The sequence below is a fragment of the Myxocyprinus asiaticus genome, chromosome 27 (assembly GCF_019703515.2).
Source record: "Myxocyprinus asiaticus isolate MX2 ecotype Aquarium Trade chromosome 27, UBuf_Myxa_2, whole genome shotgun sequence".
Lineage (NCBI taxonomy): Eukaryota > Metazoa > Chordata > Actinopteri > Cypriniformes > Catostomidae > Myxocyprinus > Myxocyprinus asiaticus.
Genome location: NC_059370.1, coordinates 12,659,010 through 12,731,098, shown reverse-complemented (window position 1 = coordinate 12,731,098; position 72,089 = coordinate 12,659,010). Strand labels below are relative to the sequence as shown.

At 37.9% G+C, this 72,089-nt stretch overlaps 2 protein-coding genes and 1 long non-coding RNA gene across 6 annotated transcripts; all 3 read left to right on the top strand.

Moving 5' to 3' along the window:
• Positions 1-4,091: 4,091 nt before the first annotated feature.
• LOC127418296 (synaptopodin-like) lies at positions 4,092-30,859 on the top strand. 2 transcript variants are annotated; one of them, XM_051658820.1, is made up of 4 exons: positions 4,092-4,196; positions 10,506-11,823; positions 20,972-22,980; positions 27,167-30,859. In XM_051658820.1, exons 2-4 carry the CDS (start codon positions 11,592-11,594, stop codon positions 27,899-27,901), a joined length of 2,976 nt encoding a protein of 991 aa, XP_051514780.1. In that variant the 5' UTR covers positions 4,092-4,196; positions 10,506-11,591; the 3' UTR covers positions 27,902-30,859. The 2 variants fall into 2 exon arrangements, with proteins under 2 accessions (XP_051514780.1, XP_051514781.1); XM_051658821.1 differs by having other exon boundaries at positions 4,176-4,418.
• A 4,821-nt stretch (positions 30,860-35,680) lies between these two features.
• On the top strand, positions 35,681-37,935 carry LOC127418311 (uncharacterized). Its single transcript, XR_007893405.1, has 2 exons — positions 35,681-37,392; positions 37,482-37,935. It is a non-coding gene; the product is annotated as an uncharacterized LOC127418311 (long non-coding RNA).
• Positions 37,936-43,295: 5,360 nt separating this feature from the next.
• On the top strand, positions 43,296-71,252 carry LOC127418306 (tetraspanin-17). 3 transcript variants are annotated; one of them, XM_051658844.1, is made up of 8 exons: positions 43,296-43,764; positions 53,161-53,211; positions 55,836-55,982; positions 56,863-57,033; positions 57,287-57,412; positions 62,617-62,664; positions 66,467-66,583; positions 66,855-71,252. In XM_051658844.1, exons 1-8 carry the CDS (start codon positions 43,678-43,680, stop codon positions 66,918-66,920), a joined length of 813 nt encoding a protein of 270 aa, XP_051514804.1. In that variant the 5' UTR covers positions 43,296-43,677; the 3' UTR covers positions 66,921-71,252. The 3 variants fall into 3 exon arrangements, with proteins under 3 accessions (XP_051514804.1, XP_051514805.1, XP_051514806.1); XM_051658845.1 differs by lacking the exon at positions 43,296-43,764 and adding an exon at positions 44,571-44,937; XM_051658846.1 differs by lacking the exon at positions 43,296-43,764 and adding an exon at positions 51,555-51,635.
• The last annotated feature ends 837 nt before the right edge of the window (positions 71,253-72,089 follow it).

Below are 72,089 nucleotides of genomic sequence, written 5' to 3'. Positions count from 1 at the left end.
GTACTTTTAATTAGTACAGTTATTTTTGTGGATTACATAATTACATATCAAATGCATTACTTGTCAGTCATGACTTTCAAAGAACTGCAAAGTTTACTAATGTTTAAAGGAATATTCCAGGTTCAATACAAATTAAGCTTGATCGACAGCATTTGTGACCATATTGATTTCCAAAAAAATAAAATAAATAAAAATAATTATGACTTGTCCCTCCTTTTCTTTATAAAAAGCAGAAATCTGGGTTACAGTGAGGCACTTACAATGGAAGTGAATGGAAGACAATTCGTAAACATTAAAATACTCAATGTTTATCAAGTAAAGCCACAAGACATAAACAATATGTGTGTTAACTTGATTTTAGTGTGATAAAATCACTCACTAACCTGTTCTGTGTAATGTTATAGCCAATTTTACAACTATGACAATGTAACACTGTAAACCCCAAAACCCTAAAATGACTGTAAAAATGTCAATATAAACAACTTTACAGCTCAAATAATACACAGGTTTTAACAGAAGAATTTATGTAAGTGCATTTACAAAATTATAAATTTCACATTTCTGTCCTTAAACCTTCCAAAATTGGCCACATTCACTTCCATTGAAAGTGTCTCACTGTAACCTGAGTTTCGCTGAGGAGGGATGAGTAAAAAAAAAAATTTTTGTAACTTGTATTGAACCCAGAATATTCCTTTAATAAAAGTGTGTAAAGGAGCTTTTAAATTTTGATTTCCATAAAAACATGCAATATGTAATCCAAAAGTAATCCAAAAATTATCAGATTAGATTACCTAAAAAGTGTAATCTATCATATTATGTTTCTGATCACAATTGCAGTTGTGTAATTTGTAATCAGTACCAGATTACATTTTAGAAGTAATCTACCCAATACTACAGCACTTTGACTATCCAATCAGTTTCATTGTATAAATTCAAGCCCCACCATACATTTTTTCTTGTTGAATAAACTGTTCCACTAGAAAAAGTCACATTATGGAAGTAAAGTATGTTGCGAATGCTTTCACATTGCCTAAAACCCCATTAAGTCACTCTAAAGATGAAAAAGTCATACCAAGGATTTATCAATTGTGCATTCCAGACTTAAAGCACATCTAATGTAAAAGTTATATCAAAACCCATGGAAATTACATTTGCACATCTAAAGGAAGCCTTCAAATCACTTGATTTTTTATATGAACCACAATCACATCAGACATGACCCAATTTTTGCTGGCAAATTATTTTATTCTGCGAATGATCCAGACGGTGGTCTGAATATGGCATGAGGCCTTAAATATATCCCAGGTACATGGGCGGACTGGGACTAAAAAGTGGCCCTGGACTTTCTGGCCCAGAGCGGCACCAAACCTGGCCCGCAACACACCGCACCATAATACACTGGCTCATTGATTAGATTTTCCGTCTCAATTTATAATTTCTGTGTTGAAAAAAAAAAAAAAAAAGAAAAAATTAATTTCTGTTGCTAGTCATGACAACGGGCCATAATTTGTCATAACTTTAAAACATATAAAACCACTGTAAATGTGATGAGTGGATTTTTTAAGAGAAAGCACTAAAATAAGTACTTTATAGATCAGACAAATAACATGTCTGAAAACTTTTATTCCCAACATACAGATGTGAGGTTTAAATGTACATGAAAGTACAAGGGAAAGTGTGTATTTTAGGTACTGTGACAAGTCAGCATTTCTTTAAAGTTTTTAAATATCTTAATCACCTTTCAACATTTTTTCTAGAAGTGCAAATAAACTATTGTCTTAGTTAAGTATAATAATAATATATTATATATGTATATATAGCTATACAAGATCATAAAATATTGTTTAAAATAGTTAGATGAAGAAAGTGTCACACAGCAGGACACTGATGACAATGCTTAAAATTTCACGTCAATTACACACATAACTATGTGTAAATGTTTATATATAAAAAAATAAAAAATACAAAATTTAAAACAAAGTTGGCCAGAATATGTACATATATAAATATAAACAAATATAAATATATGTAAAACAAAATAAACATACCTCTTTAAGATATTTTGCAGATTATTTGCTCATATTTTCACTCTATGTGAGTTTGTTGCATCTTTATGTCGGTAGTGTTTTAATTCCTTCCCCAGATTATTCTTGAGAAAAAGAGAAAAGCCCAATGCTTTAACAAGTGTTGTTTCTGCTTTCCTTTAAACAAAGTAAGCCTCAGAGACTCAAACTGCCACAAAGTAATACTTTTCATGACTTATTTTCTGCATTTTTATCAGGCGTGAGCATTATTCAGCAAGCCGCACTGCAACTCCCACTAATGCTATTCAGTATGAATAAATTATGCAAATGTTTGCAAATTTTATATATACTGTTGTTATTGTATTTGTTGTAACTTGCAGTTATTTGTCATTTTGTGATTATTCAGAGCTCATCTTATACTTAATATGTTGTCTTTGGTTGTCACCATTATTGTAATTTGTATGTCAAATAATGAGCTCCACTCTAGGTACATAACTCCTGTGCTTAAATGGAAATGTGCCACTATATGAATGTAATTTCAAAATGAAAGTCATTTCAGTTTTCAAAATAAAAGTAATTCTACTGTTTAACCTTACAAAAGTTTTTGAAAATTCACTCTGTAGTGGGGTCCGCGCGGGCATGTTGGAGCCCAGGGTGGTTGCCTATATCGCCTGTAGGATGGGCAGTACTTGTGCAGCAATGGGCCGGCCCAAATTACCAAGCGGCCCACTGGGAAAACGCCCAGTGCTCCCGACGGCCAGTTTGCACCTGCCCAGGTATGACATTTCAAACAGAAGCAAATATTTGATAGTTCTACAGAGGAGCACAAAATGTTTCAGATGAGAAAAATAGTTGGCTACATGCTTTTTCAACTGTGAGAAAACACTTTGAGAGGATATACTGTAGTTCAGAGCTTAGTTTATACAGTTGCATTCAACACTGAGATACCATCATGATCATTTTTGCTAAATTAACCCTTAAACATATTTTGAAACCTTCCTGCAATCTAACCATAGTATTTTTCCTGCTACAGATACCTTTCTGTTCTCAGACAGACATCGCTGTCAGAAGATCAGTGTGGGGTATATATCCCATCCCATTGAGAGTTTAAGTGTCTTGCCTTGTTTCAACATGCATTGCTGCCCAAGAATCATTCTGGGGGCTCTCTGGGTCTATGAAAGCCATCTGCAAGACCCTTTTGTGTTATGCTTTATTCTCCTAGTGCAGTTACTCTGGAGAAAACACTTTATGCTCTCCATGGTTACTTTTTATGATGCATAGCAATCAGAAACAAGCACTGCAGACTCATGAGTAGTTTTAGTGGATGGTTTCTCGCATACATTCATCCCCCCATGAAGCAAGGTTATGCATAAAAATTTGAGCATGAGAAAGCGCAAATACAAAGAGATGTATATTGCTCAGAGCTTGCTCCTTCATATCTCAGTAGATTTAATAATGTTTATATATATATATATATATATATATATATATATATATATATATATATATATATATATATATATATCAAATTTGTTACAGATATTTCTCTTAAAACTCTTTAGGTGAACTAAAAATGGACACAAATGAAACAACTGTTGACATAAGCTAAGAATATAGAGCTACAAAATTAATGTGCACAACACAGGTCAGATAATTTGCTTTTGGAAGAATTTGAAAATAAATGTTTAATCCTAACTCTAACCCTAACCCTAACTCTGACTTTTCATTAGAGAAATACAGTATGAGCAAAGTTTCTGAGAGGACACATGTGAGATTACTGGGAATTTAGCAAGCTGATTTACTTTCTAGGAGAAACAATTGAGACTTTAAATAGTTTTATTTGTCATTTTTCTTCCCTACTAGTGCACACTGTTTCTCAAACACCTCTACTTTAAATATGAAAATATATAATGGTATAATGTGTTCAGTATGCAAGCTTGAAGGAAACCATATGAAGAAGGCAGACAAAGGACTCTCTGTGCTCCAACTCTTGCTCGTCCACACCCCCTTTTCCCTTCTTTCTGTCTGCTAGAGAGAGAGAGAGAACGAGAGAGAGAGAACCAGAGAGCAACTCCGTTTGAGATAGAGGGGGAGGTGAACACAAGGAGGACCTGAAAAGGGGCAGTACAAACTAGCAATCACACACACACACCGGAGCACTGGGGAGTTCAGGTGAGTCTGCCATCAGCTCCACAGCTTTGACTGAGTTTCTTGAGAGGCTGCTGAAGAGATGAATAATTTACAACTGCGACTGGCATCATGTAAAGAGCTTTATCACCTGTTGAATTGTAAACTACATCCTTGAAGAACCTACTGCTTTAGGTAGCCAGCTGTAGCCGCAACGTGTGACTGCCAGAGGGAGGAATGCTTCTGAAGTTGATCTTGCTCTTAGATGTAAATATTTGGGTTGAATTAATTGAGGATGTTAACTTCTTTTCCTCTCTTGTTGGCAGTGGTCTTCATCTGTTCCCTGTTAGGCTTGTGTACGCTGTTCTTTGTCCTGCCTGTGTGTGGTTCTTATGATGATAAATTTGAGCAGCATGCTGTAATTGTAGAACGAATATCCGGTGCTGGAGTATCTTAGTGACTGTAATGACTTATACATTAAGCAGAGGTTCCTGTGCTGAGCATCTGTCACTGACCTGTGTCTGATCTGAGTGTTTATTTGCTGCCATAATTTGCAAGCTTGGACGTTCAATGGTACTTAAGGTTTATTTGATACAATGGCCCTGAAAAGTATTTAGACACGTAAAGCACACTTAAAAATGTATGAAAGTCTGTGCATTATATACAAACACTTTTTGGTTGTCAAACTTTGTGGAACTTGCTAGGACATCTGTGTGAACTTTAAGGGAACCGACTTCAAAAATCCATTCAAAATCACCCTGAGTCCTCACTTATATGGTATTTATAAGTTACACTATATACAGTATAATATTTTAGCCTATTTTTAAGATTTAAACATTTCAGTTTCAAAACAAATTTCCGTCAAATTGATATGTGTAATTTTTTTAAAACAATATACATCAATATATCTTAAATATTCGTTTTTTTAAAGATTATTTTACATTTATGAAATTTAAATATATCATAAATCTTAAAATTCTATTTTTGAGTTTAGTAGGTTCAATGTAATTGCAAAAATGACTCAAAAGAGTGAAGTTAGTTCTGTGAAAAAGTCTTAAATTATTAAGACACATTGAGAGTGACATAAATGTCAAAAAGTGTCCAAATACTTTTAGGGTCACTTTATATGGATCTATAAGAAGCATTAGTGCTGTATTTATTTATTTCCAGAGTCAAGAGTAAGTTTCCTCTTTTTGTGTTTGTGGATCTTTACTTGGTAACATGAAATTAAAATTAAAATAAAAGCTACTTATTCTCTATTATCACAAATAAACATTCGTTAATTTATCACAGAGCACCTTGGTTTTGTTTTTATTTCCTCTACTTGGCATTTCTCTATAGATGCTCTACTGTACTATAGAATGAAGAACCTAATGAGAAACTGCACATCTAATGTGAAGTTGCTCAGTGACAAGCCAGTTTTATCCATAATTTATATGTGGGCCTGCTATGTACTTAACAATGCCCTTATGCAGCAGGCACCGTGACTCTAAACCTCATTGTTTTTGCTGTCTGTCATCAACCCGTGCAAGCCAAGGCATGCTGGCAATTAGAAGACTACTGTGAATTACTCTCAAAGAATGCCAAATGTAGAGTGCAACCCCCAAATTATTTTTCAGGCCACTTACAGGTGCTTGAATAGGCCTTTGTGCTTAAGGAGTCGGGTTGAAGAGCAGGACTTTTCATTGTGCCATTGCATATGTTTAAAGGATCCTGCCCTGAAAGGCTGTAATTGATCTGGGACATTATAGAGACCTGTTGGGCCCCGGAGGTATATCAAAATGCCATACACTTACCATACACTATCACAGCTCATGTAATGCACTGTAACGGATATAGCCCAAACGCACACAAATTCTGGTACCTGTCTCCTGTTGCCTTAGGACTGATAACGCATGGAACACAAACTCTAGATCTTGTAATGCGGCTCATTATTTTGGCATATGCACACAGGAATGTCCCCACTGCATTGGAATGACATAAATAAATGACGACAAACAATTAGCTTATACCTGAGACATGTGTGGGAGCAGTACAGGAAGGCTGTTAATATTGTAATGTAAACAGCTGGAAAGTGAACAGACGATGTAGACATATGTGCTGTAGCATCAGATAAGAGATAAGAGAAGCACATTCTGACACTTCCAGCATCAAGATCTATGATCACATGATATATGCTTCCCAGGCAGTTCTTGGGATTTGCCGCTTAGTTCAAATGCTTTGTGATGCCTCAGCTTTGAAATCTGTATATCATATATGTGGAGAGAATTCAAAACTTTTGTGAATGTTTCTACATTAGAGGCTAAAGTATCATCTGAAGTTTACATTATTGAATATTAATTGAAAAACTAGATTTCTGAAGAAAATTTAAGTGGTGCTTAGCCATGCAAAACTCAACGCCACAACGCTAGGGTGCTCTAGGTTGTTGCTAGGGTATTGCTAGGTGGCTTCTAGGGTGTTTTAGGTGGTTGCTAAGTCAAAATATACCACCCCCAAGCCTTTATGATACTGTATTCTAATCCCTAGATAAGGTATAAGTCACTGCTTTTCACTGTTTTATCGTAAGTCTGATCACTTTGAAAAGTAATCGAACTCCTCTCTTTAACAAGCTGCATGATATGAGATATCATTCATGTCAGTAGCACAAACTGTGTGGAACAAGTTGCATGCCGAACTTTAATACTTATGCTTAGGGGTTTGTTCCCAAACCTACATTTCTACAGACTGATCTCAGTGAAATCGGAAACAGCAGGTTGACTTTTCTTTAGCTAAAATCGGTCTGTGCTTACCTAAAAGTGAAACACTGCCCACAGTGTCCAAAGCGGTAAGTGTTGTTGGGCGTATATGCACGTGTGAGCTCCATATTCTGGGTGAAATGTCAACAGAGGGGGCGCCAAAAGCGTTTGTTTTCAGCTTTACAGGAAGAGGAATGCATATTTTATAAACTGTACCCACCAAGCTAAACCAAAACTTTAACTTAATCACCAATGGGAGCCTGGGTAGCTCAGTGAGCAAAGATGATGACTACCACCCCTGGAGTCACGAGTTCGAATCCAGGCATGCTGAGTGACTCCAGCCAGGTCTGCTAAGCAACCAAATTGGCCCGGTTGCTAGGGAGGGTAGAGTCACTTGGGGTAACCTTCTCATGGTCGCTATAATGTGGTTCTTGTTCTCGGTGGGATGCGTGGTGAGTTGTGCATGGATGCCGTGGAGAATAGCGTGAAGCCTCCACATGCGCTATGTCTCCACGGTAACACGCTCAACAAGCCATGTGATAAGATGCGCGGATTGACTGTCTTAGACGTGGAGGCAACTGAGATTCGTCCTCTGCCACCCGGATTGAGGCGAGTCACTATGCCACCATGAGGACCTAGAGCGCATTGGGAATTGGGCATTCCAAATTGGGGAGAAAAAACAAACAAAAACGTAACCACCAGTGGAGATCAAATTTAATATTAGAGAAAAAAATGCAACCTCCGAATCACGCTCATCACTGTTTATGCAAACGTAATTACTTCCTGGTTTTAACGCGGGATCCGAACCCGGGTTTCCCATGGTGCTTATGCAATGCACTTCCATTCACGCCACAGGCAAAGACAAACATGCTGGAGCCGATGAAAACATGTCTGATAGAAGATGCCGCTTGTCGCTGAGTTGGCATAATGTGGCCAATCCTAGAGTACCGGAAATGTAAGCACAGCGTAGTTCTAGCGGGAAGACTAGCAGCTGTCCATCATCGCACCATTAACTAGGTAACTCCTAGCCAATCACATGTAAGCCATTGCTTTATAAGTTTGCTCACAATCTATCACATTGCTGTTTCAGTGTGCTAACACGGCAACCTCCACCACCCCACCACCACCAGTCGAGTCCCGTACTGCACGGGGTTAGGCTCCTCGCCCCTGCCTCATATCTCCGGCAGGACATGACGGTTCGGAGTACCAGACGGGGCTCACGCCAAAGAGAGACATTACATTTCTGTTTTAAATTCATCAAATAATTGTCATCTTAAATTTCATTCAAGTCTGCGAGTCTTCCTGAGAGAAGTATCAGAAACAACATGCCGACCTCCCACGTATTTATGTTGATCCCTAACCTTACCTTTAAGTTTTAGCAAGCATGCAGCACCACTAACAATGCCACTGTCCTTTACTTTTGGTCCAAAGAAAAGAAAACAAAAGTGTTTGTGAGGGGCTTTTGTGGGCGAGAGTGTTTGTTTTGTTGAGTCGATTGTCATTATTTTAAGGGTGGCTGGGAGGGCACAGACATTGGATATCTTCTTTGTAGCTTGAGTCAACTGTTGGAGTGGGCATGATATAAACTCCCAAACATAAACACACAGGGGTCAAGCTAACCACAAGAAAAGTGAGACCACTCATTTGTCATGTGTGTTATTAGTTCAAACGGCATTTGAAAGGGGCTGATTAAGATTAATGGGGTCTAATTGCCTCATGTGACCCTTGGCCCTGTTGTAGCCTATAGGATGTGAGAGAAAACACTCAGCTGACTGGGTGATTCAGTTCTTGAGAGTAATTTGTGCTATTTGTAAACTTGCCAATTAACACATTGTCCTATTCCAACATGCAGGTTTTATTGCAATAATTTGAGAGAGCATGCTTACAGTGATGTTTAAGTTAAAGCCTTTCCCATTAAAAGCAAATATCTTACCTGCCACTTCAACTGACAGGCATTTAGCATTCATTAAACCAAATCATTTATGGTGACTCCACCCTAACATCTTCAAAATCATGACATTTGTAAGCCTTGGAGATAATCAGTTTAATCAATCAGGGCATTTGCAAGCACAATCTCACACCAGTTATGCTTAATAAGCCATCAACGTGTAAGATCATGTAAACGTTTCAAACGTTTTTTCTTTATTGCATTATTTGCTCATGAACAGTTTAAACAAAAATCAATAGACATAAGTAGATTTTTGCCTGGATTTCGCATTGCATGTAAACACCTTTAACATATTTTTACCAGCTTAACCAATGTGTGCAAGTGTTTACATTTTGTATTTGACGTTAAAAGCAGAGAATATCCAATGATTTCTAATCTCATGTAAACACGTTTTTATTATGTTGTGGAATTTCTTGAATAAGCTGATTTTTTTGTAGTGTATTGGTGTGCTGAGCATGAAAACGTGACTTTCATGGGTTATTTAGAAGGACTTGATGGGATCTGCATAATATTTTTTTATTTCTTGAGGGATTTTGAGGGAAAATCTGCAGAATTTTGGAAAAAGTATTTAATACACCGGTAGTATATTGTGTAAATAGAGCTGAGAGTCATACAAACTTTGAAAATGTCTTTAGCCAAATAAGCATTAACATTGAATGTTCAGATTCAGCAAAAATCTGTGGCACTTTCTGAGGAATTGTGCAGGCACAAAAATATTTTAGTCTATTTTTAAGAATTATGCATTTCAGTTTCATAAGAAAATTCCATACAATTGAATTGTGTAAATTTTTACAGAATTAAAGTAATAAAACTTAAAATATTTAGGAATATTTATTTGATTTAAGATTACTTATGCATACATTTTGAAATGATTACTTTTTTATTTATTTATTTATTTTTTTTTAAATTTGTGTGTTCCGTGTCAGCCTGGTTTTTAGTTTCCCACTTCACATTTCCAGTGTCCAGTCTCTGCAAATTTTGACTTTCCTTCCTTTAAATGGGTTTTTTATTAAGTTAAATCTCATAATTTGGCAACACCTGTTCCTCTCATTATCCTGTCTCCTTGGTATTAGTCAGGAAAACCACAAAATATGCATTGTTTCAACTACGCATGTAGGAAATGCAGTTCATTGCTCCCACTGACTTGTCAAAGGGTGGGGTGTCATTTTCACAAATGATATGAAGTGTGCTGAGCCAGAGGACATACCCCTCCTTCATGTAATAAAAAACTGATGTTTCAGGTTTAACTAGTTCAGATTGCAAATGTATGAACATGTAAATTTTTTTCTATTGTATTCTTTATTTTTATGAATGCATTAGCGGTTCTCAAATGGAAAGCATAATGTCCTTAGAATCAAACATTCAAATGTAATATAGTACTATGAACTGTATAGGCCCAACAACAATATGCAAAATTATTAACAATATCTGAATATGAAAATGGACAATTTTGTTATTTACCATCCTAACACATGGAACAAACTCTTGGCCATGGAAAAAGATATGCTATTTACAATTATATGGTTGGTTGTATTGTATTATTTGCATTTAGCATTGCTTTCCCCAGCTGTCCGTGAGCCTATCAGAACATACCTGCCACCCATTTTTGAACCACTGCAAAATAGCATATGCTCTTCTGTTGATTGACCATTTACACTTTGTATGTTTCAGGTAGTAGCATTCCAGAGGAAGATCAATCCAAGCAACATAGACTTCAGAAGCTCAGCCAATGGCCTTTCATTTGAGCAGCACAAACACATAGAGGTTAAGACATTAAGCCCCGTCTGGATATACCATATGCGTTCCTGAGGAGTCTCAGTCTGTCCTAATCTGAAGCTAGTAAATAAACTAAATGTCAGCTCTGATGGTGGGTTAGAGATCATATGGCTTAGCTAAACTACCCTGAGAGACCCAATCAGTAATGCAGGGCTATAGAATGAAAACTACAGAAGCCATCTGTTTGTAATATAAACATATGGATTGAACACAATAAAGCTTTGCTTTAATTTTTAGTCCCTGAATGATTACAATAGCTCCAGTCAGAACATTTGGATGACCTTTTGACTGAATATTTTTTACATGTGCCAATGAAACGACAGGGAAGCACCAAGCACTGCCCTTCATCTCAACATTGTTGAAATGTTTTAAGAGCAAGGGGTACACGTGCCTTTAGAGAAATAGTCTATCTCTGAGAAATTGTGATAAACCCAAGGGTCATGTTTTGGTGACTGGGACTTGAAAAAAAAAAAAAAGAGCAATATCTGGATCAGTGATCGAAAACAGACACAAATAGACCAGTGGATAGTCTTCAAGTCTTTACCGGATTTGCAATAGAACATATCCCAGTTGTGAAATGTTCTTGGCACTTTTCCATGGGAACTGCTCCAGAGTGCAATGACAAGCACCTCCAGGGAGGTCTTGTTAGAGTTTGAATAATATTGTGCAAATTGAAAGCAAAAGTGCATTTTTCAGTTCTTCTCTGGGTGTTAGCGGGTCTTCTTCGATGATTACAATGAAGACAAATGTCCAGAAAAATGTAGAGCTTTAGTTTCACTTTGATCCATGCTTCTTCACAAGTTGTGAGGCATAAAACAAGCCAGAAGATCCCAAAACCACCCCTTACATGCCAAACTTTCACCCCAGCAGAGAAACAGAAAGCTTCTGTCACATCCAGGCAAGCGTACAGGCAAAGAGGGAACTCAGCAAAAGGAGAATTTTTACCTTGACGGAGCAGCACAACCAAGCTTTGGAGCAGGGATGGAGTGTAAGCATGAGCCGGTGAGGAGAGGGGACAGCTGGGGTGGGCCTACTGCCACAACATCCTCCACTCTGGACAAGACTGGAGCAGAGAGGTCCCTGGAGGGGACCGACTTCAAGAAAGAGACCCTGGAGAGGCATAGTACTAACATCTTGGAGAAAGACGACCACTGTGGGGTTAAAGGAAAGCCAGGCTTAACTTCTTGCATCGGCCAGATGGAACGGAAAACAAGTAAATATTTTCTTCTATTTCTTGATTGCAACTTTACATTTAAAAAAGCAGAAAACTATATATAACACTGGAGTTGTAAATATACCTCTTGTACCACTAGAGTGTTAAAAATGTAAGGGATAATGTACTGTCATTGTCACAAAATAAACCCAGAGAGGGTGATCTGGACCCCAAATCAGCTACTTAACAAATACATAAATGAAAAATGAAAAATTGATTTGAGCTTAAATTATTATATTATGTAAGAAGACAGAGACCCTGAAGTGATACAAGTCATGAAACTTGTAAATTGGTTGCCCGGGTCGATTGTATAGTTTTGTGGTCCTTACACAAAAATGTTTGACTACATAGTCCCACGATTGACCATTTAGAATGAAGTATTCCAGAGAGCCGTGTAAAAAACCATACAGAAAAGACCAGCATAGGTCAGAATTAATTTCTACACTAGTTCAGTACTAGTTCAGCTGGTTTAGTAATGGACAAGCTGGGGGAGTAGCATGGCCATGTTGTTCACCACCAAAATGTATGTGACTGCGGCAAATTCTTTTCAAAATTATGTGGTTTATTACAGGTATCACTGCAGTTCCGAGGTGAAATGTCCACTTTGTGGCACTAAAAGTGAGTTAAATGTTTTTCCAAACAGATGAGGTTTCTAAAGGGATAGTTCACCCAAAAATGACAATTCTGTCATTATTTACTCACCCTCATGCCATCCCAGATGTGTATGACTTTCTTTATTCTGCTGAACACAAATGAAGATTTGTAGAAGAATATTTAAGCTCTGTAGGTCCATACAATGCAAGTGGATGTTGGCCAGAACTTTGAAGCTCAAAAAGCACATAAAGGCAGCATAAAAGTAATCCATATGACTCCAGTGGATAAATCAATGTCTTCAGAAGTGATATGATAGGTGTGGATGAGAAACAGATCATTATTTAAGTTCTTTTTTACTCTAAATCTCCACTTTTACTTTCACATCCACATTTTTCTTCTTCTGTTTTTTTTAGTTATTCACATTCTTTGTGCATATCGCCACCTACTGGGCAGGGAGAAGAAAGAAAAAAGGGATGGATAAAGCAAAGGAGAAGAATAAATGAATCATATTTGCACAACAACCCAGTAGGTGGCGATATGCATTAAGAATGCGAATCAGCAAAAAACAGAAGAAGAAGAACTTTTGAACGTGAAGGGCTGTTTGAAAGTAGATTTATAGTAAAATAATAATAATAATAAAATAAAAGGCTTAAATATTGATCCGTTTCTCACCCACACCTTTCAAATCGCTTCTGAAGACATGGATTAAAACACTGGAGTCGTATGGATTACATTATGCTGCCTTTTATGTGCTTTTTGGAGCTTGAAAGTTCTGGCGCCCCTGCTGCCCCCGTTCTGTGCACGTCAGTGCTAGCATCCACAGCTCAATATTTCCTGGTGACCAGCTGTACTGGTCTTTTAAACAGGGTGTTTTCACTGAATTATAGAGACACAAAAAGCATGTCTTGTATGATGAAATAGTTATAAATGGCTACGTGTCATTATAAAGGGGCAATTTTAACTACATATGACAGAGATGTGAAGATGATGGAGACATTACTGTTCCCTAACTGTTTAGACATCAGGGCTTACTAAACCCTCATGACACGTTTGTTTCCTGCTAAGACAGATGAGCTGTACAGTGACTTCGATTCATACCAACTGACCATAATGCTCAAGCTTGTGGGAAAAGTTATCTGGAAAGAATGCAAAATATGATTTGCAGATGACCAAGCACCCACTGGAAGTAGGCGGCATTTCACACCAGTGCATTGCTAATGAAAAGTCAGACCCATTTCAGATGGTCCTTAACTGTTAATGCAGAAATGTAAGAAGCTGCTCTGATGTTGTTACAGCCTTAGAAAGTGTGTAAAATGGCGAGAGGGGAGGATGTGGAGAAACTTAGTGGGAGCTGTTAATTCTTCCACATTATATTGGTTTAATATGGTTTTAGGAAGAGAAGCAGAACAAAATGTCAGCATTTTCTTTCTCTTTTGCTTTCCGTCTCTCTCTCTCTCTCTCCTTGTATGGAATAATATGTCCACACAGCATCATAGTTTGATGGGATACAGAACACACAGTGCTTACTTGATTTTCTAGAATCCATTTCCAACTGCTGATTGCATGAAACTGCTAATCATCTTCAGGAAAATTATATATGCATTCTATTCCATGCTTATAACGTATTTGCTTCATGATTTGCAGCTGAGAACTACAATAATACAGCAGTTCAAACAAAAGGCAAACAAAAAGGGGGAACACTTTACAATAGGGTTCCATTCGTTAACATTGGTTAATGCATTAAGTATCATGAACAAACAATGAATAATATAGTTTTTACAGCATTTATTAAACTTTGTTAATGTTACTTAATAAAAATAAAATTGTTAATTGTTAGTTCATAGTGCATTACCTAATGTTAACAAATGCAACTTTTGATTTTAAAAATGTATTAGTATATGTTGAAATTAACATGAACCAGGACTAATACAGTAAATGCTGTAAAAGTATTGTTCATTATTTGTTCATGTTAACTAATGCTGTTAACTAATGTTAACAAATTAATCCTTATTGAAAAGTATAACCCAAAAAGGAAAATTATTTCATTGTGTACTCACCCTCATGTCATTCCAAACCTGTATGACTTTATTCCTTCTGTGGAACATAAAAGGACAAATTGATTGCGATGTAGCTCTTAAATCAAATATCACACCATTGACGAATAACGCTAATAACAGTGAGTCAACATTGGATCACAAGACACGCAAGAGCCATGTTTGGCATCGATGTTGTCATATGGCATCAATGCACCTTTTTTGTAGTCCATAAATGTTTGTTTTAGTCCATCGGTGGAGGCAAAGGTTATCTGTGAATAATGACTTTTCTGCTTCAGAAGACTTGGAATGTGTCATATGGACTATTTTTATAATTTATTTTTTACTACATTTTATTTGGTCATTTTGGAGCTCAACAGACCTAGTCCCTTTTCACTTTCACTGTATGGAAAAGAGCAACCAGTACCTTCAACATTTATAATTTTGTGTTCCACTGAAGAAAGATAGTCATACAGGTTTGAAACAACATGAGGGTGAATGATGACAGAATTAAATATATATACAGGAGGTGCAAGTCTCCCAGAAGAGGCTTTGTGTACTTCACAGTGATGTGCAACTTTTACTCAGTTCTGACCCAATCACTCCACTCACACATTGCCCACAGGAAAAGTGTAATTTTTCCCATCCCCCTAGTGAACCATAACATCCGACAGGGGAATCTGACCTGTGATATACAACCCCAGGGCAGCCAAGGCCCAAATCCTCAAACTTTGAGGGAGTTTCTTTCCTCTGTCAACACCGAGTGGGCTACACATCACAAGCAGTACACTGCCAAAGAAATGGGAAAATCCTTACTTTCCCTCCATTTCTACCGCTGCATTTTGTTGAAAGAGGAAGTTCCTGTCCTTCCTGATAAGTTAAGCATGATGACTTTGAGTCTGAGTCAGGTATGGGTCAGCTATTAAGCAAGCAAGCTTCTGTGGTTTAAACTGAACACCACCCTAAAAGGTGTCTATTCCCCCAGCCCAGCATGACATAGAAACACTCTGTCACCCAGTCCTCTAAGAGCTGATGCATTAGTTCTGTGCATGACACGGAAGAAATGTAGTCACTTAAATTAGTGATGAGGGAAAAATAATGTGAGAACTTATAGGTTCAGTACATGTTTATCTAACAGTCAACATTTAGTATTTCAACATTTGTCCTCCATTGTAATGGGAAATGATCATTACTTTTCAAAGAACCTCACATTGATGTGCCTCCCTTCACACACATTCCAAATTGTTCATAATCAATGATCTCTGGTAATGAAAACAATGAAAAGAGAGTAAATCTGTGGTTATGAATTGAAATGAATAAGGATGAGTATGGGTAAAACAGAACTCCTGACTCTGAAACTCATCAATACACAACTAAAAACTACATATGAGGTAGATTGGAACTATTTGAGAAGATTGGGGTTGTCACATTCCAGTGAATATTTCTTAGGGTAGGTCAATTTCTGTATTGGCAAATACCCTTTAGTGCACTGAAAAGATAGACAAGATAGACAAGGCATTTTGACCAAAAGATGGTGTAATTAATGAATTGTATAAAACTGATGAAATTAAACATGTGACAGCCTTCCCCAACAGAAAAATGTGACACACTACCCCAATTTGACATATTTTCACAAACATTTCATATACCACCATTAGTTGGAATTTGGTTTAATCATGTCTGCCAATGTGATTTTATTGTATTTACTTGTTTAACCAACAACTATAACAAAAATATAATGATAGGCTATTGGAATTTAAGTTTGGACTGAAGGATATTCACAAAAATGATTTAATTTGAGTTTTTAACTAGGTGTTTGAAAATGACATACAAAACCACTGCTATAGAAAATAAGCATTTGTCCAGGTGTACTTTTGACTGAAATTCTCATCGTTACTGAGAGGACAACTGTGTGACAACTAGCCCTGTTCTCCCCTATTGTACAGTTTATAACTACTGAATTTGTGGTGTTCAAATCCAAAAGAAAAGAAAAAAAGAAAAACAGAGAAGGCGAAGAGACTAGCCTTTTCTACGCAGCATAGCCAAGTTCTTTTTTTTTTTTTTTTTGTCCATGCTTAAAAAAGCAAAAGGGAAGCAAACCCTTGTCCAGTGCCCCAGCCTGCCCGCCTCGTGCTGGATGTGCATTTGGAGCAGCCGACACGAAATCTGATCTGAGCTCACACAGCTGAAGGGGGAGTGAAACAGATTAAGTTAAATTAGAAAAGCTCGTGAAGCAGCAAGAAAAGACACTGTATGCAGAGTTAATAAAGGGAAGAAAAGGGAAAATTATACACGAAGTTACAGTAAGTCTGACCCGACATGTCTATTAAAGTTTAAATATGTCGCTTGGGCAATACAATAAAAGCTTAGGTTTGTGGCATGTGCTGAAGTCATGTTAAATAAGTTCTGAAACTTAGACAGAGATCATATTAAGAAGACATATGTGATGCGCTTGCCTCTTCTTCTGTGTGTTTAAAGTGGTAACATGTGAGCAATATTTTGCAGTAAATGCAGACTGATCCAGAGACAAAATGATTTTATTGCTGTTTGGTTTGTCTTTAGACATGACAATAGAAAACTAGTATTTTTTCTCTCTTTAATTAAGAAAAAGACACAACGACGATTTCATTTGTTTTTGTAACTGTCCTAAGTTCAGACTGTAAGAGTTTGACTTGCTCTTTGTGGATATGTCTTTTTGGGTAGTTTTTAATACAACTGTTATTTCTGGTGATATTTATTTTAAGTAGAAATCTAAATCAATGAGTAACTGTACAAATTAACCTGGATGGCTCTAATGTGACAGGGAGATTTTTTCCAGGTTTATTTCTTTGAAAGAATAAGGAACATGCAAGCTGTGCATCAGGGTATTTTGCTCATCTGCAAAGTATTTTTGGTTTAAAGCAAGTCATTATAAAGGAAAATCCTTCTGAAAGTATTTGGGAAAGTACTTGAAATATCAACGAAAAGGAAAGAAAAAAGTTGCATGTGTTTATGGCTGATTATGGAATTTTGCTCCAGGTTTATAAACAGCAGATTCTTTTAAACACAGTAAAGATGAATATCTGTAAAGAAGGAAAATGAAAAGCTTTAAACCACAGTGCTGGAGGTTGTGTTGCTTGGCCTGATTAAATTAAGAGGTATTTTTGCTGGTGGAATAAAAGGCAGATGCGCATTATCCATGCCCTATTATAGTTTTATGCTATGTGATATAAAAGCTCCTTTGAGTCTTGCAAACCTGCACGTAAAACAAACTGTGTGAGATTTGGAAATGTTAGTTTTAACTACCTGACAACTCAAATTGGGCTCTGGCAAGACCAAGACCTACCTGCTTAGAGAAAAAACACTCTCAAAATTGTTTGTATGTTTTTTGCCAAGTTTGAGGTTGAGGATAAAAGCTGAGCTCCACCTTAGGGGAACCTACAGTGATTAATTATTCAAAGGTCTATTAGGGAAACAGATTGTGTGTATGTTGTACAGGTTAACCACACTTATATTAGGTGAGTTTAGCCTTTCACTATTCTGACAACAATGACATAATTGTTCCTCAGGATGTGATGGTTTCATATGAGATGTTAACGGTTTGGGTTTGAAAGTTTTGTTTCTTTCATGCTATATTCTTTTTTGTATGAATTGCAAATTCCCTAAGCAATTCACTTTTTATTTACTGAAACTTTGATGTTATATTGTATCACAAAAACAAATGTTGCAGGTCAAAGTTCAAGCATATACAGTAAATGTATATGACTCTGTCCTGTAAGTGATGATGGAAAGGCATGAACCTGTTGGGATGTCAGTATGAATATAAATTAATGGCTCCAGCGCCTCTCCAGATTTCTCAAGGCATGCTGCAGTCTCAAGCGGGGAATTTTCTCGGCAGTTGAGGAATGCTAAGGGAGGGACTAGAGCCTGTGGTGAAGGAAATACTTTCTGCTACTTGGAATGGGGCTTTTTAACCCAGTCAATAAACTTTTTCCATTTTCAGCAAATAGATGTCTGTTATAACATCCCCCTTTGCCAAATTATGGGCAGAGCTGCAAATATAAAAATGTCAGTATGTTTACAGGGGGCTCTCGGAACAATAAATGTGTGAAAACTTTCCGTGGCCCACAAAAGCTTTGCCGGCAGGCAGTGTGAATCACAACATACTGCGAAGCGAATTATTTTAAACAGAAATCCCTAAACTTTATACAGTCTGTCAGTATTTCTCATAAGTCAGTGTTCAAAAATGACAACAAATTATATGTTTTTGTCTTTGTGAAGCTATAATTATTTGATTACTTCAGACAAATATACTTTTGACTTTTAAGATGATTATATTCCTGTGGTGCTGGGGCGTGGTCGAGCGTTTGTCCGGAAAGAGAGAAAGCAGTAAGGGTGCACACACCTGAGCGCTATAATGTCTAACACCTTTTTCTGATTGCAGTAAGCAATGGGGATAGCGATAAAAAGGGACCACACCAGAGATGAGGGAGAGAGAGTGGGGGGGTGGGGGGGAGGGGGACATAGGGGGAGGGGAGAGAGAGAGTGGAGGGCTCTTCCGCCCTCTGATAATCTGCTCCAGCACTACGAGATCGATGACTCCCTTGGCTCCCTGTTGAGTGAAGGCAAACAGGCGTCTACGCCCATCCATCTTCAATGACCGGAAGAGTTGTTGGTTGCTCCGGGCTGCGACTGACCCGCTGCAGGATGGTCTTCCTCAGATCATCACACACCAGGAGACTTGCCGCCGGCAGTTGTTGTGCCGCGAGTTGATCTTCCCCAGACAACAATGGGATGAGTCTGGCCAGATCTCGACAATCTTCTTGAACAGATCCAGGAAGGCCTCGGGATCATCTTCTGCCCCCATCTTCATGAGGGCAACCGGGGGCATGGGGGCTGCTGGGTCCGGGGTCACGGCGGAGGCTTTCTCCTGGTGTAGTAGGCTCCGGATCGCATGCTGGTCCTCTGCTTGAGCTTGGAGCACCTCCTAGAATCTGTGATCCTGGTCCTGGCGTAGCTCAAGCAGGGCCTGATATTGCACATGGTGCATACTGGTGAGGGACTTCATGACTTCTGCCAACTGCGAGGACTCCATGCTGGCGTATTTCCTGCAATTCTCCCAGGTTTCGGCACCAGTGTAAATGTTCAAGGAAGGGAGGACACAGGAAACTTGGGCGTCAACTCAAAGGAATAACTTTTAATAAACACATTCGAAGGGGCTTTTCAGCATAACACTCTTTAGCTAAACACACACAGTCTCTTTCAGACGGGTAGCTCTCTCTCCCTTGTCTCTGGCGTGGTCCCTTTTTAATCACTCTCCCCAGTGCTTACTGCAATCAGAAACAGGTGTTAGACATTGTAGCGCTCAAGTGTGTGCACCCTTACCGCTTTCTCTCTCTCTCCAGACGAACGCTCGACCACACCCCCGCCGACACAATTCCCTTTTCATTATGGCTTTAACTGAAACTTATACAACTACCAAATGCTTGTGACTGTAATGAGATCGTGGAATAAAATGTAGGCTAAAAATAAGCTAATAATTGCCAAAACATGTCCAACGATTGTCTGTAATAAAACAAGTCTGCAAAAGTACATTTGTCACACTTTGTTTGCAAGGATGGAAACAGTGATCAAACCCATATGCACCAGAAACCATTAAGTGTATTTTAAAATAGTAGAGAATGCCTCATAAGACTTGTGAAGACTTGCAAATCTAAGTTTTACATTTACCTCCAAGCTTTGTTGAGCAACCCTTCATTCCTCTTTGAGAACTGAAACACATTACGAGTCTTGCAACTGGCAAGGCCACACTTAAAGGGATAATTAACCCCAAAATGAAAATTCTCTCATCATTTACTCACTCTCATGATGAGTGATCTATCCAACCTGGTCTCATGAAAAGTAATAATAAATAATACACAATGGCGTAAGTGTAAGAAAGTGTATAAGTTGACTTGTACAAAAAACTTTTACTCCCATAAAGAAAAATGAATGAACCAATGAAAAATGTTATCACAATTTTTCTTAAGTTTAACCACTGTTCCAAACCTAAACCGAACCATCAAGTCTAACCCTTTACCCAAACCCTAAACCTTACATTTCATTAGGAAAATCACTGTTTTGTACCACAGAAGAAAGAAAACATCAGGGCTTGGAACGAGATGAGAAAAGCTAATTACAAGCCATTGATGTACATCAGTCGTTTACATTGTATTAATACATATTTAAAATATTAACCAAATATGTTCACTGATCTTTCCATTCTTAAAATAATGTGCTGGATTGGAGGCTAGCTAAAATTGGATGGCTGTATTGTATTGGTCTCTCTGGGAATAAAAGTCACACCTTTTCGTATAAGCAAAGTCGTATGCTATCTTATGATTTTGCCATCTCATACTAATTATTACAAATTAGTGCCATCACATACAAGTTCTCTTAACATGAGACTGTGTTGAAATGATCCATTTAAGCTGTGAATGTGATATTTATTGTAGACACAAAATGTGGTTTTCTCTTATGCAATTTTTTTTCTGTTATTGCAGACCTCAGTAGAAGTGCCAGTTTGTCCGAGAAAGAGCTGAAGGAGGCCCGGACCAAGAGTCAAATCATTGCTGCTCAGCTCCAAGCCAATTCCAACTCTAAAGGTGTCCAGCTCTTCAACCGTCGCAGACAGAGAGTGAATGCTTTCACACTTGTGAGCGTTGCAGGAGGGGGATCGGAGGAATCCAAGAATGTAATTGATTCACCTTCTGACAGTCCACTGACATGGGACAAACAGCACTCAACTGAGGAGGTGCACAAGGAGTTAAATCACAGGAATAGCAAGACAAACCACAGGTGGTCAGCTGGCAGAATCTGCAGTACTAACCGTGACATGGAGGATGCTAGCGAGGTTGCATGTGAGGATGTAGTGGAGGAGAGTGGACAAGAAAGACAATTTCTCCCCGTAAATGAGAAGGATGAGGAGCTCTCAGAGGAGCCTACAGAAGCAGTGAAAGATGAGATTACTCTTAGAAGTGACAATACCACTGCTGTTATAGACAGAGCTGTTCACATGGAAGCAGGAGCAAATGGAGTGCACACTGACTCAGTAGACTCCAATAAAGAAATCACTAATGGATTTAGTATGCAGTGCAATGGAAAAGTAGCCAAGACAGTGACAAAACAGCTCTCCATCATAAACAGAACAGCTCGGCCATTTTTCTCTCCAACAACAGTAGGCTCATCAGAGGCTGTACGTCCATTGATGGACATCCCTTCAGCCCCATCCTATGAGTCTCCATCTTTACCTGCCTTCCAGGAGCCACCTACGGCAACATACTTTGAACCACAACCTTCAGATTGCTCAGACCCACCTTTCCCAGTGCACGCAAAACCTGCTTTCTCTCTACCACCTCCACCTTCATATCCAACCCCTCCACTCCCCACCTACTCCAGACCTCCTCCTGATACATCTCACACTCCGTCACCACAACCTTCTTCCTACTATATCCACCCATCTGCCCCCAGACCCACATTTGTTCCTGAGCTCTTTAGTGAGAAGAGGTCTACGAATCCAATTAGGACAGGCATCCTTGACAAGGGTCGGATTCACAGAGGAACCCGTAAATCGATGTTTACATTTCAGGAGAAGCCCAAACTGGCTCCAAATCCTGAGCTCCTCTCATTGGTGCAGGGAGCCGATAAGAAGAAGCAGCAGAAAGCTCAGCCAGATGCAACACAAGAGGAGGAGCTTCTGGCCCTTGGAGCCGAAGCCTCAAACTTCCTGGCCAAGGAGGAGAACGTTCACGAGGAAGCTTCGGTGCCAGAGTGGGCCTCAAGTTTGAAGAGCTCTAGGACACATGCCAAGATGGAGCACAAACCTGAGCAAGCCCTGACCAACGCTTCAGGGAAAGGAGCGGAACTGTTTGCCAAACGCCAGACCAGAATGGACAGGTACATTTATGATAACAAGGAACGGCGGAGATCACCTTCTCCTACCATGTCTTTACCTCCTTCATGGGTGTATCCATCCAATATGCCTGGTCGAGTTAAAGCCATTGTTAACACCTCTAATGTAAGTACACAGATTTCAAAGACGCTTCAAGCTCAGCAGGACACTCATAAAAAGACTCTCCCTGCCAAAAAACCAGCACCCACTCCACCTCCAGAGATACCCTTGGAGAACGGCTGCACTAAAATTGAGATGGAGCTGTCGAGACATCAGCCATACCAGCTCAACTCATCCCTCTTTATCCTCAACCCAACAAGAGATCCCTACAGCACTCTCCCAAGAGCTGCCCCACCTCCTAAGCCTGTCATGACCTGTCACTCCTTCTCCAGGCAAACCTCCCTTCCTGCAAGTTCATTGCCATCACCGTACAGCCCTTCTGCTGCTTACAGATCGGCCCATTGCTTCTCTCCTCCCATCACACCACTCAGTTCCAGCACAGTGGGTAGCATCAGTTCCCCTGTGTCTCCTTTAGCTCCAGAAGGTGTGGCCTCACCTCGCTCTGGTGCTCAAGCTCCACGACCCACCTTCTCTGCCAAGAAAATTGGTATCACCCCACAGGTGTGGAAACCATCTTCATTCTTTTAATCCTTTCCATCTCTGCTCTTCCTTGCTTAATGTACTCTTCAGACCAAAGTATCATGGAAGCTTACTGTCTACTTAGAAGTAATGAAAGAGCAGGTACAGAGAGAAAGTAAATCACTCTTTTTGGTCATCATTGCACTCTTAGTTTCACACTCAAATCTAGTCTTGTTTATTTTCTGAGTTTTTGAGTTTTGTGGAGGCGATAAATGTCAGGTCTTTCATTTACCTATGTAACTGACTTGCATTGTAATCCATGAACAGGCCACCAGAGGGCCATAAATAGAACCTTATAGATGATGAAGTTTTATTAATCAAGACATGGTAGTTTAGTGCAGCTGTGTGTTTTTAGAAGTAGCATGCCAGATATATATTTAGGTAAGAGACCAGTGTGTCTTTTTCCAGTGCTTGCCTCCAAGTTTTCAGGTTGGAGTCTGGTACTGTCTCATAAAGCAATCTAGCAGATGGTGTCTTGCCATTTATGATCTACAGAATATATTTTAATATGATTAGAAAGATACAAGAGTCTCTATACTCTTACTTATGGTACCTGTTATTAGGTTACTTCCTAATTAGTAATGTATGCTGCTCTTTAATTTATAGATGTAGTTTACGGTTTGCATTCTGTGCGACAGTATGTATAGTGTGGTGTACATGCAATAAGTTCCAACGTACACAAAGCCATAATTCCAAGTTAAATACTGTATTTCTCTACATATGTGGAATCTGATAGGGACACATGCTAGTTGTTTTCAAACAGTGAGGTATTACTTTGACTTGACATCAGAAAGTGAAGCAATCAATTTTTGGTTGCAAGTTTTATGTTTTTCCTTTTATTTCGTTCTCTTTTAGGCAAGTTTGTCTACTCCGCCCTTAATTAAAAAATGAAATTCTCTGTTTCTGATCTGTCTCTATTTTCATACTGTTTTATCTTCTGCTGTTCACTAATGTGATATTCTGTATTTGTTGTTTGATTGTGTTGATTTTTTTTCTTCTATTTTAAGCTTTCCCTATAATCAGTTGTTTCACAATGTTCAGGAGTATTTCTCCCTTTGTTAAGAAGCACAGCCTGTTTTCCCACACAATTATTTTTATCTATACACTTGCAAAGATGTGTGTATCACCAAGAGCTGCCTGCTGTGTGGTGTCCTGACCCAAAATGAAACTAGAAACTTTTTTTAATGGCAAAGATGAAGTTGCCCTGTGCATTCCTGGCCTGCCCCAATGCACATCTGAGCCAAAACAGGCCCCTCTGGGCTTAAGCTTTAGACAAACGGCCTGACCTACGGCCTCCTTCATGTTTGAAAAAACACGTTTGCTGGTGGTGAAAACCTACCCAACAGCCTCAACAGCGCAAATGCATATCTCAGTAAAGGTTAGTGGTCTTGGCAGAGTGTATGCTAGTAATCTGAAGATGGCATGATATCCCGGTGTGCTGGGAAACTACTTAGACATCAGATAAGAAAAACAGCTCACTGTAATCAAAGAGTGCATGAGAAACCCTGATATCGATAACATCATATCTGTAGTTGCATGCAGTACCACCAGAGGTGTCTTAGATGTGTTTCAATGGCGTGTTTGTGGGCTTGCAAATCGTACCCATACATATGCATCATATGTGGCAGTAGCCTGGAAAGCTTGGAAGTCTGGTTTTAAAAAAACACAGGAATTGTGTGAAAATTGTGTGAAAAGTGTTGTAGTGACTTGGGGTGTGATGGTGTCTTTGTGCCTCTATGCACTAACATTCCTCACAGTCTACATTTATAACAACATGGTAATAAAAACCAAATCATGACATATTAGGGTGAATATCACAAAAACTACCAGTTATATTTCACCTAAAATTCTAAAGAGAGAAAATAGTAATGGTATTTTTCATTAAGAAAATGAAGCTGATTTTTTAAGACAATTTTTTATTTTATTTTATTTTAAATTGTGACATTATTTTCATAATAATTAAAGAAATGTTGCATGTTCAATACAAGTTCAACTCAATCAACAGCATTTGTGGCATAATGTTGATTATCAAAACCATAATTTTGACTTTAAACTCATTCATTAAAAATAAATAAATAAATTAAATAAACGTGGTTTCAGTAAGGCTCCTACAATGAAAGTGAATTTGGCCAGTCCATAAACATTAAAATAACAAGTTTCATAACAAAGTTCGGGAGGAGCATGTTCAATTAATCCGACCAATCACATCGCGGGAGGACCCCCGTTCGAATCACCTTGCAAACCTTACGTCAGTAGGATGCAGGATACGCAGCAGAGTAAATCATTTATGCGAATCAGATCTACAAAAAAGGTCATTAAATTTACATTTTGGACCTGCTGAATTCTGTCCAGCTCTCCCAAGTTAAATCCCCACACAACCTGCTCTTCAAAGATGACAAATAAATAAATAAATAAAATAAACTTTTTAAGAGCTCCAAACAGCCTTGTCCGTACACATGGAGAGCCCTCCCACTTACATGCATTCAACAGCTCTCCTGTTCGAATCGCAATGAATCGCAGTAAGAGCTCTCCAGTTAGAAAGCGAGAGTCACCACGTGCAGGCCGTTCCCATGCGAGCTCAGTTCCTGTGGGAGCTAATTTCCATGCGGCAGCAACCACCACCGTTTCTGCAGTGTTCCCGCCTATTTTCACTGTACTCATTCTCCACCTATCCTTTAGCTCTCAGGTTCCTTTCCCCCAAGCAGATCCTAGAGTGAGGCTGCCTCCACAAGCGGCCACTGTTTGTTCTATCATCTGTGGCACTCCTGCCCCTCTCACACACAGGCTAAGGAGACCCCCCACCGAAAGCCTACATTCCATCCGCACGCCTTTTCAGGTCACATTTCTTTTGGGGGGGGGAGGCATTGTAGTGACTTATTCAGCATTTCAATATTCCTACTCAAATTCCGTGTTTCACGAGGCTCCGACACTAGCGACTTGCTGCCCGGTCTTGGCTACTTTTGGGGGGTATTCGAGCTCGGGTCAAGTTTTGAGCCTCGAGCTCTCCTACAGGGACAGCGAGCCAAACACCTTTACACTATCCTCATGGCAGGATTAAATTAACTTGCGAACTACTAAAATGGAGTTTTATAACAAAGTTTGGGAGGAGCATGTTCATTTAATATGACAATCACATCGCCAGAGTAAGCATATAACAGCTGCTTACATCCATGCTGTGATGATTCCTTCAGCATCCCTCCACCACCCCAACTCCTCCCATCTATTGATTAATAACTCAACAAGTCCAGGGGGGTATTTGAGCTCGGGTCAAATCTCGAGCCTCGAGCCCTCCTCGAGGTATAGCGAGCCAAACACGTTTACTCTATCCTCATGGCAGGATTACATTAACTTGCGAACTACTGAAACTCTTTCAAACGTATAGCCACAAGACTTAAACACTATAGATATTAACATGATTTTTGTGACATAAAATTGCTTACTAACCCTATCTTTTTTGTCATTGTCATGAAGACGTAACAGCATTAAACCCTATAATTTGGTAAATGCTGTAACGCCTGTTATTGCACTAATCTCATGTTATCATGACTAATGATTTGTCTTGTGGCTATACTTTTGAAAAAGTACATATTTGTATGTATGCATTTCCATTATAAGTGGCTTACTGTAACAGCTATTTCTGCTTATTTTGTGTGTGTAAAAAAGGATGATTAAAAAAGTTTCAACATTATGTCACAAATACTGTTGATTGAGATTAACTTGTATTAAAGCCAGAATATTCCTTTCAGAACATTTAAACTCACTCGCAGTAGCCTATTCTAATACAAAACAAAATAAAAACAAATAACTAATTCTCAGTACTGTAATGCAGAAAAAAATACCAGTAAGTTATTTAAACTGTAAAGTATATATGTAAGGTACAATTGTAAAAATACATAATTTTAGTATTTAGTATTTTTGCACCATATTTAATGCATAATAATTCTAATAATAAAAAGTTTATTACATCTGGGCAGGATAATTCCATTTAGTGATGCTAAAAATAGGCTTTTATTTTTTTTATTTTGTGGTGAAATATGACCCAGACATTTCTTTGTGAGATTCACCCAATAAATGTTTCAATACGATCTGTTTTTGTTTGTTTGTTTTTTACTAACACAATCAAAGTGATCCCTCACCTCCAAAAGTAATCTTTTCTAATCTCTAACAGATTAAAAAAGACACCCCGGCACCAATCACAAGCTCTGGATCCACCACCCCAACGTCCAGGACGTCCAACCTCACTCGACATTTCACCAGTCCAGATGTGACCTCCAGTGTGGTCTGGTCCCCCAGCAGCCCTCCTATGACCTCTACATCCTCCAGTCCCATCTACAAGCCCACACCAACCTCCCCTTCACCCAGACCCATCCATAAATCCATCATGACATGCCCTTCCTCAAGCCCCATCCACAAGCCCATTGCAACCTCTCCATCTCCTGGAACCTACTACAAGCCCACGGCCACCTCCCCCGTGTCTCCACCCTGGGAAACCAGGTGCCAGTCCCCAGCCATCTCCCAGGACACCAAAGCCAACCATCACCTTTTGGCCAAAAACATCATCAATGCTGCCAAGCGAAAAAACAGCCCATCTCCTGGTGCACTGAGCGGGCACAACCTGCCCATCTCCCCAGTGAGTGGTGGCATCGTGCCTTACGAACAAAAACCCATCAGTCCCTTTCAACCAAGGATGCTGGGCACTCAGTTCCACAGTCCCTCTCCCACCCGCATGATCCACTCTCCAGTGCGCTTGTACAACACCTGCTCGCTCACTGACTCCGATGCCTCAGTTGAGTCAGAGGATTCGGGCCTGCGCTCTCCTGGAGTGCGCACCTATAATACCTGCCCCCGTGGCTGGACCAGCAGCCTGCAGGTGAAGAGGGGGAGCATGCCTGAAGATCTGTAGGAAGCACTTAAGGATGATAATACTATCAGCCTGAAATTCATTGTAGACAAGGATCCAAAGTATCCCTTATATATTGAATGTAAAGATAGAGCATTTTGGATTTGCTGAACATAGTTAACATTGCATATGTTGCTATGTGGACTGTGTGATGGAATTGTTACCTGTTAAAGGGTATGTTTAACCAGAAATGAAAATTCTGTCATCATTTACTCACTGACATGTTGTTCCAAACCCATATAACTCTTTTTTCCCACAGGGTCCTGATGTTAAAGGGATAGTTCACCCAACAATGGGAATTCTCTCATCATTTACTCACCCTCATGCCATCCCAGATATGTATGACTTTCTTTCTTCTGCAGAACACAAATTATGATTTTTAGAAGAATATCTCAGCTCTCTAGGTCCATACAATGCAAGTTAATGGTGGCCAGAACTTTAAATCACCAAAAATCACATAAAGGCAGCATAAAAGTAATCCATATGACTCCCGTAGTTAAATCCATGTGTTCAGAAGTGATACAATAGGTATGGGTGAGAAACAGATCAATATTTAAGCCATTTTTTGCTAGAAATTCTTCTCCCTGCCCAGTAGGGGGCTGCATGAAGAAGTGATTCGCCAAAAACACAAAAAGAAGAATGAAAACGTGATCTGTTTCTCACCCACACCTATCAATACACTTTTGAAGATACTGATTTAACCACTGGAGTCTTACGGATTACTTTTATTCTGATTTATGTGATTTTTTTGAGCTTCAAAATTTTTGGCACCAATTTACTTGAATTGCATGGACCAAAAGAGCAGAGAAATTCTTCTAATAATCTTTGTTTGAGTTCAGCAGCAGGGGTGGAGCCACCCCACTCACAATTGCCATTTTGGACATTTTTTGTCTTGGGCACAATTCCACCATATAATTTAGCAAAAATTAACTGCCACAGTCACATAATTTTCATGAGATGAGGTTGACTTTGATAATGCTTTTATTGTACTTTTTGGACATTTTTTGCACATCCATGAACATTCACTTTAAATGTATGAAAAGGAGCAGTTTGAACATTCTGCCTTACATCTCCATGTGTTTAACAGAAGAAAGTCAACAAGTTTTGGAACAACATGAGGGTGAATAAATGTTGACTGAACATTTTGCAGTGAAACATTCCTTTAAAATGAAGTCTTGGACTCATCTATGCAGCTTATAATGCCTTATAAAGAAGGCATTACATGGATTCAGAAAAGTGTACCAAAGAACTATAATGGTGATTACCAAAGAGAAAAATAATGTGCAAGAATTTTCAAAGCAGTATTAGTTATTAACCTCGTTTTTTAAATGTATGTAATATAAAAGGGATTTACACTTTTGCTTTTTTGTACAGTATTGCTTTGACAATGTTTGAGAGTATTGGAATGTGGTTGCACAATGACACAATTTGTAGGTCCGACTCAAGTCAAACTTGGAAGGAAGTGACTGCTTATTGCTGATTGTGAGTCATTTTAATGTAATGGTAGAAGGACACAGCAAGGTCTTTACAGTTTGAGAGAGAATGTTAGGGATTCTTTACATTACACATCCTATAAAAGGAAGATGCTGTGGATTTGAAATCCAATGCAGATTCCATATTAGTTTAGTTATGACATACAGGACAGAAATAAAATAGCTGGTCATTTTTAACAAATATATCGCACTAGGGTGTGAAACAGGAAAGAGGAGATAATACAAAGCATAAGGAAGTCTATACAGCCTGATTTCATGTAAAATGTAGGAATAACCTGATAGAACTGATTCCAATATTCATTAATGCACCTTGCTTAGTTTGCTCTAAGCTTTATTATATTTCCCCAAGAGGGCAAAAAGAGGAGAAAAGATAAACTGAATTCTTGCAGAGATAAAATGGAGGTATATGTGAGTTAAAGGAACAGTACACAAAAAATGTAAAATTCTGTTACCATTTACTTACGAAAACTTACCCTTATTTTGTTCCAAACCTGCATGACTTTCATTCATCTGTGGAAACAAAAATCATTTGAATGTTAGCCTCAGTCACCATTCACTTTCACTGTCTGAAAAACAAAAAGGATGCAATCAAAGTGAATGGTGACTGAGGTTAACGTTTTGCCTAACATCTCCTTTTATGTTCCACGAAACAAAAAAAGTCATACAGGTTTGGAAGAACATGAGGTTGAGTAAAAGTTTGAGTTTGGGGGAACTATCTTTTTAAATTTCATATAGCATTGCAGTTTATCACACAAAAGGGACTAAAGTAATTCTGCCTTTAGGGTGACTTGAGTTCTGTTGGTACAGTAAGGTAAAGTAGTTTATTTTTTTATTTTTATTTTTTACACATTGCACACAATTCAATATATTTATGGGGCACTTTTAAGGTCTATCATATATTTAAACTTCACCTCGGGCGCTATCAGTTTGTCTACAGCATGCATTACACTAGTCTGATATCTCTCACAAAACACATTGTATACTATGTTTTAGTAAAAGGTATTTCACACTTCAGAACTTGATACCAAATATTGCCTGGCATAGTTCTGAAATCACATATTGAAATCTGCTTGAGCTCATCACTAGCACTCTTGTAAGGATTGAATCTCATGGGTAATTTTTGCATGCACTGAATACTGGATCATAGCACATGAGAAAGTGATTCTCTATGTTGGTATATACTCAGATGTCTAAGTATTTGCATGTAGGCATAGTTTGATTGACAGGGACATCAGCTGCAAAGTGACTAGGCACCTTTGGCTAGAATAATCTCAGTATCAAGGATGCTTCACAACACTTGTGAACCGGTGTGATCCTTCATTTGGAATTCTGGGAGATGTTATGCATGATTCAACGTACATTTACATTTTCTTTAAAGTCTGATATCATGTTTGAGTAACCAGACTCAATATTCTCTCTCTTTCTGCAATTCCTTGTAAATTAAGTTAATAAACACAAATAAATGTTGTCATCTTCTTTGATAAAGGACTCATTTCTTGATAGCATTTTATGCTGAAGTACATAATGCACTCCTTACATTTTGAGGTGCAGGTCATGGCACATATATATTAGGATAAAATATAACCACAAACTCATCTTCAAAATGCCAATTTGTTTATTTACCAACATTTTGGCCTCACAGCCTTTAAATAAACAAATCTGAATTTTGAAGTTTTATATTTTTTAAAGTGTTTATATTTTTTAAATGGTCTAACATCTCATTTCCTTCAGATGAGACGTTAAACCGAGGTCCTGACTCTCTGTGGTCATTAAATCTCCAGTGTCCTGGACAAATTCCCCCCATTGGCCCTTCTCAATCATGGCCTCCTAATAACCATTAATTCACTCTATAACTCTACTCTCTCCACTCCACCAACAGCTGGTGTGTGGTGAGCATACTGCCGCACTATGGCTGCCGTCGCATCATCCAGGTGGATGCTGCACACTGATGGTGTTTGAGGAGAGTCCCCTGTTCACTCTGTAAAGCGCTTTGAGTGTAGTGTCAGAAAAGCGCTATATAAATGTAACATTCATTCATTTATAAATTCTGTCATCATTTACTGACCCTCGTGTAGTTCCAAACCTGTATATGGCTTTCTTCCTTTAGTTTCAGGTTATTGGAGGAAGATGTTATGTGTCATCGGATGTTGCAGTACTGTGGTACTTGTGGTCAGGTCATCACACTTTCTTTGCCCCACAATGTAAAACCTGTGGAATTATACTTTAACATTTACAAGTAGAATCAGGCTATTAAAACATGTGAAAAGGCAGTAAGAACAAGAAAAAAACTAATTTCAAAAAATCATATGATCTAGTCTGTGAATTGCATGGATGCACTAGGATTAAAGGGATAGTTCACCTAAAAATTAAAATTCACTCATCATTTACTTGCCCTCATGCCATCCCAGATGTGCATGACTTTATTTCTTCTGCAGAATACAAACGATGATTTTTACTCAACTCTGTTGAGATACAATGCAAGAGAATGGTGGCCAGAACTTTGAAGCGCCAAATATCACATAAAGGCAGCATAAAAGTAATCCATATGACTTCAGTAGTTGAATACATGTCTTCAGAAGTGATATGATAGGTGTGGGTGAGAAACAGATCAATATTTAAGTCCAGTAGGTGGCGATATGCATGAAGAATGTGAATCACCAAAAACAAAAGAAGAATTTGCTAAATAAAAGTTAAAGTGGAGATTTATTGGCTGCGTCCAAAACCAGGAAAATGCAGCCTCCGGAGGCTGTATTCAGAGGTAGGATGAAAATAAGGTGCTTTTCAAACTGTTCAGAGATCAGTTTCCTTAAGAGTTCCATTCATTAAAAACAGCTGTCAGATGCAGCCATTATAAAAAAGGATTAAAGGAATAATCTGGGTTCAATACAAGTTAAGCTCAATCAACAGCATTTGTGGCATTATATTGATTACCACAAACATTTATTTGGACATTCTTTCCTTTAAAAAATCAAAAATCAGGGTTACAGTGAGTCACTTACAATGGAAGTGAATGGGTCCAACTGTTTAATGTTAAAAAACTCTTACATGATTTTAGAGTACAACCCCAATTTCAAAAAAGTTAAGAAAAATCCTAATAAAAAAAAGGAGTGATTTGTAAATTATATACACCCTTTGCTATACTGAATGCACTACAACTAAACATTATATAATGTTTTACCTTGTGAATTTCATTGTTTTTTTTGAAAGTGTAAAAGTAATTTCAAATCAGATGATTGCAACACACTCCAAAAGATTTGGGACAGTCGAGTGTTTACCACTGTGAAACATCACCATTTCTTCTAATAACACTCATTAAACATCTGTGCACTGAAGACACAAGTTTGTTAAGTTTAGAAAGTGGAATTTTCCCTCATTCATCCATTATGTAGGTCTTTTGTTGTACAATTGTACGGGGTCTTTGTTGCCGTATTGTGTGCTTCATAATGGACCACACATTCTCAATTGGAGACAGATCAGGACTGCAGGCAGGCCAATCTAGCACCCACACTCTCTGCTTACACAGCCATGCACTTGAAATCCGGGCAGTATGTGGTTTGAAGTTGTCCTGCTGGAAAATGCAGGGCTGTCCCTGGAAAAGAAGGTGCTGTATGACAGTATATGTTGCTCCAAAATTTGTACATAGCTGTCTGAATTAATGGTACCCTCACAGATGTGTGAGTTACCCATGCTATGGGCACTGACACACCCCTGGCCCATACAGACACTGGCTTTTGGACCTGACGCTGATAACAGCTTGGATGGTCCTTTTCCTCTTGGCATGGAGAACACCAACGGCTGTGTTTTTCAAAAACTTTTTTAAATGTGGACTCTTCGGACCAAAAACCACAGTTCCACTGTTCTACTTTGCATCTAAGATGAGCCCGAGCCCAGAGAATTCAGCAGTGCTTCTTGACAGTGTTGATGTAGGGCTTCTGCTTTGCATAGTAAAGTCATAAATTGCATCTGTGGATTCAGCGGTGAGTGGTGTTGACTAACATAGGTTTACTAAAGTAATCCCAAGCCCATGTTCATGATGTCCATTACAGATGAATGCCGATTTTTAAGACAGTGACGTCTGAGGGATCAAAGATCATGCGCATTCGTCCATTCCCCTGAGGAGGATATGCCTCTAGTTGAGTGTGCTTTAACACCAATTGGTCAAGTCTTACCCTGCGACTCATAAGCCAGGGCAATTGCATCGACAATCCAGTGAGAAAGTCTTTTCTTGGAGATGGACATTCCTTTCATGCATCCTCTATGGCATATAAAGAGCTGATCAGACAGCCTGAACTGGCGTGTACACTCAACGTATGCATGTAGTGCCCGCAGATGGCATAACAAATGGAATGATTGTTCCTTATCCGAATTAAATGGAGGAGGGAAGAAGGCCTGAAGGTGAACCACCTGCGCTCTGAAGGGTGTTGTTAGGACCTTAGGCACATAGCCTTTTCTGAGTTTGACAGTGGTTTTTCAAAGACCAGGGCCAAACTCCAGACATGAATTGTCGATTGATAGTGCATGCAGGTCACCGACTGAGGCCAGAGCCAGAAGTAGTGTGGTCTTAACGGAGAGCATGCGCAAATAAACAAAGGCTCGAAGGAGGCCCTACGAGAGCTTTTAGGACTAAAGTTAAGTCCCAAGTTGAGACTGTAGCCAGCCGAGGTGGGTTTAATCATCTTGCTCCTTTAAGGAACTTTATAATTAATCAATTGTAACAAGGTTAAAATGGGCAAGGAGGAGGTGGGAAACGGCTGAACAGTCAAAATAATGTTTAATGAAAACTTAAAAGACACAAACATAAACACAGCAGCTGCGTGTGGCTCTCTCTCTCTCTCTTGAACTGTCGCATCCGGCTCGGCCTTATCCCTCTCCTCGGCTGATTAGCCCGATTGGGGGGGTGGCTGTGCGCACTCACAGCCCGGCCCCACCCTCCTCCTCGTCACAATCATGCTTGCCCACAGTGGTGCCGGATTCATGTGCGTGATGCATAGATATAGTCACCACATACATTTTGAATGTTGATTGAGTGAGTCCTGCATCTAACTGTTCTTCAAGAAATATGAGAATTTCATGTATGGGGCAGCTTACTGTGTCTTTGCCATGAGAGAGACACCAATCAGTGAACACATTCCATTTTAGCTTGTAGAAGCATCTCGTGGACAGCGCTCTGGCCTGTAAAATGGTGTTCATGACTGAATGTGTCAGTGCTGGTGCGTTTAGCGCACTCCATTCAGGGGCCACACATGCAGGTTCCACAGCTTGGGCTGGGGATGCCAGATTGTGCCTTGTGCCTGATCCCTCCTCAGCGGTATTTCCCATGGCAAGCTGTACAGCATCTCTATCATTTCCAGAAACCATGGCTGGTTGGGCCATTTTGGTGCAACCAATAGAATCGTTTCCTTGTCCTCTCTGACTTTGCAGATGACAGAGTGAATCAGGCACACCGGGGGAAGCGCATATTTGCGTTTCACCGGTCATTTGTGGGCCATTGTGTCCACTCCCAGCTGGCCTTGGGACTTCGAGTACCAGAGGGGACAGTGGGTATTCCCCACTGAGGCAAATAGTTCGATTTGTGCTTTGCCGAATATTTCCTAAATCCTCAATACAGTTTGAGGATGAAGTCTCCATTCGCCCGGCATCACCCCTTAGCGTGACAATAGGTCCACGCCTTAATTCAGGCAGCCTGGGACATATGTCGCTCTCAGGGTGAGGAGATGACGCTCACTCCATAGGAGGAGGTGACGCGCCAGTCCCAACAGTGGCGGTGAATGAATTCCACCTTGGCGGTTTATATATGCCATAACTGTCATGTTGTCTGAGCAAATCAGGACATGACAGTTCGTTATTTCTGACTGAAAAGCCTTTAAAGCTAGGAATACAGCCGATAGCTCTAGGTAGTTGATGTGCCACGCTTTCTTCGCACCTGTCCAGGTGCCGAAAGGCAGGTGTCCATCGCACACCAATCACCAACCTGTGTTGGAAGCATCCGTAGTCACCACTTTCCACCTGACAACCTGCCCCAGTGCGACACCTCGCTAGTAAAAGGCAGGATACTGCCACCATAAATCCCAATGCTTTTTGAAAACAGCTTCAGTGGAAGTTTTCTCCCCAGTTTGAACTGAGACAGACACTGTAGAATGGCCTGAACACGCTCGGGTGCGCATGCCCGCTCATGGAGTCGAGGCGGACTCCCAAAAAGGATTTTTTTTGGCTGGGGGAGAGCGTGCTCTTCGCCCAGTTCACACTGAGGCCCAAGCTGTTTAGATGTTCAAGCAGTAAGTCTCTGTGCTGGCATAACAGAGCCTCTGATTGTGCCAGTAACAGCCAGTCATCGAGGAAGTTCAAGATGTGCACACTGCTCAGTTTCAGAGGGGAGAGAACCGCATTGATGAGTGTGTGATTCAAATGTCTCAGATCCAGGATCAGCCGGAGCCCGCTGTCCTTCTTTGGGACAAGAAAATAACAGCTGTAAAACCCTTTTTGGACTTGACAATTTGGCACAACCTCTGTCGTGCTTTTCACAAGGAGATTGTGTATTTCGGCTCGTAACACTGGCGTGTCTTCGGACGAAACCATGGAAGACAGAACGCTGTTGAAACGGGGTGGCCGGCATGCAAATTGGATCATATAACCATGTTCGATCGTTTTTTGCACCCTTTCTGAAATACCTGTTAGGGCTCACCATGCGTCCGCATAATGGGACAGAGGGCAATTTGGTTTGCTCACCGTATTGGGAAGTGGTTTACAGTATGTTTGTGAGGTAATAGTTTAATCGAATGTTTTTGCCAATTTAAGCAGATTACTAGATCTGTGTTAAATATGTTAAGCTATTTTTTATATTGGGAAGTTGTTGCGCAAAATGTGTGTGCTTTGAAGAAGAAAAGGGCTCTTTATTGAGAATGTGTGAGCATCTTGTGCATTTGCAATGAGAGCTGTATTCTTTTTTGCATTCATTGCTTTTTTTATTGCATTTATTTGAGTGCAAGTCATAGAAACAACATTTTGAACAATATTGTGAACAACAATATTCCTTTCCCGACAAACAGCAGTGGAGAGATGGGGAACAGTGTTTAGTATCTCCAATCGAGCCTTCTTTGGAGCAGACCCGGAGGGAACCGCGGGCTCTGCTTTCTAATTCAAAGGGCTGTGCCCATCAGGAGCATTTTTGCTGTATGGGGGTTTTTTTTCGCCGGCACAAGGAGGGTACTGATACAGCTGCTTCTGTCTGGTGGCTCGGTGGCGGCAGGCGGCAGGCGCCAGCGCTGAGGCTGCAGGTATGGGGCTTTTAGTCAGGCACTGGCTCAAAACAGAGCGAGGGCGAACCAGCTGTGATGTACTCCGTTTGGGCATAAAGTGTCTCATAGCCTGTGACTGTTGCTGAGTCGTGACGTAACGCTCAGCAAACTTATTCACAGAGCCGCCAAAGAGGCCAGCTGGAGACAATGGAGCATCCAACAGAGTGGCTTTTTCCCTATTACTCATTTCTGTGAGGGTCAGCCATATATTTCGATCCAGAACTGCCAGGATGCCCATGGATTTGCCTGCGCAGTGACTTTCGTTGCAAGCAGCGCTAAGTCTGTAGCGGTGCGGAGCTCTTTGAATGTCTCTTGATCCCCAGCGTCAGAACCACTGCTCTTTCAGAGGGTCGGAGCTCGTCTCGCACATAGCGTATCGGAACACATGCGCTTCGTGCAGACTGAGGGGCTCACGGGCTGTGAGCCAGCACGAGGACCACTTCAAATTCATCCTGCTCGACCTCACAGCCCTGCAGTGCCTCGTCATGTGAATCCTCGGGTATCACAGAAGAGGCAGGTGGGAGGGTACGTGAGGCTGAATCGTCCCTCAGAATGAGGGCGATTCGCGAGCAAAGTGTCTTGAGACCCATGCCCTCGCAGTGAGGACAGTCTGTCTCCATGAGCGCTCATGCTGATCTAATGGCGGGATGTGCCTCTTGAAGAAGGAACACTTACGGAACGACATCTTTAAAAAAGACACGAACAAGTGAGTGACTCTTTTAGATATATAAATAAATATATATTTATATTTATTTCACACAATATACAATACACAATATACAACTGCATTGTAAGGATACACAAAACCTGCCGAAGCGCTGCGGGGAATCAGGATGCTGAGGCCCATTCACCTGTGAAGCATCAAGCAGCGAGGCAGTGTGATGTTTGCCGGAGCACTGCAGGGGAGCAGAAAGTCTTCCCGTGAAGATTCCACCCGCTGACTCGTGTATAACGACTGCGAAGTTAGAGGGCTTCTAGACAAGAGATGATCGCTGTCTTGAAGAAATTCTGAGGAAATGGTGTTCGTGCACCTGTTTTTATAGCGGACAGTTTCGGGGCTCAAACACCATAGCCAATATTAGAATATTGCCGTTATTGTAGAGAGGTTTCAACTAGCTTGTGTAACAAGGCATTCCCCTTATGCGTTAATAAACGCAATGTCAAGTGTACTGAGTCGTAAGGGAACATCATATTATGTGCAGTTGTAGTGCTTTCAATATAGCACAGAGTGAATATAATATACAAATCACTCCTTTTTGTTTTTATTAGCATTTTTCATAGTGTCCCAACTATTTTGGAATTGGGGTTGTAATAAAAACGTACTGACCTTTTCTGTGTAAAGTTATAGTCAATGTTACAACTTTGTTGCCAATGCAATGCAATGCCAACAAACCCTAAAACCCTAAAATGACTGTAAAAATTATAATTTAAACAACTTTACAGCTCAAATAATACATGAGTTTTAACAGAAGAATTAATGTGTGCTTTTATATAATTATACACTTCAAATTTCTGCCTTTAAACCCTCCAAAGACTGGCCCCATTCACTTCCATTGTAAGTGCCTCACTGTAACCACAATATTTGCTTCTTTTTTCTTTTCTTTTTTTTAAATAAAAGAAAAGGAGGGACGAGTGTAAATTAATTTTTGTGGTAATCAACATTATGCCACAAATGCTTTGAATTGAGCTTCACTTGTATTGAACCTGGAATCTTCCTTTAAATATGTATCTGTTTCTCACCCACACCTATCATAAAGCTTCTGAAGACATGGATTAAACCACTGGAGTCATATAGGTTTCTTTTATGCTGCCTATATGTGCTTTTTGGAGCTTCAAAGTTTTGATCACCATTCACTTGCATTGCATGGACCTACAGAGCTGAGATAACATTCTAAAAATCTTAATTTGTGTTCAGCAGAAGAAAGAAAGTCATACACATCTGGGATGGCATGAGGGTGAGCAAATGATGAGCGAATGTTCATTTTTGGGTGAACGTTTCCTTTAAGGCATATGTAATTGATGAGTAAGTGTTGCTTGAAGGGATCCAGTCCCGCAATATGGATCAGAAAAGACAACACATATGCCTAGTCAATACTGCCACCTATAGGATTGTAAGAGTAAATTCTGTTTTCAGAGGGTAAATTCAGGATATAAGTTTTAAAGAATATATCAAAAATGAATTAATGATGTAACAGATCATTCACTATTAAGAGAAATAATCTAAAATACAAAATATAAAGACCACATTGTGTTTATTTCCATAAACGAATTTCCAAATTAATTTTTATGCTTGCCATTTGATTTACGCTTTAACAAATCTTACTCTGTGCATGCAAATTTTTCTGTCACGCTTGTAACTTCATTTATGCTTTTACAAATCTTACTCTGCACATGCAAATCATTTAGGCACAATTTTACCTTCATAGTATTCATACTATTATTTTATTAGCAACAGCAGAACAGATAAACATTTAAATTTGTGGGTTCATTAATTGATATGATGTTCAACACTTACAGTGCAGTATTTATATATTACAGTATATATTCATATACAAGTATAAGTATTATATTAATATATACGTATTATTTTTAATATTTGTAGTATTTTAAAGATTCTAGTATTGCAAAAATAATTGCAAAATTTAGCAAAATTAGCTGCAAAAATAAAGGACAACTTGATTCTGTTTCACACATGACAATTAAAGACTGAGCACAAGCTGGTCCTGAATAAATTATTATGACAATTGTGCATGTGCACAATTTAATTTTTTATTCTGTGCTTGTACATTGTGGGATTTAAATGTATCCAAGTGGCTCGAGTGTTTTGACTACACTCACCAAAATTTGTTCAGATCCATTTAATGATTAAGTGACCATTTCTGGTGATGCCAGAAGGTGGTGACAAATGAGTGTTTTGTGTGAAATGAGTTAGTCACTGAATCAATGATCAAAAGAAAAATTGAATCCTTTAAATTCTACAGATCTACAAAGAGACTTCAGTAGAGGTTTTATGCATTATAAGAACAAATCAAATCTATAATTTCCCAACAGTTTGTGAGCTGCTGAGCATGTCTTATAATAATTATGAGTTTCAATGACGTCCGTATATTTTCATGAATAAAAAAGCATGTCTGCATATCTATTCACTTCATTAAAGTGCCTGTGTTCTAAGAACACAGCAGATCTATCTTTTTTCCCCCAGTTTGTCGACTGCACACCAACATAGAGGTAAAAAACAGGAGCTGATGTTAAAAATAGCTTTACATTTTAACACAGATCTAGTAATCTGCTTGAATTGGCAAAAACAACCGATCAAACTATTGCCTCACAAACATAATGTAAAAATAATATCTTAATGAAGACTTGTGCACTGATATAAACTCCACTTACAATGTGTGCTTAAAAGAAGGATTGTCCTTTGTTTTTCTGCAGTGCATTTCACAAAATGCTGCCAATCAGAAATTATATGCCGACAAATAACTCTCATTTGTGTGTTCCTCATCTCTAGATTATTAATTTAGATCAACATCAATGCAGATAAAAAACAAGGATAAATGAGCATTGTTGAAAGCAACTTTGTAGAAATGAACGGAGCCGTGTTGATCAGACTGTCTGACTGACTACCTGTTAGTAAGGGTTGTTTCAGCTCATGAAACTCACCTGTGATTGGCTGGATGGTCGCTCAGTCAGCCCAAAGTAACAAAACGCAAAGAATACTGTATACATATTCACCATTTGGACTCGGTATGGGTTTAGCTTGGAAAAGTGCTGGGGAACAAAAATCCCCCACGTCCCCAGTGGCTGCTACACCCTTGGGTCCAAGGATAAATATTAGATGTAATAACTGTTGCACTGTTTTCGTCCCATTTATCTATTATTCATTTTAAGCAGGTTTCAGTTTCTTGGTGTTTATGTTCGGTTTTAGATGGTTTGAGGCTAAAGCTCCAAGCCAAAGAGTGAGTGGTTCTCTCTTTTTCTTGTAAATATTATTGCTTGATTCCCTTCAACTAATTGTGTGTGTATTTGTGATGAATGAAATTAGTAAATTCCGTGTTTTTCTTTTTGTTCAGAGTTTATGTGCAGTGGTGGGTTATTTCTTATACGAATCTTGGAGTGACATGTGACAAGAAATGCTGTCAGACGTTTGAAGAAACACGCTTGATTATATTTTAAAGAAGAGACGAAAGAAAAGTTTAGTTCGCTTGATTTCCATGGAGCAGTTGGCATTGCATTGTAAATCTGTGGCTGAATAGGCCTACATAACCATACAAAGCAAATGACATGCAGCGACATTAATGAACTGTCCTGTGTGTCATCATAATTCACTACAGTTTCAGAAGTGATTTTTTTATTTTATTTATTTTTTTATGAATAACCAAAGGAGCTGGTAAAAAATAAAAATAAAAAAATAAAAAAAAAATAAAAAAATCAAAGTGGCTGATGAAATTGGGCATTAACAGCCAGTGTGTCCGGTGGGTGTAAAAGTCGTATTCCCCCCATAGTGTTAGCTATGAAAATAGCATATTAAATAGAAATTATATTTCACCCAAGTTATGCACCGTGAAATAACAGCAAAACAGCGCGCCTTTCAACTGCGTTGTGTTCGCTGGCTGTACACAACAACAAACACGGTGGCTGGTTTAGTCAAGATTCATGACTAAGGTGGTTTTCACACTGGGCACGAATCCGAGCATGATTGTTCCCGGCGACCCCGCAGTGTTGGTCTGGTTTCAGACTCATGTACATTCTGTCGAATCCCGGTGCTTTACGTCATCATGATGGAAAGCACAACGCGGGTCCCTATATTTGTGTTTATGTGTCATTATGCACACCAGAGTGAACGACACTTGCGCCTCTGTGCTTCGCATGCTGTAATTCAGCAGTTGTCCATGTCCAGGGGAAGGAGATTTTATCTGATGCTCACAAAAGACCTGTTTTGAGGACACAGCTGGTTGTACGCTCACTCACATATATAAAAGGCGCCTTACCTTTTTTTTGGTCCCGCAGCATTCCCCTGCCACTCAAGATGCACGTGTGTTTGTTTTTGTCCAACTGATGATGTCATCATGCTTAAATCGGCAAAACGCATGCGCAAGTCATTTTACTTCCTGTACAAGTGCGGACCCAAGTACTGGTTGTTTTCTCACTCATGCGAAACACGCCACCGTCCCAGTGCAACCAAATTTCCTCTTACAGGTAGTCTCGGGTTCGGTACCGCGGTGCGCTTTGCGGTCCGCATGACAGCTTTCACTTTACCAGCTTTTCAAGCAGAACCGTGCTCTTTTCGGACTAAACTGCCAGTGTGAAAGCACCCATGACTGTTATGAGCCGGTGCTTAAAACAGTGATTCACCAGCTCACGAGTTCTCTTTTTGAATCAGTTTGACGAATCCTTCAGTGAATGAACTTACTGAATTACTCGGAGGGGCTCAATGAATATGTGATTTTATACATGTTGCTGTCAGTCATGTCGAAATGTTTTGTGTACAAAGTTGATAAAATATGAAAATATATGATACAATTTTGTTAAAGATAATTAATAATTTTAAAAGTTATTTAAACAAAGTTAAATATTATATATATATATATATATATATATATATATATATATATATATATATATATATATACACACACGCACAGTATATATAATTTATAAATATAAACTTCAGCCCCCAAGCAGTGTCGCTTGGTCCAATCAGGCCCGCGACCCAAAATGAGTTTGACACCCCTGCCTTAGATAATTCACTCATGCAAACCGGGGTTAATAGGCATATAGTCTCCTGAGAGACCTCAACGCTGCATAGATGCTGCATTCAAGAACAGCTCCAATGGCAGCAACAAGCAACGAAAAACAACAACAACAACCGGAAGTGGCAAAATAAAACGTTTTTTTTTTTTTTTTTTTTAATATGGGACATTTTTGTAATATAAATAAACCAACCGTCTATATATTAATGATTTGCGAGGCACATGTATTTTTAAATATGATTATGCAGATTAATATGTATATAGTTTATGCAACCACCTCAATTGCATTAATTAAAGAGAATGACATGTTGCAAGTTCAAAAATAAAATCCAACAAATAAATCCATGCAGTATGTGAATTTTTATTAGCTATCAATATGATTTTTACATGTATGTTGTAATACAAGTGTATCTAGAAATACCACATCTACGTTTATAGTCATTTTTAAGACTATGGATGAGTGCATCATATATATGGTCCAGCAGATATCCAGAAAAATCCAGAATAGCCCTAGACAAGTAAACAGCCATGTCATCGAACATAAACAATTTTTTTTATCAACAATTTAAATAAAAAAATATATATGCAAAAATAAAAGGAAAAATAAATAAATAAATAATTTCAAAACAGATTGTACATCAAAAATTTTTTTTATCTCGCTTCCTTTATCCTATATAAATAAATAGATAAATAAATAAATGTTATATAAGTATTTATAAATATTTTTCGTATATTAGGACTTTCATACTAGTCCAAGGAAAAACTAATTCAACGGCTCCTTTCGGACTTTTATTATGAACGCTTGTGCAGTTGACGTTGTGCTCGTGTTCTCTGATTGCAGTGTTGCGCTTCACTGTTCTTCACTGTTCACTGTTAGATTGCCCAGGATTGTATTTCCTCGGGACGTTCACCACAAGGTTAAAACGCCAAACAAATCTCATGACACCTGTCCAAAAAGCTGCGGGTTTATCAGGGGGGACCTGGAGCAATAATTTTCTCACCCATTTGACTCATCATCCGTTGTTTTCTTCTCGAAAAACAGAAGAACAGCTGCAGAGCTGTGAAAAAGCGTTTGTTGGTGGTCGATTGTTGTGGTTGACGATGCATCGCTGATGTTTTTAGAGAGGCTCGCCGCCTCTTCGGCTAAAATATAGATGCATGAGTCGTATTTTTTGCCGATCTGTTTTGTTATTCGCAGCTGATCGTTGAATCAACACGACAGCGTTAGCTGGCCCGACAAAATGAGCAGAAAACATCATCATTTTAAAGGAGCAGAGGTCAGCTGCTGTGTGAAATACTTTTTATTCGGATTCAACATCATATTTTGGGTAAGTCTCAGGTGCTGCTGTGCTAAAACACTCAGAAATGCATATTAACAGTCCATTCCTTTTTGTTGAGCCTCTCAAACTCTGTTTAATTTCCCCATAATCTTGCTATTGTCTGTTGTTCATTATATGAATTGCGAAACAAGTTCAGCAGGATAGACAATTGCGTGTTCATCTCTCAACATGTTATGTGATTGTGCTTGATTAAATATGAGGTGCCATTGTATACTTACTGTGTTTGGAAAACCATCTCTCTGAGGTTAATGAAGTTCAAATGAGAAGAGATATTCTGTTTCCCATGGGAATAGATTAGGATGGTGTTGTTGGTTCTGGATTTCTCAGTACCTTTCCAGGACTTGAGAGTACATCCCATTCACATGGGAGTGGGGTGGAAAGTAAATAAGATTAAGGTCTCATTATATTGGGGAGCTTGGGTCAGTAAATTAGAAAATATGAAAATCACTTGGCACCATTCAGGTTTGTTTGCATTTCGTTGTTGGAATGGGTCTGTTTTTAAAATCTGACAGCCTTTCAAGCTGATCTTGAGGAGTTTCCTGGATTCAGCAGTTCAGTTAGGATGGTGTTGATTGATTGATTTCCTGCATCTGTTTTCCTTCTTTATCTGTTTATCTTTAGGTATTTAGTTTTTGTGCATTATTGACTTTTACACGATCCAGCCAAACTGACTTCTCTCAGTGTGATAAATGTGGACATTTCTTCATTGCATCCACTGTGGTTTGCATGAGATACAAGAAAACACTTGGACCGGGAAAGCATCCATGAGTCACTATTGGGGTGAGCACATAGCCTGGAGCATGATTCTAGTAAGCCTCTTGATGTCATCCATTCCAGCCTGGTTTCTCCCCATTGGTTTGTGTTGAATGGGCAGTGAATACCCCTCTGGAGGGTGTGGTGGTAATTGGTGCCCCCTCATGCTTTAATGACGCCCCATCTGAAATGTTAACCTTGCATAATGATCCGCTGCCCTCTGGTACAGCTCGCCCTCCTACTCCCATTGTTCTCACATTATAGATAGCCTGCTGTGTTTTGTTGGAACATAGACACCAGTGTTTCCACCAAATCTTGTCCAGAATGTCAGGATGAACTCCTGGAAGATGAAATCAACCCTCCTCCATGTTTCGTAGCAGAACAAAACACCTGACTTGGTCTTTTCAGGTGACGTTTACACACAGTGCTGATCTGATTCTTAAGAATTGAACTTGGTCACACCTCTTTTGACTTTACAAGTTAGTACATTGCGTGTGTATCAATGACTGTCAACATTATGCCACAAATGCTGTCGATTAAGCTTAACTTGTATTGAACCCAGGATATTCCTTTAAGCAAAACATCTTATTTCAAAATAAGGTAAGTGGCAAAATATTGGTATCAGCCTATAGTTAATTTATTTAAATTGTTTTGGTAAAATTGGTATCTTATCGGCCAAAATGTTTTATATCGTTGCATCCCTTAACAGACCAAAGTCTACAATACACTTTGTGCTGCCAAGTTTGGGTGAGATTTTAGAGCTTGGGCAGAGGCAGAAGACTTTCATTGAATAACAACTTGAATAACAAGTTTGGTCCTTACACAAAACGATCACATGGCTTCAGATGACTTGGAATATAGTGCACAAGCCGTATGAAACGTACAAACTTTTATGGTCATTTTGTTGTGCTTTTTTCCCCTTTTTGGTCACTGTATGCTATCGCTAGATGGGACAAGAGCATGAACATTTAGAATTTCTCATTAAGTGTTCTGCTGAAGAAAGAATGAAAATCTTGTGGTTTGGAATGACACGACAGTGAGTAAATGATGCCACAATTTTCATATTTGGGTGAGCTATCCCTTTATGTTTTGTAGCCAAATAGAACATTTAGACATTGATGGATCTTTTCAGGGGCAGTTCAGTCAAAGTGCTGATCCGATTCCTATAAGATCCAACCTTGGCCACACCTGTTCTAACATTACAGGTTAATGCAATGGCTCTCTTAGTTTGGAGGGAAGACTGCTTCCTTAATTAACAGAGTCTGATCTCCATACTTTCTGCTGTCGTCGTATTGTCCCTCCCATCTTGTCTGAAAGCCTTCTTTTGTCTCTTGACTCCTTTGTCTTTGCAGACTGTTTGACCCCTGTGTGCCCGTACTGTCTAATGCCTGTCTGATTGGTTTAGAGTGGAGACCTACCTGATCCCTACAGAGCACTCATTTCACAAGCTTCAGGCTGGGCTGAGCTGATGGCCTGTAATTACAGATGCCTTGCTCTCTAACCGGAGTCTAATATCTACCCAGGAGGCTTCGCAGGAACATCTTAAAGGGATAGCTCACCCAAAAATTAAAATTCTGTCATTGTTCCAAACTGTTATGTTTTTCTGTCCTCTGTGGAACACAAAAGGAGATATTGGGCAGAATGTTAGCTTCAGTCACATTCACTTTGATTGCTTTGTTTTTCCATACTTCGAAAGTAAATGGTGAATGGTCACTATACGACCCCACTTCCACCCCAGTAGCCTTTAATTCCTCCTCTCCAAATTCTCCTCCTCTTTTCCATTTGGAATGAATAGAAGGTTCCCTGTGCTCACCCTTCCTCACGCCCCCTCGGTCTTATATGTAAATTAAGATGTTTGGGGGTGAGGGAATGGCGTGTGTGCAACGGGACATGGTGCTTCCCACAGCGTCTGAGAGGCTAGAAAATGAGTCATGTCCCTGTGTCTCTCAGTGAACCCCATTCAGCTTTACGCTATGGAGCTGAAAGGCCATGCTACTATTGTCACACACACACTGCCCTTGCATTAACAAAAGCATTTGACTGCTGTGTTTGCCTGCATGCTCTGTGAGTGTCCGTGGCATGCATATTTCTTTTACAAAAGAATGCAAATTTGTGTAGTAAGCACCGTTCAGAGAGAGATAAAGTGTTTTTTTTGTGTGCGTTTGTGACTTTGCGTGTGCTCATGCTCATTTGTGTGTCTGTAGCCCTGTGTTTTGTATGTTTTGTCCTGTTCATATCCTCCAGGTTCGTACGGCAGATGGGAACCACATGTCTGTTCCCCCTCTTCCTGTTCCTCTGCAAGGGTGTTTATTTCCATGCCATTTCCCAGCAGGCCTGGCTCTCACTTACACACACACACACTTCCCACATTGAGTCATTTTCACTAAAACACAAATTAATCAACCCAGAGTCACTCTTGCTGTTCATCAATTATTAAATATGACTCTTACGTGCCTAAATTGAGCTCTCGCTGACATTTTGCAATTGTGACATAATTACGATGTGCTTTGTTCATTGTTTTTGCTGTTTTTTGTTTTATTGTTTTCGAATAGTCTATGACTCACGTTTCTAGGGAGTGTTGTAGATTCGTACCCTTGATGGGGTGTAGGAAATTATTAAGCGCTTGCGCTTAATGCAGCTAGATTATAACATGATGGCTCGTGACTTTTTGAATCATAATATATGTCACTGTGCATTCTAATCGTGAAGAAAATTGGCAATACGCAGCTTTATTAATAAGAGATTTTTTTTGTGAGTTAAAGATGGATTGAAATGAACAGAAAGGTGAGAGAGATAGTCTTTGCCCCATTATACACAATATATAATTATATATTATATTAATTTCCGTTTAATTGCTAACGTGGACATGGTTGCTGGACTACTGTGTGTACTGTTATTTCCTTCTTCCTTATATATAGGAAGATATATCCTAAACAATTTCTTCATGTGCAAATAAATTACTAAAATTTGAAGAAACTGCTATCTACCATTTAAAATACAATATTTATTTTTACAAATTAATGTTTTGTGTAAAATTTAGTAAATATAGTGCTAAATAAGAGTTCACTATTTTTTTTTTTTTCTATAGCAATTTTATGTTTTATTTACTATATTAAATTGTGTTATATATCGGCCTGTCGGCCACCCTGCTCTCTGGATTTCTGCATCGGCTATTTAAAAAAAAACATATCGGTCAACCACAAATTTTTAGCATCGGTTTGAATAGTCCGTCAGAGGTTCATCTTGCAAAATCGTCATGGATATGGTGGGCCTCAGGCATTTAGGCCTAAGGCACAATAAAAGTTATTTTAATTGCACACATAAAGCAGAGCGCTTTAAACTAGGGCTGCAACTAACGATTCTTTTGATAATTGACTAATCTAACGATTATTCGAATGATTAATTGTCTCTTCGGGCAATTTTTTGTGCAACGATTAATCATTAGCTCTTAACCGATTATTCAGCTTGTGCCTCGACTTAAAAGGTTGTATTAAACGTTCTTACTAACAATAAAGAGGACAAAATCATCTTTTAAAAATATCTCTAAGTGATGTTCACTGAATTAAAGGGGAAAAAGTAAATATATATATATTTAAATCTCTGCAAAAAATCCTATTATTATCAAGTGTTTTTGTCTTGTTTTCCATTTTAAATGATCTAAAAATCCTTATAAGAAGAAACATTAATTGAAGCAACATAGAATATATTTAGACTTACTTAAAAATAATGTATCTTGAATAGGCCTATAAGTGTATTTTTTTTCACTTGTTTATACTTCTGCCAGTGCAGTAAAGACATAATATACTTGTATTCAAGATACATTCTCTGAAAGCAAGTCTAAATATCTTATATGTTGCTTCTCAGGTAAATGTATCTTAAGGATTTTTAGATATTTTAAAATATTTAAATATTATATTCAACATTCTCCGATAACATTTTTATCTTCTGCAGTATAGCTCCTTAAGTAAATGTACGTAAGCAGTTTTAGATATTTATATTGGAAAACAAACTAAAAAAGATAGTAAAAAAAAATACATGTTTTTGCATTGTAGAATTGGCTAAGACTACACTCTCACCTTTTTGTTCACTTGATTTTGATACATCTTAAACTCAAAAACAAAAAACAAACTCTCTCTTCTTAATAGAGCTGCGTATCGCCAATTTTTAACGATAAGATACACACCGTGACACACATTATGATTCACTGTCACGATCCATCACTTTATAATCTAGCTGCAGCAAGCACGTGCGAGGGATGAGCGTCTCCGTGCGAGAGTGTATCAGCTGGGAGAAGTTTGAAACTCAAATAGCTTTCAGCTATGTTTGATATAATGACAAGTGATTTTCTAGTACCAAATGATCAATTTAGCATGATTACTCAAGGATAAGGTGTTGGAGTGATGGCTGCTGGAAATCAAAAATGACTTTTTCCAAATAGTGATGGTGCTGTTTTTTACATCAGTAATGTCCTGACTATACTTTGTGATCAGTTGAATGCCACTTTGGTGAATTAAAGTACCAATTTCCTTCCAAAACAGCAAAATCTGTACATTATTCCAAACTTTTGGCCGGCAGCGTTTTTTTTTTTTTTTTTTTTTTTTTGTCATATTAAATCTATAAATGATATACACTGAAAAAAAGAGAGAGCAGCTCTGTTGAAAGTACTAAACCAGTACAATTTAAATCAACTTAAGACATAGGTGTTTGAGATGAGAACATAATTATATTATGTAAAGTCCAAGTGAAATTCAGCTCAGTCATCAAAAAGTGATATGATCACATTGCTATGAAATGTTCAAATGGATACAGATTTCTAACAGATGGTGTTTACTCAATGTGATTTTACTATTTGGTCAATTAACTAAAATAGGTAATGTAACACAGTTCTTTAGCATTTGGTCTCAACTTAATTTCATTGTGTACAATCCATCTACATTTATTTAATCCAATTGTCTTGGGACTGTGTGAATGCAATTTGTTTCATCAATGTATTGCTGAAACCGAGCAGGGGATTTCCATTTCCCAGCATGCATTGCATTGGACTAAATTGGGAGAGTACACTTTAAAAAGAAAGTGTTATTTTCATGTATTTTTTGTGTTTTTTTTTCCTATTTCCCCCAATTTGGAACGCCCAATTCCCAATGCGCTCTTAAATCCTCGTGGTCGCGTAGTGATTCGCCTCAATCCGGGTGGCAGAGGATGAATCCCAGCTGCCTCCGCGTCTGAGACCGTCAACCCGCGCATCTTATCACGTAACTTGTTGAGCACGTTGCCACGGAGACATAGCGCGTGTGGAGGCTTTCACGCCATCCACCGTGGCATCCACGCACAACTCACCACGCGCCCCACCGAGAACAAACCACATTATAGCGACCACAAGGAGGTTACCCCATGTGACTCTACCCTCCCTAGCAACCGGGCCAATTTGGTTGTTTAGGAGACCTGGCTGGAGTCACTCAGCATGCCCTGGGATTCGAACTAGCGAACCCCAGGGGTGGTAACCAGCGTTCATGTATTTTTATGAAAAATGAGACAATTAGCAGACTTTATATTGTTTAATATTCTGTTATGTTGGAATTTAGAAGAGTTTCTGCTTGTTGGATATTTTTGGAGGTTACCGTTGTGGAGAAGAGTGGCGCTAATGATTAAGTCGATGTTTGGTATACTACTACTGAAATACCAATGTATTGCTTTTCTCACAAAGCAAATCATGAGAGATCATTTCAAGTCAGTCATTATACAGTAAACCTTCAGCAGGACCATTATCATACAGTACAAAATTATATAATATGCTAATGTTAAAAGCTGCACAATTCTACAGTTATTTGAACAGATCAATCTTAAATTAGTTGAACTCAATTCATTTATGTTTTTGCTACACAAAGTATTTGAGTGGAGCCTACATTTTAATATCATGTTAAGGCAAATCAATTTCATAGTGTGGAACCAATGTCCACAATTGAATTGTTAAACCAATGATTTTTTTTTTCAGTGTACAAAAAAACGGGGAGAAAAAAAGGGATTGAAATAAAATCTTTTTAAAAGTAATTTTAGAATGGCATTGTCTGTATTATATAACAGTATGCCCTCTTACGGATATCAAATGTATATTTCAGACATATATATTTTACCATGTTCTTACATTTTTTTTGTACATAACTACATCATAAAATTAAGAAGCATGGACAAAAGTTCATTTTGTTAAAACTCAGAAAATTTTGGGAAACTTTATAGTCAAAAAAATATAAAACAGAAAACTATAAAACTGTTCCTGCGCATGTGCATTCACACAATGCACTGTGTTCTCACTTGGTCTTCTGAAGCATGCGAAGTTTGGCATTAATGATTGATTTACTACTGATAATTAATGTATAAATTCACTTAGAAACAAAACCTCTTCGGAGCATTCATGTTTATAACCTGACTGGAAAAAATTGGACACCCCTCAACCCGGGGGAAAAAAAAAACTCAACGGATCTGCACAAATTCAATAATGACTTATTCAATATATTAAATTTATTCAATGAAATTCTCCTGTGTATCGATTAGTTATCATTGGATGAGTTAAATAATTTATTTATTGTACCATGACAATAATAACGTGTATTGTATTACCTTGGCTTTTCTCTATCGACATTTTAAATCTGCTTTTGAAGCGTCCGTCTGTATGAATAGCCTAGTCATGTTGCACAACAAACTCCATGCAGAGTCAGTCATTGTTTTTTATTTAACCTCTAGAGGGGGGTGTTATACTTTAGAAGGAGTTTGGATTATAGATCCCTGCAATGCCGGTCACAGAGAAATTAATCCAAAAATATTGGAAACTATCGGAGTTGATTTTTTTTCCGATAACCGATATTTAAAAAATGCAGCTATCTGTCCCAATTAATTGGTAAATCCGATATATCAGTCGACCTCTACTTCGTACACAACTACACTGAATATTCACCATGGACAAGGATATCATTTTAGCAGTGAGTTTCTTTTTAAATTCACTCTCCCAGAGTATATAGTGCAGCATAAAAAGAGGCTGCTTTTTGTTTATATCACACACGCTCAACATCCACCCACGATTTTCTCCGGCTATGGAATTTTGCCGTTCGAAGGTATGTGTGACCGCGCCTTAAAGCAAGAATGCACGTTAAGCATGTTCAGCCAGACTGTGTGTTAGCCATACCTTGGCCAAACGCTTGCATCTACGTACGCATATTTGCGTAAAGGATGTGTCTGGCCTTAGAGTTTGGGTATTTGCCCAAGTAAGAGGGACAATAATGCCTTAGCAACAACCACTAATAAAGCCAGTTCACTACTATGTGCTCAGACTTTCCAAAGCATACGTTTCCATGGTGATGCAGCAATTCTTTCACAAAGTAAAGATAAAGATGTCAGAAGGCTTAAGCAAAACTGTTCTTATTGAAGTAACAGCTGGTGGAAAAAGTGGTTCTGCTTACTGTCACAGAGCTGAGAGTTTAAGCCAAGAGTTTATTTGACTAGTGTTTATGAAAATGGAGAAAAGGTAGGTATAATCATTCCAACCTGTGAGATAGCAGCTGTCCTCTGATTGGCCAGAATAACTAAAGCTGTTTTAGGGCTCTGTGATGCTTAAATTCATCTAATCCCGATCTCCAAGTGGACGTGACAGTCCCGGCCTCCCCTTCTACTCCCCTGCAGATCAAGAACGAGAGGACTGGAGAAGATGGGCTGAGGTCTTCATGATAGGGATGAATGGGATTCAGTACATCTCTATTGAGAGGGAGAGAAAGTGTGGGCAGTTGCCCTTAGCTTTGTCCCCACTGTCCAATGGGATTAGTGGAGATCACAGGGAAATGGAATTATGGGATTTGTGGCTGCTGATACCCACCTTAGGCTCTCACCGTCTGCTCTCATGTGCTGCTTGCATCAAACACACACCTCTAAGAAACCTCCAGGGGCCGGTTGCTTAACTTTTTTAGACTAGTCTTACTAGTTAGATGTCTAAAATTTTGGTCTTAACTTTTCAGCCAGTTGCATAAAAACATAGATTGGTCTAATTTAAGACCAAAATGCATACCCCCTAGGCTAACTTTTGTTTACATTGCATGTTGCCATGGACAATAACTGTCAGCTGAGCCAGTGGGGGCTTCAGTTGAGTGCTGAAAGGGGCTTTAGTTGAGACTTTGTAGAAGATTTGACTTCTACGATGGTAACAAAATTTCTTGTTTTTTATTATTTAGGTTAAAAATCACTAAATGTGTTCATAAGAATCAATTTTGAAATATTGTAACTGTGAGCTTGTTTTATGCAACAGGCTTTCTATGATGTCTTTAGCTAGTCAGACTAATTGTTAGACTAAGTCTTAAGTTAATGGCTATGTTTATGCAACCGGCCCCAGGAGTTTGACAGGAAAGCTGTAGTTAAAGGTAACTAGGGACGGGAATCAGAATTTTACAATTCTGATTCCTCTTTATGATTCCAGTTCCTTAATTGGTTCTATTAACAATGCTTTTATAGACAATGCTATCAGACTACACTTGGTGCGCTGAATGTTTCACGCTGTAGATTCAGTCTCAGTCTGTGCCATTCTGGATTAAGTAATGAATTGTGTAAGTGGTGTAAATGTGATAGATTCTGTTTTGTGCTTGTGTGTTGCAGTTACTAGGAGCCGCATTCCTGGGTATTGGACTTTGGGCATGGGCAGAAAAGGCAAGTTGGGAACACAAATACACAGCGATCGGTGACATGCTTCAGATTCCTAATTTTACTATCCGTGTTATTGCCTAAGCAACATTCTCATTGATGTAAACAGATGCAAAGACAACGGCACTCCTTAACAGTACAAATTACCTACAAGTACCCTGTTGTCATGCAGTCTGTTTGATAAAGCAGCAGAATTAATATTTAATGTCTCTTCCTGTTGGGCTTCATGTTTTATTGTACTAAAATAGATATGAGATGCTTTTTGCCTTGGAGCAAACACGTTTTAAAGCTATTGTAAATATTATTTTCTGAAGTTTTTGTTCTATTCCGTACGCAATGTTCTAAGATTCTATTCTATTCTAAAGATTTAGTTTTTCTCTGAAGATCATTTAGAATGTTCACTTCGACGCTCACGGTGTAGACCACCTCAAGCCGTTGTGGCATGTCAGGGTTATTACTTCAAAAATATATATATATTTTGTCCTAAAGATTCTATTCTGTTCTTTTCTAGTATAATTTCTGGTTTATTCTGTACTTTCTGGTATATTCCAAAGACTCAGTTCTGTTCTACCACAAAGAGTATTTACTGTTCTAAAGATTGAGTTCTATTCTATCCAAAAGATATTCTATTCCTGTTAAGTTTCACATTTTATGGCACTAGAAGAGATATGATATGCTTTTCTGCATTGAAACAAAGTTATTCTTTTCTGTTATATTTTTGGTAAATTATGTACTGCATATTTTAAGGTTCTATTGTATTGTATTCTATTGTAAAAAGACCCATTTCTGTTTGTTCTATCACAATGAGTATATTCTCTTCTAAAGATTAACTTCTGTTCTATCCTAAAGATATTCTATTCCTTTTAGGTTTCACATTTTATGGCACTAAAAGAGAAATGAGATACTTTTCTGCCTCTATTCTATTTTATTCTGTTCTATTCTATTCTTAAGACCCATTTCTTTTTGTTCCATCACGACGAGTATATTCTATTATAAAGATTAAGTTCTATTCTATCCTAAAATGTTCTATTCCTGTTTCTCATTTTATGGCACTAAAAGAGAAATTGAGATGCTTTTCTGCCTTGATTCTGTTCTATTCTATTCTTACTTTATTCTATTCTCTTTGAAAGGTCCTTTCCTGTTCTGTTCTGAAAAATGTTTTATTCTGTTCTGTTTTGTTCTATTGAATTCAAATCTTCTCTAAAGATTCTATTCCATGTTATTCTGCACTATCCTACAACACTCGAAAGAATCTATCTATTAAGTGGTCGACTGATATGGGATTTTGAAATGCTGATGCCTGTATCTAGAAAGCAGGGTGGCTGATGCCCAGTATATTGTCAATATAATTATCACACAGTTTGATCATATTTAAAATGACATACATGAAACTGCTGAATTTTGTTTTTGAATTAAACAATATTTACTGAAAATATCACAAAAACTTTGTAAAAATAAATCTGTAAAAATAAGGATTTTTGTGTGTTTAGATGGTACTGTAGATATTAGCTTCTTGCTTCTGTTTTGTCATCACATTTTAGTAATTTGTTCACACACAGAAATTGTTAAAAACTGTTTAACAAAAGAATGAATTAAACAAATGTACTCTCAGAGTCCAGAATCTATGTACAACATGGGCAATCAGTCTGTTATAAGTAACTGGTAACACAATGATCTCTTCTCTTCTCTTTAGTTTTTGTTCTATGCTTGTTAGGCTTTACATTTTATCTGTGAGATTTGACGTTTATTGCTTTTTTGCCTTGAAACAGATTAAAGCTGTTCTGTGACTCCCCATGATACTTACTTTCTTTTGATGTCTAGTTTCCGTTTAATACCCTTAAACCATGACATTTGTGAGCATATGGGTGGCATCCTTTATTTCCATGGCAGCTTAATTTCAGTTATATTCTGGTGACAAACCCGTAACACCGTGTCTCACAAACTCAGTTAGGATTTGATTTTATTGTGACTATTTTTCTGATTTGTCGTATTTTTCAAAAGGTCAGGCTCGCTGTTATGTATTCACACATGAAAGGTGAAAGTAATTTGTTCACACTAATTCAAGGCGACATAATGAATCTAGAAGTCAATTGGCTGATTATTAACCTGGAAATTGCTCCAGTTCAGTCATTGATTGCTCTGATAAAGGACACATGTAGAGCATATGGCACTTTGTATTAATGTCATGCAATTAAGAAACACCTTATCACGATGTACATAATTAATAAAGTGGTTAATTTTTCATTTGCTAAATCGGAATCACGGAAATAAAGCGTTACGAATTAGACTGGGGTCATTGAATTTGATTGGTGGAAATTACGTTTATTTTAAATAATTGGTGAAGAGGATTTCAGGGGCCTCTCCTCTTACACCATCATAACAAACCAGGGAGGAACGCAAACACAAAACAGAACCTTGTTTGTATTCAGTGTTCACATGGTCAAAAGCCTGTCTTTCATCAGGGGGTCACACTGAGATTTCACCCTGGTGTGAAGAGCCAAACTTGGAAGGCATGACACCCTGTGGAGAGTTGCCCAAGCGCCGTCAATTCGGCGGCCTGACAGGTGGTGAAGGATTTTATGGTCAGGATGTGATATCGCAACGTTCTTTCTGATGTGTCTGGCCCACAGGGAGTGCTGTCAAACATTTCCTCCATCACAGATCTGGGCGGCTTCGATCCTGTCTGGCTCTTCATCGTGGTAGGGGGGGTGATGTTCATCCTCGGATTTGCCGGCTGCATCGGTGCGCTACGGGAGAACATGTTCCTGCTCAAATTTGTGAGTTCCACCCGGTACCACCTGCCTGACTGCTCTTCCTCCCAATTATCTAGTCTGTTTTCCTCTCTTCAAGGTTTATTTGTTCCCAGATATGGATGTTTGAATAAATTAGTCATTGCATTAGAACACATCCAGAGAGTTTGTCCACCAATCATCATTTACTCACCTTTATGTCATTCCAAACACGTATGATTTTCTTTATTCCATGGAACACAAAAAGAGGTGTTTACCCTGCTGTTTTTCATACAGTGAAAGTGAATGGTGACCAGTGGCTTTCAAGCTCTAAAAATGACAAATTGCACCATAACAGTAGTCCATATCACTTAAAGGGTTAGTTCACTTAAAAATGAAAATTCTCTCATTATTTACTCACCCTCATGATATCCCAGGTGTGTATGACTTTCTTTCTTCAGCAGAACACATTTGAAGAAAAGTAGAAAAATATCTTGGCTCAGTAGGTCCTAAAAATGCACGTCTTGACTCCACCTATTTCAATATGCATGAACATTAATGGGATTTGAGAGCTGCAGTGAATAAGGACTTCAGTTTTGGTCTTTTCCTCACACTAAGCTGTTGTATGGCTTCAGAAGTCTTGGGGATATAGCGCATGAGTCATAAGAACAAATTTATTGGGGCATTTTGTCTTTTTGGAGCTTGACAGGCTCTGGTCACCATTTATTTTCATTATATGGAAAAGAGCAGTGTCAACATTCTGCTGAACAAGAGGATGAGTAAATACGACTGAAATTACATTTTTGTGTGAACTGTCCCCTTAATAGCAACTTGTCAAAATAGATTGTAGATCAGGTCAGTTGAGATATTTACCAGGATGTAAAAGGTAATCACATTCTAACTGCATTATCTGTGTTTTCCCTTCTAGTTTTCAGTGTTTTTGGGCCTCATCTTTTTCCTGGAGCTCACAGCTGGAATTTTAGCCTTTGTATTTAAAGATTGGATCAAAGACCAGCTGAACTTCTTCATCAACAACAATGTTAAAGCTTATCGGGATGACATCGACCTCCAGAACCTCATAGACTTTGCTCAAGAATATGTGAGTCAGCATTTGTCTACTCCTCTCATTTTCTCCTGTGCTATTGAACATCATGCATTACATTTAGCTATATTTTGAATGCAACATATAAATAAAAATATAAATGTACACTTAACATGAGAAGATATGCGATTACTCATCAGTTTATGACATGTTCTTTATATGGAAAACTAGTGCAATGATGTAAAATTAAAGATGATGGTGGTGTTGATGATCATTATAATCTCACCTCTGATGTCATATATTATGTCAGTGGTCGTGTTGTGGTGCTCACGGGCCGAACGACTGGAACCTGAACATCTATTTCAACTGCACCGACTTTAACCCCAGCCGAGAAAGGTGTGGTGTTCCCTTCTCCTGCTGCGTTAAAGACCCTGCTGTGAGTGCCAGTGCTGATCACTGCATCTGTTTAACATGTGCTCTTTTATGTTCCTGTTTCAGCAGTTTAATTGTGTAGTTAAAACACTTATTTTGCTTGTTTTCCACTCTACTGCACATTTTGTGTTCTTACCGTGCACCAAATTATCCAAACAAGAATGAAGTTTATTCATAGGAGTAATTAAAAGATCTAATGAACATCCTGGAGCTTTAGCATGAGCCGCTGACTGTGTGTCAGAGAAAACAGAACACAGCTTGGGGATGTAGCTCAGTTGTAAAGCACATACTTTGAATGTATGAAGCCCGGGTTTAATTCCCAGCATGTTTGCCTTTGGGGCTGGTTTAAAGAGATTCTGTTTTGTTTTAAAGATTCAGTTCTCATATATCCTAAAAAATTCTGTTCTGATCAAAATATTCTATTCTAATATATATAAAATATCTAATAAATGTACATGTCCTAAATATATTTAATATTAAAGCTACACTATGTAATTATTATTATTTTTTTATTCATTTTTTTAATGACAAAATGTTATTAATGAAAGAGTGCAACAAAAATCTTTCAAACCATTTATTTACTTTACCCAAATACACTTAGATAAACCTATAATAATGATATTATATTATAAATATTTTTGAGCTGTCAGGACGGATTTCGTGGTAAATTGCATACATACGTCATTCGCCCGTGCGTGTTGACGTCATATCCATACACCGAGAAATTAAGCTCCGGCTACTGTAGCGCATATATGGTGTGGGAGTAGCTGAAGCTGAACGTTTGTTGTCACAACGAACGAGAAAAATTGACCATGGATCATTAAAAAGGCAAACATCCGGGGAATCACTTTGTAAAAACAAAGAAACCCCAAACAGAGCAGAGTCTACAAGCAAAAAGGGCAAACGAGTTCGTAATAAAACCAGAATCAACATCGGCTTGGCTTTTCAGAGGTGGTGACAACTCCGAGATCTGAAAGGATTTAAAAGTGATCCAGAGATGGCTTTATTCTTACTCAACAGGTAAGATATTATTGATATGGTTTATGTATAGTTGTGTAATCACACACACACACACACACACACACACACACACACGTCTGTGTGTGTGTAGTGAAATACAATAATTATACTGTAATTGGTGCAGAACTTTTCACTTGCTAGCACGTGTGTATTTTTCTTTATAACGGCAATCATTTATATAAATAAATCCTTTAGTCCTAGGCTTGCCAAGGACATGTGAGTCTTGAAATTATGTTGACCACTAGTTGAAAACAATGACGATATATAAATGAGTTACTACCATTGTCTATTTGGCTAGAATATCCTGCAGTTATAAAAACTTTACATAGGTTGACCTTATCAGACTAGCAATCGTTATGTCTAAAGTTAACGAACATTGCCTAACTCGTGTCAGCGCCGCCAAATACATCGAAGTCTATGAAGTGACGTGTCAGTTCAACCTCGGCTCCAACTTCACACCAAAGGATTTTTACGCACGTTTTTGCCTCACACAGATGATGTCTTTGAGAGTACAAAGCTACAATAAATATTGAAAAACTGTCCAAATTTATGAAGAGATATTGAATATCTCATAATTTATTATTATTAATTAATTACTACCTTGTCGTTTCCGAGTATCCAGAGACAAAAAAAAAACCTAAAACTCTAAGACCTAATCATAAGTCGAGTCCTTTTTATTTTCTGCAGTAAAAGCAATTGTCATTTTCCAAATAAATGTTTAAATGTTTATTGTGCACACCTCCCGCTTTCTTGTGTGGCAAGCTCGTAAATTCGCCCCTCCATGACGCTTTCTGCAACGCTTGTCATGTGGAGGGCAAAGTGCCACTTGACGCTGTGAAATGTGCTTTGAACTGACGAAAGGACATTATTGAAACTCAAAATGATTATCATTTGGCTATTATTGTTGTATTTTCTGATAAAAGTCATACTCAGCAGTTTAAATGCTGTAGGAAAATTATACAGTAGATCTGATTTGTTCTTCTAATGCTTAAACATTCTACTGAAGTCTGTAGATTTGACATGTAAATTTTAAAAAGGAGAAGTTAAGGACGTTATTGGTATTCATTAATATTATTAGACTATTATTGTTGTCTTTTTGGATGAAAAGTCATCCTCGGCATTTCACAAACAGATGGAAAACTATAGATCTGCTTTGTTCTTATAATGTATATAAAGTCTCTTGGCAGATTTTGGTCGTGAACATCTCAAAATGATTCAGCTCACTCATAGCACATAAGATGCTCATTTGAGACCACCTAGTGTCATCTCCAGAAGTGGTCACTAAACTAGTCAATTAATGAAACTGAACACATTTGTGAAACAGAAACAACCCACACCAAAATACCCTTTATTTTTACAGCTAATTCTGCACAATTGTGCAGATAATTTTCTATACTTGAATCATTAAAATAGCTTAAGTTGGTGCTTTTAGCTTATTCTTTAAAAAAATAACCCCGGAAAACATGTTTGTGAATCGTGGATCACTGATTGTCTCAACTTTTTAGCCTCTCATGAGTTTGCATCCCTGTGAGTTATAAACGATGACAGTTGGACCACTGATTTAAAAAAAAAAAAAATTCATACTGGGTTGGTTGCATGGTGATTTGGCCTTAATACCTCAGGATGTAAATACATTTTCATTAATTCATGAATTGGAGTTAGCTTATACTGCTGTTACCACATGTAGTATGCGGAAAACACGGAATCTAGTCATAAAAATGGCCTTCGCAATAAAACGCAGAATGTCATGGAATATGACATATTTGGACGAAAATGAATGTTTGAAAATTGTGATATGGAGCAAACTGTTTATCTGGAGGTGAGAAACTACCGTCAAAAACAAACAGAAATGCCAAAATAAAAGCTCGATTTAAATGGACGCATGTGTTTTTGCTTAAATATTACCCTTGTTGGGTGCATAAAATGTCCTGGAAAATTGTGCCTTGAAAGAGTGGGAACCCTGAATATAACAATTTCAGGAAGTCAATTTCAGAAGTCACACATATTAGTAAACATGCACAGTAACTTCACAGCACAACGTAGATACATCGCGATCGGTAAACACACGGCCAGGTAGCCTAATGTTAGATTCATAAAAGCATGACAGCCCTACCAGACAACATACTGTATCCAAGCGTTATAGCAGGTAAACAACTTTGTCAAACAGATAACAGATAAACATCCATCCAGACTGCAGCGATGGTGTCTGAACTGTGTGATTGTGACTGACTGAACTGAACAGAGTCCTCAGCCAGAACACGAGACAGCCATTACTTCTTTCCTGTGTTTATGGGCATGATGTAATGATGCAAGGAGGAATGACATAAGCCAGTGATTTCGCACCAAATCCGACCCGACAGCTCAAAATACAAATCATTTCTATAGGCTTACCGAAATGAATCGGGGGAAGGTAAGGATGTTGTTTTGAACACTGATTGTTTATGAACTTAATCAATAATGGCAATTTGTTCATTTTTAACCAAAAAATCTTACATAGTGCAGCTTTAAGTATTAATTATTTATTTAAGTGCGCCTTTGAAAACCGTTTAGTGTTGCATAGAGACACTTAACTGCCTGTTTCCTAAGTATTTCCTAAGGTTAGGAAAACTTCACCTTAAGTATAGGTTAAGAGTTACAAGGTTTCTAAAAATGAAGAAAATAGCTATGTTTATACAACCAACTGAAGAGTATAGTGTGCCGAGACAATGTTTTTGCGATAGGCAGAACCCAGTTTAGACCATTTTAGCGATGAGAAACTGTTGCAGGAGCACGGTCACACAATATGAGAAATCACCAACAAGCTGGAGGGCGTACACATCTAATACGTACACACACACAAACCAGAAGTGTTCCCAGTATTATCTAATAATAATTAATAATTGTATTTATTTATCACATGTTATACATTTGCACATATACAGTGAAAATTCTTTTTTTTTCCACATATCCCAGCTAAGCTGGGGTCAGAGTGCAGGGTCAGCCATGATACATCGCCCCTGGAGCAGATAGGGTCAAGGGCCTTGCTCAAGGGCCCAACAGTGGCATCTTGGCAGTGCTGGGGCTTGAACCCCCAACCTTCTGATCAGTAACCCAGAGCCTTGACCGCTGAGCCACCACTGCCCCCTCTGCTCTCTGCATCTTTATAAACTGTACAAATGGATGTATTAAAATCATACAGCAAGTTAATTTGCGATATATCGCGAATTTGTATATATATCCCACACCTGAAGTGACCGCCACTAATGTTCTTAATTTGGAATGGCAATCAGTTCTCTGCACAGTTATACAAGTAACGTCTTGCACCTCTAATCCAACTCTTACCGGGCAGTCTTTCAAAGGTGTCTTTCTCAAAAGGGCACTTGCCGGCCGGCTGCAAAAGCAGAATCCTCCATTCAATTAAATTCGAGCATTCGAGGTCTGCATGTGAAAATCAGGACTTTTGCTCAGGAAAAATATGTACACACACAAGTGTTTGAATTGATTAAATTCGAAGATTTTGTACCACAGATACAAATGGAAACATATTATAAAGTGGTAAAATTGCCCAAATGTTCATCGGGACATTTCCGATATTCTAAAAGTTGGCAGAGACATGCCGTGTCTATGTTAACAGTAGAGTTTTATTATGGTAAAATCTGGATCACTGTAGTAAATACCTTAACGGTTTCCCTAACCTAAAAGGAGTGTCTAAGGGATTCGATGCAACACCCTCAAGTCATTCCCTCACTAAGGGGAAATCATGCTTTAAGTGTTATAGTTAAGGGATAAACTTAAGGTGTTTTATGCAACTGGGCACTGATCTGTTCCAAATATTCTGTTCCTTTCTAAAGATTCTGTTCTAAACATTCAGTTCTGCTCTATTCTAAATATTCTGATCTGTTCTAAAGATTCAGCTCTAAACGTTCTGTTCTGGTCTATCTCAAAGATTCTGATCTGTTCTAAAGATTCTGTTCTGGTCTAGTCTAAAGATTGTGTTTTGTTCTAATGATTCAACTCTGTTTTGGTTTATCCTAAAGTTTTTGCTCTGTTGTGAAGATTCTGTTCTGGTATATCCTAAAGATTCGGTTCTGTTCTTAAAAAAATAAATAAAAAAAATACTCAGTTCTGTCCTCTGCAATTGTTTTTACAATTCTGTTCTATTCTATTCCATTATATTATATATTCTATATTTTCTTGTACTCTTTCTAGGAGGATGTCCTGAATACACAGTGTGGCTATGATGTGCGGCTTCAAGGGGTGAGTGCTTTATTACTTGGTTAGTTTGAAGCTTTACAATTGCACATATCCGTAACATATGCTTTAATGGTGAAAAAAAAAAATCATGTAATACAGTGTATAAATTGTGTAGAGAAAGACTACAAGACGGTGTTCAGCAATAAACCACCCTCAGCAGGGAGCACAGAAGGGTTAAGTGCATGAGAGATTGTGAGAGCATTTGAGTTCCTCTTGTTCTGTTTTTTAACAGTTTACGCCTGTAAAAGTGATAATAATAATAAGTTTATAATAAGTTTTGTTTAAAAATTGAATGGTTGATGTTGAGAAACAAGTTTATTTTGAGAACTCCAAAGAGAGGTCAACAGAGAATGGCCAGACTGGTTCGAACTAACAAAGTCTACGATAACTCGGATAACTGCTCTGTACAATTGTGGTGAGAAGAATATCATCTCAGAATGCTATTCTAAAATGCGGGTTGGTGCTGTTTTGGCGGCACGAGGGGGACCTACACAATATTAGGCAGGTGGTTTTAATGTTGTGGCTTATCGGTGTGTGTGTGTGTATGTGTGTATATATATATATATATTTTTTTTTTTTTAAAAGTCACAGGTGTGAGAAATTAAACTTTAATTGCCATTTAAACCTGTGTGTGTGTCACCTTGTGTGTCTGTAACAAGGCCAAATTTTCAAGGGTATGTAAACTTTTGATCAGGGCCATTTGGGTGATTTCTGTTATCATTATGATTTAAAAAGGAGCCAAACAACTATGTGATAATAAATGGCTTCATATGATCACTATCCTTAAATAAAAGACATGATCAAAGCATGATCAGTCATATTTTCAAAATCAATGCCAAAATTTCACAATTTCTGCCAGGGTATGCAAACTTTTGAGCACAACTGTATTTCTACAAAACCTTGTAATTTTGGACATGTAAACATGTAATTTGGGAAAAATTACATGAAGAGACTTCCTTGTACATTTGAATAATTACGTAAACAAATATTTGAATCAGTTTCGAATCAATACATTGAAACGGACAATTTGAACTAATTCACGGAAATGAATCAAACTTACAAAAATGTAAATCAGAGACTATATTAAAACATCTGCCTTAAAGTAAATACTTGCAAATTACTCGACAGGGAGTCTATGATATGACCTTTTGATAACGCAGTAGCCACAAAAAAAAATAAAAATGTTGTTTAATTTTATAGCGGCAGCAAATTCATTGCGTATATATGGTGTAATTTCGATGTATCGCCCAGCCCTTCTCCACACAAACATTTACTCAAAGGATTTTACTTTTCAATACTCTGTATTCAATACTCTGGAATACACTGAATTTCTGTATTCAACCTCTGGAGGAAGTTTTGAAAGGGTGTGGAGTGAAACTGAAAGATAGAAGGTCAAAGAGCTGAGATGAATAAGTCCACAAGCCGTTAACTATCATACAGCCAGTTTCCTCGCCTTTCACTGGCTTTCTCTGAATCCCTCCAACTTCCTACTGGTCTGGAGTTAAATTTCCAAAGTCTTTTGTGTCTTCTTCCCTGGAGCGACAAAAGAGTGTATAGAGAACATGTTTGTATAGTTCACCAAAGCTGGATTGTGCGGTTTTGTCTTTCTGCACCTTCAAATGTCACTGTCAAACCCAAATTACACCTTTTCATCGCCCTTCCTTCCCAGAGTGAGATAGACAGTACAGTAGTTAAAGACATTCTTGTATTTCTGTGTAATACAAACTGGGTCTTCTCTATATATTAGCTTGTATGTGCTGAGCTGTGCTATTTCAGGGTGACATTTCTTCTACTTGGAGCAGGAGTGAGTACCGCCTGCATTCCAGAGAGGATATTTGTTCTCAAATAGATTAATGCGCAGGTCCGCCCAGGTTAAGGCCTAAATGTCTTTCCTGGACATGTGTGAAGATTAAAGGGCAGCTCAGTGAGATAAAACCAATATGCTCTACACCGTGCACTAAGATTTTGTTACTTATTTAGACTTTCCAAACAAGTGTATTCTGAAACTTCTGGAATAAGGAGGCAAAGTGCCTTAAATGTTTTTCAAGTATCAATTAATTTTCAGTTCCAGTTGCTGTTTACACAGATTCTGATTTAAAGGCTTATGGATCTCAATATACCTTACACTTGGGACTTTCAAGAAACAACCAATACTATAATATTTTTGTATGTTTTTTTTTTTTTTGTTTGTTTTTTTTTAATAAAAAAATAAAGTCTCATAAATGTATCACCAAAGTTTTTTTTATAGTTCACCCAAAAATGAAAATCCTGTCATAATTTACTTGCCCTCTTATCCTTCCAAACCTCATTGCCTTTCTGTCTTATGTGGAACACTTAAGACAAATTTTAATCAATATACTGCTAAAAACAAAAGTTCTTGCATGAACACGTCTGCCGCTGTGAATGAGCTTCTGTCATGCACTCATGAATGCAACGGACGTCAAGATTTTTAGTGAAACCTGTTGTACAGTATGCTTTAGAAAACTTGGAATATGACACACAAATTGCATGGATTGTCCCTTGTTATAACACGAGTCTCTGCAAAACTCAATTCTGATTGGGCAATGGCGCCATCTAGTGCTCTGAAATCTGTGAGTAACAACCGTATTGCGAGTCACCGTTCCTACTTCTCGGATCACTGTGCGATTTCTACAAGTAAGCTAATTAAATAATTTAAATTAAAATCATTGTTTTGATTTCATTGATTGATTACATCATTGTCCATTTATTTATTTTATTGGCAAGCAGTCTTTAATAAGCTGGATAATGAGCAGTCAGATGGTTATTATTTACAAAATAAACACCAACAGAACTACGACGCAAACTGGAGGTGGAATTCAGCTGTTTTCTATTTTCGATAAATCAATTATTTTTTTCTTCTCACATACGTAATTTCAACGCAAATTTTTTTTTTATGTCCATTTATTTATTTATTTGGTTAGAAGCCATTTAATAATCGGGATAATGTTAAGTCAGCCTCCACTTCGCTTCGTGGTCCTGATCACTCTGTCGGGTTTTATTTTGCAATAACCAGCTGACCGTACATTATCCCTAACAAAGCTGTTTTTTTTATTTTGTATTATTGCTTCAAAAAGAATATCTAATTTAATACAGTGATGTTCACATTTTGTATCTTTTATCTGTTTCTGCTACTGTTGTTCCACTAATATTATTATTAAGTGTCACGTTCTTTTAGCTCTAATAATTATCAAGTCCTTGTTAAACTCCACATCTGTAATGAGCCATTTTTAAGGTATATAGTAAATGAATAAGCCTATATTTTGAGAGATGCAGTTATACTCTTCATTTCTGCAACTTTAATTTAACCACTTAAAAACTGACTCACTCACAGATTTTTATCTCATTTCCATTCAGATGTGACCTACAGTAGTGATCTCTCAGTTGAGTTGTTTACTCTGTAATCAGTCCGTCCATTTCCACCAATTGGACTCCTTTCGGACCGATTTTCTGACTCTACTGGACAGTGCTGCCTTCTTTCATGTGACTTTCACACTAATTCAGCATTACCATCTTATATTTACGGCACGTTAGGCAAGAGACGCTGCTTCCCTCTGAAACTTTATCCACTGACATTGATGTTGGATTGTGAAATTGTTATTATTATTATTTTTTACATTTTGGATTGTATATTTTATTGTTGTACATTTTATTGTATTGCATTATTTCTGTATTGTTTTTCTTTCTTTTCTTTATTTGTTGTTTTTTTTTTTTTTTTTTTTGAGGAGGAGGTGGTATAGAATGCCCCTGAATGTACATTTCTTAATTCAAATCATCTTTTTAATAGGAGTTGGATCAGCAGATGTACATTTACACCAAGGGCTGTGTGGGACAGTTTGAAAAGTGGCTTCAGGACAATCTGATCATTGTAGCTGGAATTTTTGTCGGCATTGCATTATTACAGGTAAGGATAATTTTCATAGAAATGCCTGAGGGCCAAACTGTTCAAATGGCCTCATATGAATGTCACGTATCACTGCCACCTTCTGGTTAAACATTCAAAATAAAGCTTTATCTGAAGCGCCTGCATAGTGAATGGCTTTTGCCCATATTTCAGCTTTGCAAGCAGTTCAGTTGAAAATGAGAGCACTTTGAAGGCAAATATTGATTATTTTCTGTTGTTGTTTCCATTTCTCCTCTATGATGTCTTATTTTTATTTTTTTATATGTTGCAGATTTTCGGGATATGTCTGGCTCAAAACTTGGTGAGTGACATCAGAGCAGTCAAAGCCAATTGGTGACCTTTTGCTGAGGCGGATAGTTTACCGTCACCACCTTGTGAGATTATAGCCAAGAGTTAATTGCAAAAGAACACTGTTTACATGCAGATGAGCTGGGAAGCTCCGCCCTGTTTAAATCTGTGGACGTTTTATGTAAGCTGACTTTACGAAATGGACTCTCCATCTATAATTTGTTCTTTTGTGGTGTCTTTTCTGAAAACAAGCTCTTATGGAAGCTTCTCAGAAGCAGAGATTGAGATGACGCGCTCAGTTCAGTCTGTTCATGAAATCGCAGACGTCTCTTGATGAAACTCATTATTATAACATTCACTAGACTTTCATCTTGGGGAATAATGTCGAGCGGGTGGTGTTTTTTTTTTTTTTTTTTTTTTTTACCTGAGGACAACTTGCTTATGGAAAACGACACAAATCAACCACTGAGACTTTAAACAGAGGAGCCATGAACTAAACAAAGCCTTACTGCAGTGCATTTCTTTATACACTCGGGTGGGTTCAGCTTTTACACAGCGTTCTGTCTGTCGGCCAGTCGAGTTGATGGACAGTCTGACTCTTACCTCTGATTTGCCCTCTGTTGCACAGAGGCAGTCAATCAGAAAGATGTACTTGATAATTACATGTAATGCATTTATTTTTGTGAGTACTACCACTACTGTTGGGGAAGTTTAGAAACAGGCTGTTATTTCTCTGTATAGCTTTGTTTTTTTTTCCCCCCATTCTCACTTTTTTTGGTTGGCTCTGTGACTTAAAAGGACCACTGTCCCTGACTCAGTTTAGAATTTTGTTATTTTCGCTACTCTGCTAGGGTGTAGTGATATGCTGTAGTGGTACTAAAAATGTATTATAAATATGATGCTGCTTTAACTCATAGAAAACATACATCGCCATTCTAACCACCTGAACTTTCTATAGAGACCATGAGAGGAAGTGTACGTTTCAGGAAACACACTTCAGATCACGCACAAACACTTTGCTTTGTGAAATAAATATGACGTGAATGCACATCAAATCGACAGACTGTGCATATGATCACATGCCTTATTTAGCCCTATTGAGATGATAGAAGAAGCCTATGGCAGTAACACAGCACATGGTCACCCAACTGTCCATTCAAACAGCTTTATTTACTATTCACTCTCTCTCTCTCTGCGCCATATGGCAAGAGAGCTGCATGCTATCAGCTATAAAAAATGCATGGCAATGCAGACCTCTTTGAACATGTGCACACATGTGCATATGTGTGTGGACGTGTATTCATCACACTGCCACTGCCATACCATTGAGTTTTGACTTAGCTGTGTTATCTCCCTACATTCAAAAGTTGTCTATATTGAGCCTTGACCTTAACACTAATTATGTGCTAAAAAAGATAGCCGATATACTGCCGGCGTGCTATATGTTGAATGTGCTCAGGAGGTTTTAGCAGTGGAGTGTCATGCATGTCAGGCTGATCTGTTTCAGGCCTGTTTAATAAGCTCGGATCCGTTTGAAGGTGTTACGGTGTTAAAGTGAAAATTAAAATGTGAGATTTCTGGGAGCTTGCTGGGAGAGGGGTTGCTGACTCCATCTCCTGTGTATTTAGGAGGCAAATCTTTTATTGCAGATACATGCTATAAATAATGTTTATCCCCCTTTTTTTTTTTTTTTTGCCCCCAAATGGATGAATCTCACAAAAACATTTTTCATATTTCATATTATTTTCGTATATCAATCTCAAAAACAAAAGAAAGGTGTAAATAATTATATTTTGAAGATTGAGCCTATTTTTAGGATTATTTTCATGACAATAGGTACATCTCTCTCTCCCCAGTTCTCATTACTGTTAATGCAAAATAAAATCATTCACATTACGTAACACAAAATGCAAATCATTCTGATTAGTGTAATGCAAAATGAACATCATTCTGATTATGTAATGCTAAATAAAAATCTTTTGACTGAAATGAAAAATACGTTATTTTTACGACAAAGTCAAAATGAAATTCATTATTACCGTAATGCTAATTACAAATCACTCTCATTACCGTAACGCAAAATAAATATCGTTCTTATTACCGTAATGCTAAATAAAAATCATTCTCATTACAGTAATGCAAAATAATAATCATTCTCATGAACATAACACAAAATACAAATCATTGTCATTACCATAATGCTAAATAAAAATCACTCTCATTACCTTTACGCAAAATCAAAATCATTCACTTGACCAAAGGCAAAATAAAAATAATTAACATGACTAAAATTAAAAATGTAAATCATTCTCCTTATAGAAATGCAAAATAAAAATCATTCCCATTACGTAATACAAAATAATACAAAAACAATTTATATTTCATTAATTATATGTCATGCTAGTATTTGTTGTATTATTTTGCTGATTTAAATAATTATTCAACATCATTGTATTGCACATTTTACTGTAATACAGTAGACAGTTACTGTGTAAAGTTATGAGAATCACCACTGAGAAATGTCTAGATGAATTACGTGAACTGTGCTCATGAAAATAATGTAAAAATACAATATATATATTTATAAAAATACAATTTTATATATATATATATATATATATATATATATATATATATATATATATATATATATAATTGTTCTAAAAATAGGCTTCATTGTCTTTATGCAAAATATATATGTTTTTATTTTAATTTTGGGGTGAAGATCTGAATATGTTTTTGTGGGATACACCCAGATATGATATTTATGTTCTTCACTGAGTCTCTCTCTCTCTCGCTCTCTCTTTCTCTTTCTCTTTCTTCAGTAGCCTTTTTCTTTCTCTAACCTTTATTTAAATGTTTTTTATTTTTCTCAAAACAAAGACCCCAACATTCCCTTTGGGGAACTCATGCATATCATGAATGTATAGATCATCTCTTAATAATGCTATGTCATATATAACTTATGCTTCAAAGTGCAATGCTCAAACTGATGTGAATAAAGTTAATGTTTGTCTGACTGTAGGCACACAACTGAAAAACATCGCAAATCTGTGTTTGTGAAGTGAAATAGACACTCCTTGTGCATGCATTGACTTCATTTTTGTATGAAGTGCATTTAAGCAGTTTTTTTGTGCTGGTTCATCAAAAACAGTTTTGATGAGGGTGTTCAAACCAGTGAGCCTTTTCCCCTGGACTCTCTCTGCACCAGCTGTGATAGTTTTTTACATTACAAGGATTTGCAAATATGTAAGCACAATTATATCAGAGGAGCTGACGTCACATTCAATGTGTGTCAACCAATCAACATTCAGAACTGTTGTACAAAACTTAAAGGTTAAGACTGCGCAAGTGATGAACATTGTGTGATCGGTGAATGCATCCAAATTTTTTCTGAATGATTAAACAAGCTGTAGCCTTGATCTTTTGCTCAATATTATGCTTGACATCTCACTTGCCACTTTTATGCGCTTTGAAATACGATTTGCTAAAGCCTTTAAGATGATGTTTCTTTGTTTGTTTACATTCCCATACTAATTATCAAAGTGTCTTCATTGAAATCTTTGGATTCTACCTCATCGTGGAGAAATTAATATTGTGGGCGTCATAACTCCATTGCAGCTGTTGTGAACATTCTTTAGAAAACCTACAATTTTTGTTTGTCACAAACCACATATAAACTAAACAAAACTAGGTCTTCTCTTACAACCTCGGCAGTTTATTTTGCTATATTCTGAAAGCTGAAAAACAAAACATGGAATGCAAAAAATGCAAATGTCGATTTGTTATTTGATTGGTGTATGACACTTTCTAAGGTTTCAGTGTATTTTTAATACAGATTGTTTGTTAAAGCAGATCTATTTCTATTAATTTCTATTATGGGCAACTCTTTTTGCAAACAAGCCGTTCTCAGTAATCAGATGTCCTGTCAAATTCAGAACTTTAACTGGTTTATTGACTTTTCTGGCAACATAACATTTACAACCCAAAATACCCTCTTGAACTGGATAATGAATTTTGCACTTGCAGACCTAAAGCATTTTCTCTGCTCTCCATTATATGATTCTATGATTGTACTAACATAATAACCCTCATAATAAGGTTTTTTTTTTTTCTCACTATAAACAGACATTTTCTTTTTTTTTTCTTTCTTTTTTTTTTTTTTTTGTGGAAAATTAAGATCATGGATTAAGAATGTGTTTGGAAATATTTTAGCAATGCCACTTGTTTTCATTCGTTTTTTTGTTTTTTGTTGTATTTTGTAACTCTTGTCCAAAGTTCCGTTTAACATCAATGAATGGACTTTTCTTGTGGGAGATGGTCTGTTACACTGTAGACTATGTTACAAGATATGCTTTTTCATAGTAAATAAAATTGATTTATGACATTCTGGGTTCAATCTCATTTATCTAAGATCTTTCAAACATTTTATTGAAAATCCAGTGACACAGATGGGTCATTCTACAGTTGTGGTGGCATTGCCAGCTGAAGTTTTCTAAAATGAAACTCATCAATCATACAGTAAACCTAATGTGTTATTATTTAATTTATCTTCTTTCTCATTTTACACAAGGTCATACAATTGTAGGATTTTAAAATGTAACTGACCACCGGTTGGCCTGTTCTTTTGACACTGATGTATTTCAGGATTAAATGAGATGGAAGGCATTAAAAGAAAAAGGTTGCAATAATCTTAATATCACTTAATTATTTTTTTTTTATATATAGAAACAACCAAAAATGTGACTCAAATCTTCAATAATCATTGAAAATTAGATGTTACATGGGAGGTTTTTACAAGGGCTATATCTCAGTAATTATAAGGTAGGCTTTTACAGTAAGGCTGTAATAGGCTATGTAAAGGCAGGTTCCCGATAACTCAGCCCCATGTAAAGTGATAACATTCCCTACTGTTTGGGTTTTAAATTAACCGTATCTTGTTTTGTGGGCAATAACAGTGGAAATGTGTAGTAGATTTTTTGTAGTCAAGACTTTAAGGTTTGTGCCTATACAGAATTGACTTTCAGAAATGGACCCATCCTTAGAAATATCCACTGCAGTAAAAGGTTGGTTTCCCCTGTATGAAAATGTAACATTTGGTCATTTATTTTACAACAAAATCTACTATTTTAAACAGAGGAAAATATTAGGGGTGTAATGGTTCTCGGTAAAAAACCGAACTGTGCAGTTTGCCAGCCACGGTTCGGTAAGCATTTGC

Coding starts and splice junctions, on each gene's coding strand:
- LOC127418296 (XM_051658820.1), top strand. CDS start 11,592: ATGGAGTGTAAGCATGAGCCGGTGAGGAGAGGGGACAGCTGGGGTGGG. Junction 11,824..20,971: donor CCAGATGGAACGGAAAACAA/GTAAATATTTTC, acceptor CTGTTATTGCAG/ACCTCAGTAGAAGTGCCAGT. Junction 22,981..27,166: donor AAATTGGTATCACCCCACAG/GTGTGGAAACCA, acceptor AATCTCTAACAG/ATTAAAAAAGACACCCCGGC.
- LOC127418306 (XM_051658844.1), top strand. CDS start 43,678: ATGAGCAGAAAACATCATCATTTTAAAGGAGCAGAGGTCAGCTGCTGT. Junction 53,212..55,835: donor TTTGGGCATGGGCAGAAAAG/GCAAGTTGGGAA, acceptor TCTGGCCCACAG/GGAGTGCTGTCAAACATTTC. Junction 57,413..62,616: donor GCTGCGTTAAAGACCCTGCT/GTGAGTGCCAGT, acceptor TACTCTTTCTAG/GAGGATGTCCTGAATACACA.